A 58685-nucleotide genomic window follows, 5' to 3' on the forward strand; every position below is an offset into this window, starting at 1 on the left:
TAACGCACGTGATGTTTGATAAAGTTCTTAATGCAATCTAAATCCCTTTCATGTGTATACGTTCATTATTTATAAATGCTTGCATCTTCTGCTGAATGTATGTTAGTTTAAAACTAAATTTATACATGATATTCTGTGTAATATTCTCTGCAGCTTATAACCTAGGATATAACAACTTTTTTCCTAACAACTATGGAGGCTAAATATCATAACGCGAACTTGTAGGTGTTAAAGCAACCATGTATGTAAGAATATATATATATATATGTTTTATTTGTACATTCTTTGTTTCGTATAATACTTATTCTGCATCCCTAACGTGTTCTTATATTTGGTTTAAGCAGAATTTTAAGAATTTAAAAATCTACCAGGGGCGGTATTTTGAAAGCTCACTTAACTTTCCTGTTAAATCTTGAGGTTAAGCGAGAAATTAAAGTACGTTTCATTAAAAAGAAAAGAAAATAAAGACCCCACACACAAAAAACGAAAGTAGGTATGGTGAGTAAAAATCGTAGCACACTCATTCAGTCGAGAGAATATATCTAATAAATGCATTATTTTACATATTTGGTGAATACACCACCTTTCTCTTAGTGACATTTTACACACATGATATTTAAAACGAGTATGTGACCCGATTATTTTCTCGATGAGTCTTTTTACTCATTAAAGTACATGTAAGTTAATATTGGATGAGTATTCTCTAACTTTAGTGTGTAGAGTGGCTTTTTGCTCCCTAATATGTCACATACTCTTTATTCGTTGGATGAGTAAAAAACCAACAACCTCAGTCTCTTCAAAGCTGTACTCGTCTTAGGAGCTATCTTACTCTTTGCATGCGTGTAAATATTTCGCTGATGAATATTCGTACGCGTGCGTGATCGTACGTACGTACCCGATCGTCACGTTTTTAGCGGCCGATGAGCCACAGAATAAGTGTAAGTAGATTTGATTTTTCTTAATTTTGAATCAGTTAGTAGTAATTTTAATGAAGGGGATCCCTTGAATTTTATTCAGACTTTTTCTAAAACAAGTTAAGGCTACCGATTAGATATCGAATCTAGATCTAGTCCTGAAATTTTGAAGCTCTTCTTGTGCACGACCGAAGTGTATGGAGTGCATGGCGAAGTCCTGCAATCGCGAGGCCCATAAGCAAGGATATACGGGGCTCTCTCTCTCATCTTAACTACTTCGTAAGATCCCCAGCTCGCATAGAACATCCTGTACATGTATGCGCAGATGTGTCATTTTTGTGTGTGTGTATATAACGGGGAGCCCTATGTCTGCGCACCTATTTACTCACAACATTTGGTTTAACTCACTAATTTAGATTACTCATTTGCCATAATAATCACATGTGATGAGCCTAATAACCTGACTGACTGAGTAATTGAAGATTTACTCACTAGTTGAGATGGATCGATTTACTCACAACATTGGATTAAATAACTCACTAATTAAAAATACTCATTTGCCATGTCACTATAATGTCAAATTAACAAAACTCATTCCTGTGCGTTATCAATCTCAATTTCATGAGTTAATGCATTCAGTTTATAAGTGTGTCACTTAAGTATCAAAGTTTATTTCCCTATTTGAGTAAGATTACCCAAATATTTGTTTGTGTGCATGCAGTTTTAGAAGTGGAGCCAAAAGAGGAACAAGATTTGTTCACTCATCGGGTAAACATGGTATTAAAGCGACCTGATAGCTTTGGCAAAGTTTAGTCGTTTTAATTTTTCAAATCTCAGATCATGTCCTACGAGGAGAGTGATATTTGGTTCTTCAGTTAAAAAGGCCGACATGAATTCAATGATCGTACTCCGATTGGAGACTCCCATACAACTTGTAAATTAACTCGTTTAGGAACATGTTTCACTCTCTTACACTAGTAAACGGCGAATATTCATGTACAATTGCCTAGACAAATCTCACCATGTAATAAACTTTCAAGATGCAAAATATGATAAAGATATGACTTTATATCGCAAACATGAAACACGTGCTGTATATTTATAAAATGGCATCTGGATGACATCACGAGGCAATGCCCATGGAAAATAAATTCTAAATGTTTTATATCTGTTGAGCGTAACATTAATATTCAGACAGTTTTTAATATTGCAATTATTTAGCAAACTGATTATGTTTGGTTTATATCACTTAAAGAATACATTTCGAATTAAATGGTCATAGTGTGACAAGGTCTCAATTAAACCATAGGCATATACATGTGTATATTATATATATTTATTGAAACACTCCATGCAATATGTGTTCAAATGTAATATGATTGTTACTGCTTTGTAGGACTAATGATACTGTTTGTGTATGTTCATCTTGCTTAATATATTAAGCAATGCGATGAACCATGTATAAATATTTGGTAAACATGGTAAGAGACCTGATATCTGAGGCAAAGTCTATTCGTTTGAATTTTAAATTCTTAGATCATGTCCTACAGGGAGAGTGATTTTTAGTTCTTCAGTTTAAAGAGCCGACATGAATTCAAAAGCGAAGTCCTTTGATGAGCTTACCATTCATCCATCATATAGGAGACCCTATATACAACTTGTTAATAAACCTCGTTTGGGAACATTGTTTCCTCTTTTACACTAGAATACGGCAAATATTCATGTACAATTAAGTTGACAAATCTTACCATGTAATAGACTTTCAAGATGCCAAATATGATAAGGATATGACTTTATATTGCAAACATGAAACAAATGCTGTATATTTTATAAAATGGCATCTGGATGAGATCATGAGGCAATTCCCGTGAAAAAAATGAATTCTGAATGTTTTATATCTGTTAAGCATAACACATTATTATTTAGACTGTTTTGCTATTGCAAGTAGTATTATTATGTTTGGTTTGTATCACTTAAAGAATACTTGTCGAATTGAATGGTAATATGTGTGACAACGTCTCAAGCCTGAGGCCTATACATGTGTATATTATTTATATTTAATGAAGCACTTCTGTGTCTTTCTTCATTCAATATTTGATTAAATGTATTATGATTGTTATTGCCTGTGTAAGACTAATGATATTGCTCAGCTTGATTATACTAAGCAATGCAATGAACCATGTATGAATAAATAAATAAAAGAGGGGCATGATTTTTTACTCATCAGGTAAAAATGGTTTTAAAAAACTTATATGATTGGCAAAGTTTAGTAGTTTGAATTTTCAATTCCCAGATTATGAACTTCGGGGGGCGTGATTTTGGTGCTCCAGTTAAAGGAACCGACGTGAATTTAAAAGAGAAGTCTTTTCATAGGCGTACTATTGCATTCCTTAGATAGGGGACCGCTATATACAACTTGTAAATAAACCTCGTTTGGGAACATTGTTCCCTCTCTCACACTAGAAAACGGCGGATTTTCATGTACAACTGCGTAGAAAATTCTTATCATGTAATAAACTTTCAAGATGCCAACTATGATAAGGATATTCCTTTATATTGCAATCATGAAGCAAGTGTTGTTTATTTCATGAAATAGCATCTGGATGGCATCACGTTCCCGTGAAAGATTAATTCTAAATGTTTTATATCTGTTGAGCGTAACAGATAGTTTTACTATATTGCAAGTATATTTAGCAAATTGATTATGTTTGGTTTGTATCACTTAGAGAATACATGTCAAATTGAATTGTAATATGTGTGACAACGTCTCAAACTTTGACATATTCATGTGTATATTATATATATATTTATTGAAACACATCTGTGTGTTTCTTCATGCAATATTTTTTTTAGATGTATTATGATTGCTATTGCTTTGTAAGACGAAAGATATTGTTTGTTTTTGTTCATTTTGGTTATACTATGCAATGCGATGAGCCATGTAAAAATAAATAATTAAACAAATAAAGAGTTAAAAGAGTTCTGGCTCTGAGACAATAAACCAAATCTATCATTGAACCAGATTCGAATGTACTTTCAATATTCCTCTGATATATTGTGCGTACACATATTATTCTGCTAAATATATTACTCATTGCGGATATAGTATCGAATATAATATGGCTAGTGACATTCCTTTGTTACGCAATGTATGGTCAACAAGGGATCTAAAAGTTCACGACGTTTCGTGCACCGCTGCAACACTTCGTCGGGTGATAAAATATATTGTAAGCAAGCGTGTTCATATAATAAATATTTTTTGTTTACCAACGTTCTGTGTTTTCCCCCGAACCATAGATGGGTTCGTGTTCGGTAAAATGATATCCAAAACCTGATAAATGAAGAAAAAATAAAGAAAGAAAATCAGGCGCTTACGTTTGTATACGTCTCCCAGAAATGAACCGGAAGAAAACATCTCAAAAGCAGTTTCGATAATAATTGAATACATGTATATGTATAATGATTAGTGTATTATATGTCACTATTTCTTCGTACAACAGAATATTTGCTCAATGAAATGTCTTGAAAAGCCGATGATATTCATATAAAAACACCTACCAATCTGCTGCATTTAGCAAAGATCATCAAAATAATGGAAACGTTCAAATTTGCATAAGAAAGAAACAAATACATCTACTAGTTATACAGCAGAGTATTAAACATTTCTTTCCTCATGATTATCCATATCACAATATTCGCACGCTGACTGTAACTTTTGTATTATATATATGAGAAAATCATGTTATTATGTTAATTCATATATTGTCCTAGTAACGTTTTTTTTATATTTCGTTTCTACATACAAAATTATGGTATACTATTTTTTGTTCAACCATCATGTTTGTAAATTATTCTTTTGAACGTGTACGTTTAACTATGTTTCTCGTTATGTATTATCATTTTGATTGTAAATAATGCACAAATCGAATTTATGTTGCGACGTATGATCGGTTTTTCATTGAAATAAATACATTTCTAATGGAATTGAAATTAATACCTGACACTTAATTTGACGAGGAAATCAAAATGAACACCGTGTTTGTTTGTTATGCTGCCCTCTTGGGGGCAATGCTGTGTAATTACTGATTTATTGTATTGTTGGGTGACCTTCGCAGTTCGACCGGCATCTCGTTCGCGTATTTGCATGTCCCAATAAATGGTTGATTAAACTCTGAATTATTGTGGCTAGGGGCCTTTTTTAATGTCGTTGTGATAGTAGGGATACGTACTCTGAAATTTACTCTTTATACTTGGCTGTTCCGCTATAATTATGTCAGGCATTCAGTTGGCAAATACTGTGTCTTTCTTAGCCTGGTATTGGTAGGCGCCCTGGTCAGACAAAATGAGCACGCTCTATCCTAGGACGCCTGGGTTTTAAACATTATGTTATATGTAACTTGAAACTGAAAGAACAGGTTATTAACGAATCTCCTCTTTTAACTACCTCGGCAGCATGATCACCGAGGATGCCAGATGTTAGACAGAGATCAAGAGAAGGATAGCTCTCGCTAAATCTGCATTTTCAAAGTCAGGCAAAATTATGACAAATCGCACAATGGGTATGATTAGGACCAGAATAAGAGTACTGAATAGTTACATCTTCCCAGTACTTATGTATGGTAGTGAAACGTGGACTTTAGCCTCAAATACTAAAAACACGTTCGGAAAGTTGCGAAAATGTGGTTTTTAAGAAGAATGATGAAAATCCCTTGGACTGACAAAGTCAGTAATGAGGAAGTTCTGAGAAGAGTTTGGGTGCAAAGGAAAATGATACGTGAGATGTTGATTAGGCATTTGAAGTTCATGGATCACAATACACGTAAAGAAGGCTTTGAGGATGTTGCTTTGACAGGGAAAATTGTGAGAAGGAGGAGAAGGGGAAGAAGGAGCATAATTTGGATGGACAGTCTGCAGAATTTTTTTGAAGAGAGGGGAGTGAAAGAACTTAAGAGTGGTGCTAATAGAGAAGGCTAGGAGCCGAGGGTTGTGGTACAGCATGATCGCCAAAGTCAATCGATATGGCACTTTATAGAGAGAGAGACACAGAGAGAGAGAGATTCTTGTATGTATTTGAATTTGTATACGGAAAATAAAACCAAACCAAACCAAACCAGTGTTACTTTAATATAATCGAGCATAAAGTATTGGTGTGCACTGCAAGGTTCTGGAATCGTCAAAATGATAAGAAATTGGCCCAGTCTTTGTAAAGTTACAAACACTGTACACAGAAAGATGTAAATGAGGCTACGCGATATCTTTCCAGGCCGGATCGATATGATAATTTTAATACCAAATAACAATTAGTAGGCGGTTAATTCCCGGCAAAATTTGTATCACCACGTATTAGTCAAAACATATTCTTTCACAGGATTGGTAATAAGGGCTTCCTTTTCATTTTTTGAGAGGGGGCGCTTACAAAACTGGTCTACACCTTTAAGGTGAACATTGACAAGAAAATGATACTATCCAAGCCAATAAAAGGAAAGCACATGTACCGAATAGCGCTTAGAGACTTCGGTGGTAAGCGCTTTAAATGTAACGTTTTTATATTTATTTATTTATTATTATTATAATGAAAGCAGGACGTGCTGCATGGGAGCATGCTAAAAGGAAAGATTCTACATGTAATTAATTAATTTCGATCTAATTTTGCCTAATCATAACATTTACATTAAATGTAAATGTTATGATTAGGCAAACAAAATAAATGTTGCATTGCCCTTTAGTTGCCAGCACCTGGGTCAGTCGGTCGATTTGTTTTGGTATTGTTGTTACTGTTTTCCCTATTTGGGCTTATATTTTTCAGCTTTGAATCCTTTAATACATATTTTGATTCATTCAACATTATATTTCTAAAATACGGTAAACATTTACAACAACAAAAAGCCGACCATAGATTTTTAAGATTTTTGGTTCGGTCGCAAAAGGCAAAAGAACACTTTTTGTTAAAGGCCTTATGGAGAAAATGGGGCAACTTACATATAGAGTAACTTGCCTTATAATTTTCCTGGGCGTCCATAAAGGCTCAAGATATCCGAAAAACGTGTGGAATCCGCAATGTCATCAGAAAGGTTCTAATCACTTTTCCTATAAGAACAGAAAATTCAAGTTGTGTAATGAAAACATATAATGACCATGATGAGAGATTAATGGCAACATTTATTTTCAGGAATACAATTTAGATAATAATAAGAAGCCAATCCCACTTTTTCCTGACTGGCCATTATTCATAATTATATTGAATACAATAGGCTACTTTCTTAATACTCTTTTTGTCTGCGTGGTAACGACCTTATCATGACCAGTGCTCTTCACGAGTCAGAGTTGAGATTTCACGCATTAGTTGTAGCTATTTCAGGCCCCGACAAATTGTACCTTGCCCGGTCTAAAAACATCATGATGCATGTGACTGCATTCTGACGAATAGATTGATATAAAAACTCATTAAAGATGAATTAGTAACACTGTCGCAATACACCTGACAAAAATAGTGAATTCAATTTGAATGCATTACCGTGCGTGATAACGGAATATCTGATAACTCTCACACACAGCAAAGACTGATAGAGATCCCTGCGAAATGAACAAATAGATTAAATCAACCTTCTTCGCTAAATCATAACAGGATGGAAATCAAATTACACCCGTTTAATAATTAAAAATACACTACGCGGTGGTATCAATATCGAAATTTATGTAACTTCAATGACATAAAAATTCACTGTCGACTTACGTGTGTGAGGTCCGAATTGAAAATGGCGCGTCCGAGTATGCACACGTGATGTCCTGAGTTTACGCAAGCGCAGTCGTTGTTCCGGTCTGTTGTGGGACTTATTAGTACATGCACTGCTGCAGTATTCGTGACACGAAGCAGCAGATCCATCTATACGCAGAGTTTAGCCAACTTGGTTTCACTGGGTCACAACATGGCGTATATTCTTTTGATGTGTGCTTGCCCAACAGCAGTAGTCGCCATGTTGTGTCCAACTCGAATCGGGTTGGCCAAACTCTCCTAATCAATGGCAGTGGAAGATATAACGTCCTCTACGGGCTAATTATTTGTAGTATTGTGGACCAAATCCTCCCATAACTTGAAGGAAATGCAGGGGAAGGCAATGTGCCCCTGACAGATTTTCGACCAAATAAGAAAAAGAAGATACTTACCTTTCCTTCCTCAAATAGTTTCGCAAACAGAGGCCCTCCATACCAAAGGTTTATGAACCCCCGCCCCCCCCCCCCCCCACTCCGGGGTCGGAATGACCGCATGCGTGCTACCAAAATGTCCGGCTCGTACATACACAAAATTGACTTTACAGGAGGTGTTTTCAAAGTGAGGGAACACGCATATGCGTACCTTAAACACTGAGTGGGGGGGGGGGGGGGGGGGGAGGGGTATATGGATCACATAAAGTTAAAATGTTTTGCCCCTCCCAATACCACTGCTTTGAAAGGCCACTGCTCCCTCTCCCCCACTCTCTCCCTCCTTCTCTCTCTCTCTCTCTCTCTCTCCCTCCATCCTAATCCCTATCTCTCTTTCTCCCTCTCTCTGTCCCTTCAGTAAACATTGTGGGTAGAAATAAAGTATATTAAGTACATGCATTATGTGTGTGTGTGTGTGTGTGATGGGAGGAGTGACGCCGCATGACGAACCATGATTCTGGCCCTGCCTGCAATTTTAAGAGACATACCCAATAAACAGAACACCAAAAAGTAACCTCTTTTGGGAGTGTATTTTAAGTGATTTTAAAGTATAGTGCCTTTTGAACTAGATTTAAACGTTATCGACACGTGCCTTCATTTAAAGATAAAAGGTACTCCTGTTCACGTTTTCATCTAACCTAAAAACCACCAGTTTATCACGCGACTGGAGTAACGTGATTCCACTTACCTCTGTAAATCAAGTGTTTATGACCAAATAACCACTTGACCAAGCAACGAGTTTTTTGTCAGTTAACCGATGGTGGCGATAAATACGTAATTATTTGGTCTTGTAAGCACCTTTATTTATTGGTTTCACAGGTTATCCAAGGTTGATGGTAATAATCACGTTACTTACACCGGCTAATCGTCTTATTGTTCTGTCCGTGAATCTCTGGTTATATTCAACTAGTAATTCTGAGGTGTCTTACACACCTCTTTAAAAGGTTTCAAAGTTACCATAAATTTCTTGGTTATGATCACGTGGCTCAAGCTGATTACTAATCTAAGCTGTGAAAACGTGATATGTAGGTGTGAAAATTAGTAATTATTAAGTGTTTTAAAACACCTTTTTAAATGGTAGTCAAAGTTGCCATAAGTTCCGCGGTGATGACCTCGTGACTCAAATGGATTATTGATCTAAGCTTGTCATACGTGACTTTTAGGAGTGAAAAATTAGTCATTATTAGGTGTCTTAAAACACCTATTTAAATGGTTTCAAAGTTACCATAACTTTCTTGGTGATGATCACGTAGTTAAAACTGATTACTAATCTAAGCTGTGAATCCGTGATATTTAGGTGTGAAAAATTAGTCATTATTAGGTGTATTAAAACACCTATTTAAATGGAAGTCAAAGTTGCCATAAGTTCCGCGGTGATGATCGCGTGACTCAAACGGATTATTAATATAAGCTGGGTATTCCGTGTTTTCCATGTGTGAAAATGGGTTATTCGTGGGTGTCTTGATGGTTTCACAGTTACTATTTAAGTTCCGTGGTGATAATCCCGTGACTGTTGGCATATTTCTATGTTCACCAGTTGATAACTGACTGTTGGCATATTTTCATTGCACCAGTTGATAACTGGAGTGTGCACATTTCCAGTTGCACCAGTTGATGACTGAGCGTTGGCATATTTCGAGTTGACCCAGCTGACACCAATTCATTTGCATATTGAATATGGGGTGCGTGCAGATCTATGTTTTTTAAACAATTTATCTGAATTTACAGCATATTTCTTAATTACTGATGATTTAGTTATATGCAATTCATTTCGAAAATACTACAAATATAAATTACCAGTTATTAGGACATTTCGCTACTTCGTATAAATAGTTAAACATGAATAAGGGAAACATTAACTGTGAACTAAAATAATTTCAATAAAGTACAAGTACACGAATTTTTTTCGATTAATTCAATTATGTAAGTCTACTTATTACCAATGCCCTTACATTGGAAATACAGACGTACCAGTATTGAAGTATTGTTGCTGTACAACTGGTTGGAAGTTTTACCAAATGGTTCTAATGGCTCAGCTAGACCAGTTGAATTATAACTGGCCTGGATCAACTGTGGATCATTTAGCCCATTTCAATTTCCAGGGTTACCAGTTGGTATTAAAAATGGTTCATCAACTGGACCAGTTGCAACTAGCTTTCTCTTTTGGGATGTTTGCACCCCCCCCCCCCACCCAACCCCCTCTAATCCCAAACTGCTTCCGGCGCGCCTGGACGAAATTATGGAAGATCCCAGACACGATGTTCAGAAACGGGATGAGAACGTCATTATTTTGGTTCATTTATTGTGTAACATTTGCGTAATTATTGGGTTGAACGCGGGTTACAGTAACATACTTCCTCTTCGACGTAAATTTCACGTGAATGAAGAACATGATTCATCTCAAGTCAGCCTCGTAATATTCACGTGAATTTCACGCAGATATTTTGACTAAAACTATCATTAACGCTTCACGTGTTTCTGTGACGCGATAATTTTGTGTATGAAGATGTAATTTCATAACGAAACAAACACGGGAGTATTAGGTTTACAAACCATGGTCTCCAAGGTAGGGATAATCACGTTATTATAATGGTGATATTGCAGTGACAATTGCGTGATTTAGTGTACGTGTGTTTTAAGTTACCTAATGCAATAAACGTATTAACACATTTACGTAAATGTACGGTGTTTGAAGAACGTAACTCTCCTCAAGTCGATACCTTGATATTGACGTGATTTTCACGTGATTTTGTTTATTGGGTACAAACGCCTACCCTCCTTATAATAAACGTCTTGCCTAAAGTGTAATGAGTTGTTGCTCCTCCCGAAATACAATTAATCATAAAATATTGTTTTAATGGAAACAGTTGCGAATCATACCATCAATAAAAAACGTAGTAGCATTATGATTTGCTTCATGAATTAGCGCAGTGCTTTCTCAGCAGTCGGGTAGAAACACACAAACCACACTGTACAAATGGGAGTGTTCCTGGTGTATGCGAAATCATACACCAAAACTTAATTTTTAACGGGAGATTCATCATAATTGAGTTATGTCAACATTCCTTTTTTGTTGTCTAATGCATTTAAAACTCGCACTGATTTTCTTCTTCTAGTTTCTCATGTTTATTCAGGCAAACCTTCTATAACTGATGAATTCCCAAAGTAATTATATCTATCCCATCATGGCAAGCTTGCTTCCTGGGTACGGATTTATCTCACACTTCAATCCTATTTCAGTTCGAAATATATTATGTTCTGTCTCGTCACACCGAATGTCTATAACGGATTGAATACAGCACCGAAGTGCGACGTCATACTGGCCAAGTTGTCAAGATCAGGCGCGGATCCAGGATTTCTTAGGGGGGGGGGCCCACATTTGAAATTATGGGTCCCCAAAAAATCGCAACGACTCAGCCAGCCGCTGAATAAGCGGGGGGGGGGGGTGATAAGAGGACACTTTTTGTAGGGAGGGGGGGGGGGGGTCCCCAAAAAATCGAAACGACTCAGCCAGCCGCTGAATAAGCGGGGGGGGGGGGGGTAAGAGGACATATTTTTTAGGTCATCTATAAGGATTTAAAAAAAGAGAAAAAGAAAAAAAGAAAGGGTTTTCCCCAAAAACATACACAAAACATATACATAAAAAAAACTGTACCGTTCTCGAAAATAATCCTCGTCTGAATACAGACCCCCCCCCCCTTTCCGCGCGAAGCGCGAAAACTTTTACGTTTCATTAAATCATTAGAGAAAGAAGACGATTCGTTGTACCGTTCTAGACTCTTAATCCTCGTCTGAATTCAGTTTTCCCCTCCCCCCCCCTCCCGCGTGAAGCGCGGAAGCTATTACGTTTAATTAAATCACAAGAGAAAAAAGACGATTCGTTGTACCGTTCTCGACTCTTAATCCTTGTCTAAATTTAGTTCCCCCATCTCCTGCGTGAAGCGCGGAAGCTTTGACATTTCAAAAAATTATTAGAGAAACAAGACGATTTGTTGTACCGTTCTCGAAAATAATCCTCGTTTGAATTCAGTTAACCCCCCCCTCCCGCGCGAAGCGTGAAAGCTTTGACGTTTCATTAACATTATTTAAGAAAGAAGACGATTCGCTTTAACATTCTCTTCTCTTAGTCCTTGACTCAGTTCAGTCCCCCCCCCCCCCTCCTGCGCGAAGGCTTTGACATTTCATTAAATTATTAGAGAAAAAAGACAATCGTTGTACCGTTTTTGACTCTTAATCCTTGTCTGGATTTCAAAAATGTTTTTTGTCTGCTCCTTTTTCTTCCTATGTCCTCTTCCTTTTCTATCCTCTTTTTTTTGGCCGGCTTTTTTGGGGGGCCGCCCCCACCGCCCCCTGGCTACGCACTTGCGGTCAGATGAACATATTTTGATACCTTGTCCGCCCCCGGCAACTCAGGGGTTTAAGGCAATACATTACGGTCAGATAAGCAATCAGGGTCCCGCCTTAGGGCCCCTGGTGGGGTCGAGGGTGCGGAAACCCCGGAATCTCAGGAGTTTTAGGCATTTGATTACGGTCAGATGAACATATTTGTATAACTTATTTGTGACAATGGCAGGAAACTGATTGGCGTGAGGTCCAGCGGGCGGAGCCCCCAGAAGCTCAATGGTTTTAGGCACTAAATTACGGTCAGATGAGTATCAAGGGGCCCGCCTTAGAGCCCTTAGTTGGGTCCCGGGGCAGAGCCCCCGTAAACTCAGGGGTTTTAGGCGTTTAATTACGGTCAGATGAACATTTTTGATACCATATTTTGTTGCGACACTGGCAGTTAGCTATTCTTTCTTTCTTGCTCTCTTTCTTTTTCTATTTCTCCTTAATATTCTTTTTCAAAATATCCGGCGGGGGGGGGGGGGGGGGGGGAGGCGGAGGGGGGGGGGGGGGGAGGGAGCTGGAAGCTCCCGATCACCGCCGTTCCGCCTGGATCCGCCACTGGTCAAGATTGCTAGTTCCAAACAATGTTGTGTTATACAATGGCGTGGTGATCACACCAGCACCAAACGCTGAATTTTCCACGCTCCAGCCCGTCGCATGAATGATTCCGCTGTGAACCTCAGTTATGCGAAGGCTCTGTTGTTTGAAACCAGTAACCTGGACGACTAACAACTATGACGTTAGCACTTCCGTATTTCCCAAAATGGTACAAGTTTGATCACTTTGTTTGTTTCCTCGGTGCCAAAATGACGTTAACTCGCATTATTTGGCAGAGGTTTACGCCCCTCTGGCTCTCAACCGAGTTAATTCAGGTAGAACCATAACCTATTGTGCAACTCCTACACTTTTCTGGAACATAGCTTAGCGTCATCTGCTGAGGCACAATTTTAATATCAATATTATGCATACAAAGCATAAAACACCATCATAAGTCTTAATTTATTCATTAATGTATCAAGGTAGCTAGGAAGAAGCCGAATTATATTGGCATCATTTATTAAATTGCAAGGAGTTGCTACCCAAACTACAACCAATCATTACATATTTGTTAATGGATACGATTACGAATCATACCAAGTAGTATTATGATTTGCTTTATCAATTAGCGCTTTTGGAGGATGTGTTTACATTCTTATTTCGCTACTGTTTTTTTTTTTATTGATTTACATAATCAGAATTTATTTCCATCGTAAATATTATGGATTTACTTAATCATATAAAAGGGCTTGGCACTGAAAATGGTTAGAGATGTGGTTATATTAACGTGTACTACGTTTTTGACGATAGTATTGCGATTCAGGTTTTACTAACTAAATTATATTCTTTTTGCAGTACCCAAATTAATCGACGCAGAACTTTTCTCATTTTTCATAGTCGAAAAGGACATAATTCGGACCGTATTGAAACGTATTGAAGTAACTTGTAATGGAAACGTTTGTTGAATAAAACAATAATAATGATAATGATAATGATAACCATATTATATATATACAAAATGGTCTAGGAACGTGAGACGTATCTGTACTTTACACTTTGATTACGAGCTTTCGGCTTGTGAGGCCCTCTTCAGGTTCTGAAGTGCAAACACAAACAAAAACAAATACACGTTTTATCCTTGCATTTGTTATACAATGAATGTAGAGTCAATTTACTGCAACCAATCGGACTGCGTACACTCCAATGCATTTGAATGAAGCCTTCTATCCTCCTCCCTCTCGCCTCCCTAGATACAGGTCATGACACCGGGTGTGTCATAGATCAGTAACATCCGTGTCACAGGTCACTTATCCACACTTGACCGCACATCCCTTATTACACGTTCACACATATCACATCAACTGAATAAACACACCGACAGCCCAAGACACAATCAAGGTGGTAAAACACTTTGAAATTACATAATCATTTTAAAGTTTATTCCGAAAGTATTTCTCGTATTAATTTTAGTACATGATGCTTGACTAGAATGAGTGATATTAAGTTTATATGCCATGTATATTTGTTCATACAATGTATTTGTTTTTGTATGTGATTGCTCTTCAGAACCTGAAGAAGGCCTCACAAGCCGAAAGCTCGTAATAAAAGTGTAAAGTACAGCTACGTCTCACGTTCCTAGACCATTTTCTTCACGCCTACATATTCTGGAACACCCGTTGTCATGTCAGAGTTGAGAATTCTCGCACTTTTATTATACATATATATATATATATATATATATATATATATATACACACACACACACACACGCACACATGTTTGGGTAGCCTTTCATCGTTGTTGAAATTTGATTGAGAACACAGATCTATAATCTGATCACCTATACCTTGGTCACTGACAAACGTTAATGTATTTTCATAATTATACAGGCTCTTACCTGTTCCATTTACCAAATTGTTTAACGTGTTCACGTTGGGTAAAGAGCCAGAAATATTATTTTTACCGTACCATAGCCAGATATTGTAAAATCTCTTTTTACAAGTGCGGCTTTTTATCGCTCAATTTATGATGGTATCTTTGCCCTTTGTTGAGCATATATAATAAAAAAAACCTCCGACGTTTGATTCCATCCTCTCTACATTATCTTCAATTTATAGCGACTTTTTTTTTCTCGAAATGATAGAGTTCAATAATTTATTTGGCTAGTTGTAAATATATAAGCTAGGACGTCTCTTTTACTTACACAGTTAAAAATTTAGTGAACATGTTGTTTAAAAGTTTAAACAACTGTTGATTAACGGGTGACCTGATCTAAGAGTTGTTTAAAATGTTAAGCAACTCGAGTTGTTTAAAGTTTAAACACTTAGTTGATCAACATTTTGAACAACTTGTTTAAAATCACAATTTAAACAACTGGTGTTGTTTAAAGACGGTTGTTTAAAACGGAGCTGTTGTTCAGTGGGGGTTGTTTACACCAACTGGGTTGTTTAAAGAAAGTTGTTTAAAAAGGAGCTGTTGTTCAGTGGGGGTTGTTTACACCAACTGGGTTGTTTAAAGAAAGTTGTTTAAAAAGGAGCTGTTGTTAAATAATAATAATAATATTTGATTCTTATATAGCGCACGTATCGACCTTGCAAGGTCCTCAAGGCGCTCCAACATTACCCGGCTATGCTAGGCTGCCATAGGACATTAGTTCCGCGGCGGGACTCGAACCGTGGACCTTGTGATCGACAGTCCGGCGACGTTTCCACTCATCCACGACACGTCTACAGCTTGGTTGGCCATGATTTGAAACAAATCTTTTAGCCAACGCGCACTTTACTGGCACGTGACACATGACGTCATATGTAAACAACACTGTCTAAAAGCTCTCGTATAGTAAATAAAGCAGTCATTAAATTTTAAACAGCGAATGTTTAACAAAATTACTTTCGTTTCGAGCAACATTGTTTACAATTTGTTCAACTGTTGTTTAAGATAGTGTACAACTGTAAGTGAACATCACTTTTTTAAGCAGCGTTTTTACTGTGTAGTGAACTCTATTTATTTTACAAACCGAATAACAGAGAGGTTGGTTTGTTGAGCAAACCTTATTTGTATTTCGATTTATTTTAATTTTTTGGTTGGAGGTCAATTTGAAGAAAACGTAGATTTTGAAGTAGGTTTGGTTTTAAAGATACCATATTTCGCTACTTGACATAACGCATATATATTAATGAGTAATGTAACAACCCCAACTTGAATATTCAGAATTTAAAGAGGTTTCAGAAAGAAGTGAACATCGGAAGTTGTACTTAACAGAATAACGTATTTTAACAAAATACTCTTTAAAAGAATCCTTTATTTTGGACAAGCTCACATGATAGTTCACGCATAGATTATTGAATGTAGAGGCCCGTGTAGGTACTATTAACAAAGCCCATGAATGTTTTGCTTACGATATTATTTTTCGATATTATCTTCAAAGACAGATAAATATAAAACGAAATAAAAATTAACACAAATAATAATAATACAAAAATGAGGGGTAAGGTCACTTTTTTGTTAGGTCACCCATTAGCATCATTATTTTTTCATTAGAAAAAAAAAGAAACAAAAAGAGGGTTTCCCCTCCAAAACACACGCACAAACAAAATTTGAGGGGGGGGGTTCGACCCCAAAACCACCCCCCCCCCCCCTGCGTACGCGCCCGGATGGCACAATAAAGTTTATCCTGTTTCAAATGGCAATCTGGCACGGTGCCCTTATTGTTTCAGAGGTTATTATTTATGGAGTATACACATGCACCATGCATGGTACCCACTTCAGTATATGAAGCGATGCCAACAACGGGCGCTAGATTATCAAAATGGGAATCCCAAAGAAAATTAACTCTACGAATACTAGGCATACTAATGCACGGGATTTACGTACAGGGTCTGTGTAACAGTGCTTAATTGCACTGTATAGGTTTAATCATAAAAATGTGCATGAAATCACATCCAATCATGTAAGAAAACGCAATTATTGATCTACAATAGACTTATAAGGTGTTTTACAGTCTTTCCAAACAATGTACATATTTTCTATTCATAATGGGATCATATATAATTAAGTACGGTAACCCTTTACTGAGATGCAACATACATCATGTAAGCGGGAAATAATCAAGTCTGCAAGGCCGAAGCTGAATAATCGGTATATGGCACAGCGAAAAGACGTGTGTTGTTCTCAATAGGTCAAAATTCAAAATCACTTGTAAAGTTCTTATTTACTACATAATGAGCACAAGTCTTTCCCAAATGAACGTATCTAACCAATCTGACAATTAAACTAGAAAAAGCTAGTTAAGGCAATTATAGTTTATATTGGGAACAAATTGTCCATGAATTCACGACCTTGTCTATTATATTTCATGTATTGTATGCATTCACATTTTTAATCGACACAATGCTGTGATAATCTAAATGCCATCTCATATGAAATGAAAGTAGGTGAATTTAAATATGCTGCTGCATGGCTGCAAGAAGCCTGGGTACAGATATCAAATTATAAAAAAGTAGGAATGGAATATCTCGCTTTCAAAGTAACCTACTTAATCGTGTCTCCCAAGCATCGTATACATATATACATCGGCAGCACCTAAAATTGAAGTGTTTTACGGGTCAGGGTATTCCGTGACCCATGGGTAAGCAAACAATCCGTTTATGAGTTTTGGAGTAGCTGGGAATCTTTGCACTAAACACTAAAGTTTCAAACATTGTGTTTTAACCTTCCCAACAAGAGAGAGAGAGAGAGAGGGTGGGTGATCCCTTCTTGGAATTCAAATTGATGCAATTCTGTCTCTTTTCTTGCTCTCTCGATTCGACGTTTAACTATGCATGGTAAAATACATATTGACAAAACTCTTGTGTACTTAATTCCAATTAAGCACCAGGCGACCTAAGCCTGCCCGGTATAAGTGGATGGGACTTATAATGATTGTCTACCCAAATGCACAAAGGCGGCGGAGCGACTTCAAAGTGGGGGGGGGGGCACCAACAAAAAAGGGCACTTTCTGGAAAAAAGGGCACCTTCAAAGGGAAATCCTCAAAGCGAAAATATACAATTGTGTATACATTGGTATATACCCCTATATTGTGATTACATTATCAGTGATGATTTCAATATTTGTTTTTCTTACATCATATAAGATATTGCTTAAGCATCATACTTTGCAGTTGGGTATGATAGTCTGAAAAAATCATTTGCGAGCGATACAAATTTTAAAGATTTGTGAGGTCGCAGTGCAAAAAATTAAATCTTATAAAGAGGAAAAACCCAATCCCAATCCTGATGTGATTATACGCACATTCTCATAACAGAAGACTAAAAAGAACTTTGATACGTTACATAATTATAACATCTAGGCTATAACTACGAGCTTTGGGGGGGAATCGGTCTTAGTCGCTTGAAATTAGGGGCACGTTTAATGATGAGAGGAAAAGGGGACACTTATCAAAAGGGTTAAGACACTTACTAGAAAAGAAAAGGAGCACGTGTCGAAGTACAAAGGCTAACTATCAGAGGTGAAAATGGGGCACTTCTTACACCTAAAAAAAAGAGGCACGCACCAGGGATGAAAAGGGGTTTTATAAGAAGGGGACATGGGCTTTTGTCGACGGAAAAAAGGCACCCATCAGATTTTGACAGGGGCATTTATAAGAAGTGAAAAGGGGCATTTATGAAAAAGGGATAGGTTCCTTATTAGAAAGGGAAAAGGGGCACATATCACGTTTAATAGGGTAATTTTCAGAGATGAAAAGGGTCACTTAAGAGAATGAAAAAAGGGCTCTAATGATAAAGGAAAATGGGCATTTGTTGAAAGAAAAGGGGCATCGTTCATATTTTAATAGGGGCATTTATCGGAGGTGAAGAAGGGGGCTTTTATGGCAAGGGGGAAGTGGCTCTTATTAAAAAGAAAAAGAGGCACTTGTTAAAATAAACGGGGCACTAATGGAAACGAGTAATTATGAGAAGGGGAAGGGGCACTCATAAGAAGGAAAAAGAGCATTTATTAGGAAGGACAAGGGGGACGTGTCAAAATAAAAGGGGCATTTATATAAGATGAAAAGAGCACTTATCAGTAGAGGAAGGGGCACTTGAAAAGGGAACTTACTAGATAATTAAAAGGGCACTTATGAGAATGGAAAATGGACACTTCTTGTAAAGGAAAATGTGAACTTGTTTAAGGAAAAGGAGTACGTGTCAAAATAAAAGGGGTACTTATCAGAGGTGGAAAGGGGAAGGGGCACTTTAACAAATTAATAGGAGCACTTGTCAAAGTAAAAGGGGCACTTTTCCTATGTACAAAGGGACACTTCTTACAAAGTAAAAGGGGCACTTTTCCTATGTAAAAAGGGACACTTTTGGGGTACTTGAAAAAGTGGAGGCACTGTGCCCCCGTGCGCCCGGGAGCGCCGCCTTTGCAAGTGCACTACACCACGTTGACCTATTGTATTTTGCTAAGATATGTAACTTCCGTGGACTGCAATGAACTGGATAAATACTGTTGATTGTAAATTCGTCATCTTCGCCTATATTACCGTAATCGCCATATTTTCATTACAGTACTGGAAACGTCATCGTCGGCGTCGTCGGCCTCGTCGTCGTTGATATCACAATTACGGTTTTCTTCAGTCGGATTTTTGCCCCAACTTTTACCGCATTATAATTACCACACCTAGTGCCATAGTCAGCGTTAATATTTGCTTTGTTCATGAGTAATTAATTATCAAAGGGTAGAAATCAGTGGCATCTGCGAATAGTTAATATTTCATTTAATTGTAGTGAGATACAACATTAGGGGGCAAATTTATGGTTCTTTAGTACGAATTGTATCTTAAGATATGTACAAAATGGACTGTTTGTCCTTCTTTGGGCAAGACGATTTCCCTCCTTGAACATTTTCTATGTATTTTTATGTGAATATATGTCTATTTTAACCCCTTGCTTACAGGAACCTGTTGGTCCCTGTGTTAAGTCTATGGGACTTAGACAATTCAGTTGTCAACGGGTTAAAAGACGAACTGAACAAACGTTCCCAACTTATATTTTAGAGTGAAAGGGAAGGGGGGGGGGGGTCAAAAATGCACTCGCTTTATATTGATTGAAATGTTGATGAATGTCAACAATTTCAAAAAGAAAAGAGGAGACAACAGAGAAGTTTAACGGTGAAATATGAATGACAAATATTTAAACTACGATTTAGTTCACTGCATTTATAGGACTTTGGAACTTATTGAAAACGACAAAACTAACAACTGCACATTGCGGGAAAAAAATCAGTGTGTTGTATGCTTATGCCTTTAACATGCATACTGCAACTGGTCTATCTGCTTCACAACTAGATTTCGAATCTTAATCGTAACATTTAGAAGTCGAGCGTAATGAGAGTAGTAGACGATTACAATTCTGTGCTAGATTAGGATGTCTCCGGGGGTTCAATTATGCAATTTGTCATGCAATATGGAGGCCTTGGGCATAATACAACTTTTTGAGGAAGCTAAAATAAACCATGCAGACCAAGATGATTTGGGGGTCCTGTATGGCCAGACAAATCCTGTAGCTGATTTGGAGAAGGCGACTTCGGATGGACAAACACCCTTACATCTTGCTGCATCACTCGGACGTCTTGAAGCAACACAAGATGTACTCAACCATGGAGCTAACGTGGACAAGGAAGACAAGGACGGCTGCTCTGCATTACACAGTGCTGCTCAGAATGGTCATCTTGATGTCACCGAGTATCTAATCACTCAAGGAGCTGATGTGAATAAGGGAGATAATGACGGTCGGACTGCATTACACCTTGCTGCTCAGAATGGTCATTTTGATCTCACCGAGTATCTAATCACTCAAGGAGCTGAGGTAAATAAGGGTGGTAATAGGGGTTCAACTGCATTATTCTTTGCTGCTTTTAATGGTCATCTTGATGTCATCAAATATCTAATCAGTGAAGGAGCTGAGGTGAATAAGGGTAATGATAGGGGTTTGACTGCATTACACAGTGCTGCTTTCAACGGTCATATTGATGTCACCAATTATCTCGTCAGTCAAGGATCTGAGGTGAATAACGGAGATAATGACGATAGGACTGCATTACACAGTGCTGCTTTCAATGGTCATATTGATGTCATCAAGTATCTCGTCAGTCAAGGAGCTCATGTGAATAAGGGTAGTAACGACGGTTGGACTGCATTACACCCTGCTGCTCAGGAGGCTCATCTTGAGGTCATCAAATATCTCATCAGTCATGGAGCTGAGGTGAATAGGGGTAATAATAGGGGTTTGACTGCATTACACAGTGCTGCTTTCAACGGTCATATTGATGTCACCAAATATCTCGTCAGTCAAGGAGCTGAGGTCAGTAAGGGTAGTAACGACGGTTGGACTGCATTACACATTGCTGCTCAGAATGGTCATCTTGATGTGACCAAATATCTAATCAGTCAAGGAGCTCATGTGAATAAGGGTTGTAACGACGGTTGGACTGCATTACACCTTGCTGCTCAGAAGGCTCATCTTGATGTCATCAAATATCTCATCAGTCATGGAGCAGAGGTGAATAAGGGAAGTAATGACGGCAGGACTGCATTACACAGTGCTGCTCAGGAGGGTCACCTTGATGTCACCCAATATCTCATCAGTCATGGGACTGACGTGAATATGAGAGACAGTGACGATTTGACTGCATTGCACGTTGCTGCTTTCAACGGTCATATTGATGTCATCAAGTATCTCGTCAGTCAAGGAGCTCATGTGAATAAGGGTAGTAACGACGGTTGGACTGCATTACACCCTGCTGCTCAGGAGGCTCATCTTGAGGTCATCAAATATCTCATCAGTCATGGAGCAGAGGTGAATAAGGGAAATAATAACGGCAGGACTGCATTACACAGTGCTGCTCAGGGGGGTCATCTTGATGTCACCAAATATCTCATTAGTCATGGAGCAGAGGTGAATAAGGGAAATAACGACGGCTGGACTGCATTACACAGTGCTGTTCAGGGGGGTCATATTGATGTCACCAAATATCTCGTCAGTCAAGGAGCTCAGGTGAAAAGGGGTAGTAACGACGGTTGGACTGCATTACATCTTGCTGCTCAGGAGGCTCATCTTGATGTCATCAAATATCTCATCAGTCACCCGGGAGTAGAGGTGAATAAGGGAAATAATAACGGCAGGACTGCATTACACAGTGCAGCCAATAATGGTCATCTTGATGTCACCAAGTATCTAATCAGCCAAGGAGCTGAGATAAATAAGGGACAAAAAAAAGGTTTCAATGCATTACACGTTGCTGCTTTGAATGGTCAGCTTGATGTCACCAAATATCTCATTAATCGAGGAGCTGAGGTCAGTAAGGGTAGTAACGACGGTTGGACTGCATTACACATTGCTGCTCAGAATGGTCATCTTGATGTGACCAAATATCTAATCAGTCATGGAGCAGAGGTGAATAAGGGTAGTAACGACGGTTGGACTGCATTACCACTTGCTGCTCAGCAGGATTATCTTGATGTCATCAAATATCTCATCAGTCATGGAGCAGAGGTGAATAAGGGTGATAAAAGAGGTTTGACTGCATTACACCTTGCTGCTCAGGAGGCTCATCTTGATGTCATCAAATATCTCATTAGTCAAGGAGCTGAGGTCAGTAAAGGTGACTATGAAGGGATGACTGCATTACACAGTGCTGCTTTCGAGGGTCAGCTTGATGTCACCGGGTATCTGATCACTCAGGGAGCTCATGTGAATGAGGGTAGTAACGACGGTTGGACTGGATTACACAGTGCTGCTCAGAATGGTCATCTTGATGTGACCGACTATCTCATCAGTCGAGGAGCTGAGGTGAATAGGGGTAATAATAGGGGTTTGACTGCATTACACAGTGCTGCCATGAATGGTCATCTTGATGTCACCAAGTATCTAATTAGCCAAGGAGCTGAGATAAATAAGGGACAAAATAGTGGTTTGAATGCATTACACAATGCTGCTTTCTATGGTCAGCTTGATGTCACCGGGTATCTGATCACTCAAGGAGCTCAGGTGAATAAGGGTAGTAACGACGGTTGGACTGCATTACCACTTGCTGCCATGAATGGTCATCTTGATGTCACCAAGTTTTTAATCAGTGAAGGAGCTAAGATAAATAAGGGTAATAATAGGGGGTTGACCGCATTACACAGTGCTGCATTCAAGGGCCAGCTTGATGTCACCGAGTATCTGATAACTCAAGGAGCTCATGTGAATAAGGGTAGTAACGCTGTTGGGACCCCTTTACATCATGCTGTTCTGAATGGTAACCTTGATGTCGTTAAAGTCCTTCTGACAGGAGGAGCACGTTCTGACACAGGATACATTAACGGGCGGACACCTCTACACTTGTCTTTATTCCTTGGGTACCAAAGCATCGCGGATCTATTCAAGGATCATTCAAATTGCAAGGTAAATATATTAAAAACACACTTTATGTTGAATTTATCTACCTTGATGTATTTATAAAACAAGAAGTACTGACATTTAATTAAAGGTGGGGTGAAATCTAAATATAAGTTGATTCTTGTTGATTTGCAGGGCTGCATACAACTCATATTTTGTTATCCAAACATCTAAATACATGTATATTCCATAGGTTTTTATATTATTTTAATATCATTTTCTAAGACCTGCTAAGCTCCACCCTAAAAAAATGCTCTAGATCTCATTCATCTTGTGCATTATCTGTCAATTATAAGTGAGCTAACAAGGGACAGTGGTATGTACATGGACATGTAACTTCACCAGAGCTGACCACATGTTTAAAATAGACCATACAATATCAACATAGGAGTTGTTTTGTCAGATGTGCTCTAGCATCACCAGAAAAAGAAGGGTAATGTGGAGGTATTGTATGACTTGACCAGTTTGATTTTGTAACACCTATAACCATTACTAATTATAACATCACTTAGACTTCAATGCTGTTTCTTAGACTTCATAGACAAATTACGATGGTTGCTTAAAACGAATTCGAATCATTGGATTAGTTGATCACCTGACAGTACTTTTGTTCCCAGAAACTCGGCTTTACTAGCATTTAGACCAAATTAATTCTCAAGTTTTCCTGCCGCGTATTTTGTTATATCCTGCTCGAACAGAATGATTTAACTGATATCCATCTTGCCATACAGCACGGCCGCACCTCCATCATTGAGAAGTTAGTTTCTGAGGGAGCTGATCTCAATGTCCAGTCAAGTGACGGCCAGACGTGTCTCCATATAGCCATTAAACTCTGCTACAAGAGCGGCAGAATTATGCATGACACGGATACACTAAAAGAGGTGAGTTGTATACCAGGAACACAAACGAGACTGATGCCAGACCGACGAGAGTCTGAACAACAAATTACGATACGGCCAAATATTGGTATGTTTTTGGAGTCAACATGCAGTCGTTACGGCGGTGTCACTGACATATAATGCTCCTCTAGGTCATCAGGGAATCCTAAAATATGATACCTGTGATTGACACAAGAAAATATGTGTGTTGGTGTCTGGGCGCGTGTTCGTGCGTGTGGGGGAAGTTTACAACGTAAATAGGGAGTTCCACTACTGCGAATTGATGGACGATACTGTTCTAATACAAAAGTATATATTTGTGTAATGTTCCAGATCTCTGATGAGTATTACAATGGCGAACTATCTCCTGAGAAGGCCTTGGTGTTTTATCTCCTGGAGAATGGAGCCAAGTTAGATGTGAGGGACAAGAAAGGCAACTTACCAATCCACTATGCCAAGGACGAAGTGGTCAAGCAGATGATTTTGTCGAGGTGATACTTTTAAATATATTTTTTGTAAACCAAACTGAATTCGTTTCTTTTTAATGTATTGATTTTGTGAGAATTGTACGCATAGCCAGGTAAAAAAATGTGTATTTTTTTCTTTTTCTAGATTATCCTAAGATAAGAGTATCTTTCTTTAAATAATGGGCCTCGATTATCGATAAGTGTCTGACAATAAACAGTTGTTCGATTCATGTCGATACCATTTAAGTAATTTTTCATACGTTGAAACAAATACATCTGTTCACAGCACAAATTGTATATAAATAACTTATATCCACTTTATTACATTTGCACTGAATAATTTCAGATTACCTTCTTTGGAGGAGATCCAGTCTTACCGAGGTAAGAACGTCCTTCAAACACAAACAACTTTTCTCTTATCCAGAACGTCACATATTAAAGTCTAGCGATGATCATTTTTTTTCCATTCCAAAGAAGAGAGAATTTGATAATTCATTGTCTGGGCCATTTACTTAATCGCACACACAAATTTCACTCGGGTACTCCCTAAAAAACGGCATTCCAAATACGAGCCATGAACGTTGGATGAGCCCCAAATTTAAAAAAGCATATATAAATAAACAAATGGATATAATAAAGATGCAATACCGATAATAAATTATAGATTTACCATATACCGTAATTCAACTATTACAAACCAGGAGGGAACGTCAGTGTTTGGGTAATTAACTCAACTTGTCAGTTGTAATACAGTGAATCCTTTTTGAGAACAGAAATGAGATGAGAACTATATTTATATATTGGTATATCATTCCAATGACTATCCCGATCTGAATTTACAGTTACTTTGTCGATTATATCTGTTCTTATTATTGTGTCATTTTCCTTTGTTTAAAATAAATGACAGCTGAACCATCGACACCTGCCATCGTCTCCGTTGAAGTCGTAAGGAATACCAGTCAGGAAATTGAACTAGAAGACCATGGCGTATCAATGTTTATTCCTCCTGGGGCTGTTCATCAGAGTGACCCATGCAAGATCACTTTAACCCTCTTACAAGACACTCCTAGTGTTGACATCAAAGATGATGAATCAGTGGCCTGCTACGGGATCAGATGTGATCCTCCAAACATGATCTTCCATCAACCTGTTAAGATCAAGATACCACACTATGCCTTGGTCATGAACCCTGATCAAGTGAAACCAAACATCATTTCCCGTGTATTGTATCCAGGCATGGGTAAGTCTATTAGATTAGAATTAGATTAAGAAAATTACCTATATTTATTGCTGGGATAAATGCAAATTGATGCACTGAGATCCATGTTTAGCATTGTTGAGCAAGCGCCATGAGCACCCATCTGAGGCGGAAACCGGCGCCATAGCATAAGCCATCATCATCTTAAAAACTATAATGTATTATTTTACCTCTTCGCTAGTAGTACATGTAAATCTTAGATTTCACTGTTCAAAGGACAAATCAGCCCCATGACGTTCTCAACAAAAAAAAGTGCATTTTTTTTTGTTATTCACTGACACCAGATGTAACAATAACATCAAGAAAAAGATCATCCAGCTCACCACACGAACCACCATACTGCAAAGTGTACAAGAGACATCTTGAGCTGTACATTGGAAAATGTGCTGAGTGGTGGGTTCTTATTCCTCTCGAACAACAGGTGATCCAACACCAACTTATATGCACTCCATACATCCCAGACAACATAGAGCGAGGACAAGAGTTTGAAGTTCACCTGCAGATGCATGCGGATCTTCCTGGGATGGAAACGGTCAGTAAAAAGCACCTGGGTATTGGCATCAATTGCAGCAATTTATTACTTACAATTTCTTACTTACAACTACTCCGCGACGTTTCACCAGTTCCTACTGGTTTCTTCAGGCAGTCTGATTTCTGTTTTAGGGGAAGCCCCTCTTATTCCTACGCGTTGAATCAAAGTCTTCATGAAACTGTAAAGGAATTATAGGCAATGTTTACTCGTTTTAAATGATATAATTAAAAACTGCAAAGCTATCAGACGTATTCAGCCCGCATTTATTTCCACAAGTGATATCAACCACTTTTGTGTTCACGCAAATGATCATTTCCGTAGTGTAATCAAATTTAAAACACAAATATCTGTTAAGTGCCTCGTTGCAAATCATTTTACGAATAACTGTATTTCAATTGTCAGAATGCAGATCGATTTGATTAAGTATTGCTAGATACACATCTTTGTCAAGTGCCTTGTTACTAATTATTATACGAATAACTGTATTGAACTAGTAAAAATGCGGATTGCATACATTAATTGTTGTTATATACCTCACTTAAGAAATCCAGCCATCTGATTGGTCGAATTGCATTCATAAACTTCAACTGTTCCTGTAAAATTCTCGGTAACCATGCATAAAACATTTCAATATTTTTAATAACCATGGTTATTAAAAAAAGTTGGTCAGCCTCCATGGTTACCCCATAGGTTTACATGTTAAAAAATGGTTTGAGCGATGGAGGATGCCGTATGTGTGCGAAGGATTGGTCGGTAATTTCAATACAATTGAATCTCGATCGATCTTACCGACAATTTTATCTTGCATTGTTGACATGAAGACGAAAATAAACTTCCAAAAACAAAAAAACAACATCTGCCGATAGATCTTGATCTAAGTTCGTGCCAATATGCATTGCAAAAGTAAAAGAAGAGTCCGTATATGGAGCTTTTGCGAAGCATTCATCACACGCGAAGCCGGTTTCAATCCATTTTAATGTATATATTGGAGAAAACTGCCAAGCATGTCAACGGCGGGCCATAGCCGAGTGGTCTAAGCGTTGGTTTTCGGTACACCTCTTGTTGTACGCAAGAGTTCGAATCCCGTCTTCGACAAAAATGATAAATATTTTTAATTTTTCATTTTTTAGTCTATTTTTTTTCGGCATATAAAAGTATTAATGACTGCTTTTATATTCGAGAAATAGTTGTTTTCATACGCTCTCGGGAAGGTTACAATTGGGCTATTCCCCTCGGCAAGCCTCGGGGAATAGCACAATTCTAACCTTCCCTTGAGCGTAATAAAACAACTATTTCTCTCAAAGCAGTCATTAATACTATACTATGTTGGATAAACACATGGCTTGTCCTACCTAACAACACGTAATGTATGCAATTTGCGTTATGACTATTGAAATACAATTATTCATAATTGGTGAATAGAATACTTTGTAGCAAAACACTTCACAAAGATGTGTGCATTAAATTTGATTACATTACGAAAATGGTCCATAGATCTAAAAAAAAAAATCCCCGAACGCTGGGATTGTTAAAAATAAAAAAATATTAAACCTTCAAATGTTTCTAGGAGTCAGTATGGATGTTAAAGAACTGCGATTTCTCACTGCCCATACATATTTAGAACCACTTCATTCTAAAAGTGATAAACTAGTTAATAGTTTTCTGTTGAGGTTCAAAACATTTTCTCCACCGTTTTCTCATTAATGTGTATTGACGATACCTAGTCTTTACCTATGAAATAGGACATACAAAAGGAGAAGCAGCAGCAGTCGTACCACAAGAGCCATCGCTCCATTCCCTTCAGTGTTGAGTCTAAGTCTGGTGACGTTACAGTGACGTGTCATCGTGAGGGCGACCAAGTTGATAGCAAGGTAATCAAAACTCAAAAGAATGTTTATGACGTGTCAATGTTTTCTATAATAATCTGTAGCAAATATATAACGTTTGTGTTTTCATAGCAAAGGCTATATTTGATGATCAAGCTATTTTTTATTCTTAAAATTTACCCAGGTTTAATTAAAAATGTCAGAGATAAAAATGTTGGAGGTAAACATGTCAGAGGTAAACAAAAGGGGTCTGTCTCTCCTTTTACCCTCTATTTTTACCTTTGGCATTCTTACCACGGAAATGTTTACCTCTGACATTCTTACCTCTATCATTTTCTGGTACTTAAACTTTTTTTTTAAAGTTTGATGAAGTTATCCGACACGAACATCATCCTATTGATGCCTAAGGTTTGATGGAGATGCAGTTTTACACCAATGATGAAGAGAGGGGCGTTTACCATCTATCATATGAATTAAGTGCTTACCATACGCACTCCTCTAATTGGTACGTTTGGTACTCTTGGGGAATGTATCCATGGTAAACGCAATCGCATCTTCTTAAACAAACAAAAACTATATTATATTACCCTCGCCTAACACTTATTGAATTATGTGAAATGTAAAATTATGACAATGACGTAGTTGAACATTATTTGTAGGGGGAATACAATAAGGTATTGAAATCGCCCTTGAGCTGATTTATCGCAAAAAAGTTGTGATTAGTGTTGGTAACAGGAAATTTACACAACTCGACTTCGTCGTATTTTTTTTGATACTTGTAATGACATTGTTTTAAATTTAGTATTGTTATTTTTTCTTTAATTCAATATCACAGGTTCTCTCTTTGAGGGATGTTTGTGGCAAGATGAGACACAACATATTGTTGTCCGTGACTCCTACTGATGATGATGTCAAATTCACAGTGATAACCATTACAATTACACAAGCTGGAAGACAAGAGGTGTCTCAATCACTTGATTTTATCATCAGACAAACGGGTATAGTTAATCTATATTTATCAAATTATCAGTTAGTTCGTGGTTAGTATTAAACTCAAGAGTATGATCAAAGAAAGAACGTGAAATATTTGGATAAATCTCACAAGAAAAGATTCTGGCGCTTAGAGATAATTGCATCCGAATGCAATGTTTTTCAATAAGCAATGAATGCCTAAGATTATCCGAAAAATTTAGCCAAAATACAGCTCGGAATGGTTTTTTTCATTTTTCAATTGGCATTTACGGTCATGAAATACGAAATGCGGGCATATGTTCATTCTCTTTTTTGTATATGTTCAATTTCACATGACTCGTTATACATATACTTCTACTTCTTCTATTAGTTTAATCATTAGACACAGGGTTCAGCAAACTGTTCGAAAACTAGAGACCATAAGCAGAGGAAGTTGTATAATATTAGTAATGATAATAATTATAAAAAAAGCTCAAGTCATTCTTGTATTTTCTCTTTAATTTGCCCTTTCTTCATTTTTTTTTTAGATGGACAGGAATACCTTTCTCCTTCTGAGCCCCTTTCATTTGTTGGGTAAGCTTAAAATCATACATCATAGATGATAATGCTGTTTCGTTTGGACAAAACTACATGTATATCAGCTTTATCGGAATGGAATTTTATAATCTTTAAGAATAATCGTTGTGGAATAAATCCAAACAATACTTCTGTTTTTCATTTTTAGGACCTGAAGAAAATAATTATAAATTCAAGTACTTTTCGTATCTCATTATGTCTACGTTGCAGAAGGTGAAAAGAAACGTATTCGATGACATTTCTCCGTTTCAACGCTCTGAAAGAGCCGATGAGGCCATACGAATTTAAGTTGCCTTTATAGATTGAAATGAATGTAACATTTGGTCCTGAGTTGAATTTAGGCATTTGTCTAGTAAATAGATAACAAAGCTGTTTTATTTGAACAAAGCTACATGTAGGAATGAAACTTTATCCTTTTTAAGAATTTTGAATACATTAAACCAATACCTCTGTTTTCTTTCTTCACTTCAAGACTTGACCAAAATAATTATGAATTAGAATAGATCACGTGAAAGACGACCAATTTTGTTTCCCCACCTCATTATTTTTAAACTTTGCAAAGGCGATCAGAAATTGATTCGGTAGTCTCCGTTTCGATTCCGTCAAAGATATTCATAGGGCCAATGAAGCAATCAAACTTTTGGTTAATTTTATAAATCAGAATGGATGTAACATTTGGTCTTGAGCTGAAGTTCCTGTATTAAATTTGTAAATGCTATACCGGTACATATACACCATAAAGCCATTGCCTTCGGAACATTTGTCGTGTAATCATTCTCGCGTCTATGATGTATATGGACAAATATAAAGAAATGTCCTCTGCCATATTAAACTCATTAGCGTCAGGTTGTTGTTCATAAATTGATGAACATCGTTTTAAAGAAGTTTCAACAAAGCAAATTTACCAGAAAACCTTCACTTTGTCTTGCAGGGCTGTGGAAGAAGTCTTGAAAAGTGACCTGCCGGACATTGATGTCCTTACAATAGCCCAAACAATGACGGTAGACCAGTTCTATGATTTGGGAGTAGCTCTTGGTTTCACCATAGAGCAACTGGACGTCATAGAATACAGGAGGTTCCGTGACAGAGAGCAGGCCATCTATGACATGTTGTTGACATGGAGAGAGAGGCAACCGTCCGGCCAAGCAGCAAAGGAAACGTTCCTCTCACTCATGGAATCTTTGGATTCACCAGCAGAAGGAATCGCCATTTCAGGTCTGACTTTTGAACAAAGTTTTTTTCTTTTTTTTTCTAGTTGATTTCCAATTAGGATGAAGAAAATTACTACCCTATAATACACTAGAACAAATAAATTAGAATTAGGAATAATTCACTCTTTTTTGTCGTACCCACATTGAACCCACATTATTGTTAAACAGTGGGCTTCAACCTTCATGTTAAAGGTAAAGACCAGTATTGGAAATGCCCCAATTTCAAAAAACGAAATGGAAGCTCTTATTACCAATCATGTGAAAGAATATGTTTTGAATATTACCTGATGATACAAATTTTGACGGGAAACCGCCTACTAATTGATATATTTGGTAAATTAGTGTATCTCTTGCCTGTTGAGAAATATGAAATGCACGTGTCGCGCACGTGTGTGTAGTTCAATATACATCTTTCTGTGTACAGTGATTCTAACTTTATGAAGACTTGGCCAAGTTCTTATCATTTTGATGATTCCAGAACCTTGCAGTACATCTATGCTAGATCATCAACCTTTTCTGATCGATTTCACAACGTTTCCTTCACAATGCAATTGCATGACCATGACCGGTCTTTAGCTGTAACTAAGGGATGAGTACACATTAGTACTTTCTGTTGTTTTTCAAACAACTTAGTTTCATAGGGTTTTATAATCAGGATAACTTTGGATAATAAATATGGTTTCAATGCATATTGACACCCATTTCAAATTGTATTTCAGTGTTGTGTGTTGCTAGAATTTAGGGTTGAGGATAGAGTTAACAATAGGTTTCTGTAAATCTATTTCGAGACGCTTATGACGCATATCAGTCAGTAAATATGTTAGAGCTCTAGATAACCGTTAATAGTGGGTTGGACCAAGGGCTGAAATGTAGCGAAAATTAAGTATTTGAGTTATTTCGAGATATTATAATGCACAATACATGTCATTTTATTCTACAGCAGAAAAAAAATATTGAAGAAATAGAGGGTGGGATACTAAAAATACTTCTTAATTTGCACATCATACATGTAGCAGGGAGTATTAGAGAAGTACATGACTTTAATTGGCTTGGCGTATTCAAACGAGGCTAACATCTAGTTTTATTTCATTTTTTTAAATAAATTGTTTATTCTTACATTCTTATTCTTATTTGTTTTTATGTTTATATCTTCATGATCTACTTTTGCTTCATCTACGTGCAGCAGACATTGGACTTACTGGGTAAGATCTAATTTATATCAACTAAGGTGTTTACAGAATGAATATTGTGCATCGGTTGTATTTATTTCCACCAATGAAAATAAACTGGCTGCAGTATTAACAAAACGGCAATTGTGAGGCAAAAGCTTGAAGGCAATTATGAGTCGTATGTACCAACGTTTATTTGTTTCCAAAACTTACAATAAGGTTAACAGGTTCCTTGCAAATGGATAAAAAGACTATAAAACAAACAATTTTGACAAATCGAAATTTAGTCCCCCCAAAATAAGAAAAGTCTTCAACAAATAATAATGGGAATAACTTTTTAAGATAAGGAAATAACTTTAAACAGGATGGAAACAAGAATACAGAATACATATCATATTGATGTGGAGGGAGCCAACATGAAGACAGTTGAATAGTCTGAAATGCGTTGAAACCCAATCAATGAGAATATAAATGTTTACACAAACGCCTGATGAATACAACTTGGAAATTACGTTGTTCGAGAGGAAAAGAAGATGAAGAAAGCAGCTGGTATGAAATGGGGATGCAAACGAGCAGGCAAAGAGAGAGAAATAGATTTACACACAGGCACGCCCACATTCTAGTACCTTGAAACACTCATTATACTCTTTTGGTGATTTGAAGTATTTGAAGTAGCAAAGAAAGTATGCTTGTGGGTTTCGTGACTTATATTATGATGCAGAGAAATTCCTGACAAGACACTGCTCGCGTTTGCCCGTCAGATCGGACCGGAAAAGTTCTTTGAGATTGGGGGGAAGCTGGGATTCAACACGTCAGAGTTACAACACATTGAACATCGGACATTATACAACAGGAAAAACGCTAACATCCAAATGCTCTCAAGTTGGAAAGCATCTCAGACTTCAGGGCCTAAAGCAAAGCAGACACTGAAGCTGGTTTGGGAGTCTGTGCAGGACGCATCGAAAGCAGAGAAAAGCAAGGGTATCATAAATCATGCAATTAAAGTCTTCTACTGCTCTCAAGTAGACCATAAGAAGGAATCTTTCAAGTGTATAAATTTGGAATATTTATAACTTGATCAAGTGTATTGGCCTAATGAATTTTATACGACAATATTCAGTCGAATCACTTTCTCGTATTCAGAAATTAAAGATGCTGTTATGGATACACGCAAATTAAATATTCAATCCATTGTTATGACTTAGCTTAATATAAATTCATAACAAAACAAAACAATTTTTAAGCCATATTCAGGTTTATAATTTGATTTTTTTTTGGTATGATGTCGTGTGTTGTATTATGTCGTGTGTTTTGTTGAATCAGATATTTTCTATTTGCTTCATCATAATGTTTGCTTTTCTAAAAATGAAGTGAGTCTGGGAAATGAGACTACATGTTCATTTGTACATACACTGTATCTGTAGCAGGAGTGGCGTCAAAGCTTGTAAAGTATATATTTACTGTGCAGTATATGCTCTTAATACATACAATTTTTAAGCCATATTCAGGTTTATAATTTGATTCAGGTTAATATATAATAGTTTATATATATAGAGGTGTCGTGGTCGAGTGGATATGTCATCGAACTGTGGATTACAAGGTGGATCACAAGGTCCGCGGTTCAAGTCCCGCCGCGGCACTAATGTCCTTTGGCAAGACATTGATCTACATTTGCCACTCTCCACCCAGGTGTTAAATGGGTACCCGGTAGGATGCGAAAGCTAATGTGGTTAGATTAGCAAGTGTGCGCTTGTAAAAATGACGCCTGGCTGGAATGCTCCCCAGGGAGTGGAGAATGTGCATACACTGTGTGCGGGTAAGCCTGAATCCGATGACCGGGGTAATAATTTACTTATCTGTAAAGCGCTTCGAGAGGGCCTGCGGTCCTGAAAAGCGCTATATAAGAACGAGCTATTATTATTATTATATATTTGCATTGCTGTTTAATTTCAGATGGTAGATCTGCAACTGGAATGTTTGGGGCCCTTGGTGGAAAGCTGTCTACCAAATCCCATGGTTTTACACTCCACATTCCACCTGGTGCCCTTGAGAAAGATGAGGAAATCAGCCTTCAGGTACTGACCGAGATTCCAGAGGTCCTCACACTTAAAGACGACGAGCTTCTAGTCAGCCATGGTTTCCAGTGTTACCCGTCTGGGCTACGCTTTAAGAAACCGGCAAAGCTGATAATACCTCATTGTGCATTAGTCACTGCTCCTAACAAAGTACGGACCATACTGTATTCCTGGAATCAGTCAGGTAAATGGGCTACATCAATGCCTTGAAATTATTTACCAAAATGTTTACGATACCTATCGGGAACTCAAAATACGTCAATATAAATTATGTTAAGAAGTGTCCCCAGAAAGGCTCATAAGCTTTCACACCCATTCATGACCTCATATTTACTAAGTTTGACAATTTGGTTTAAAAAAAAATAACTAGTATAGCTCACCATACACTGACGTTGATTAATTTGTGTTGTTTCCTATACGTTTTATCAACGCAAAAGTTACAAAAACGCGGCCCGAATTAATATAGCAATTTTGCGAAAAATGTCATTGTATGAGGATGTCCATTAATTGAATGAAGCATTCGACGTTGATTGTCATACATTATGAATGATGAATGCATGTACACGTAATGTCAATATCCACCCATTATGATAATGTTTGCATCCCCAATCAGTTCCACAACTATAAACACAATTGTGTGGTTTCAGGGGCTCTTTGCAAATGCTTGTCATTTAAAAAAAAATGTCACAGAAACTTTCACAGTGGGTAGTGTGCTATAAGCATAGGATAGTAACGGTCATCAGAAAAGCACATTTTTATTTCCTCCATTAACAGACTAAGGCCTAGGTACGCATTTTTCTACTTCTCTTATCCAGGAGAGATTTATGACAGACAATTAATGTATCACTGAATATTTAGTCCTCATATCGCCACAAATTATATATATATTACAGTACAAACAAATATATCATGAAGTTAGTTTTGTTTTTGTAATTTTTCCCTTTTGAATTGTATTCCAAACGCCAAAAAATGTAATGCAAATTATGTTAAGCCTCAGAGGTAAGAGATCCTTTCATTTCTTATTGCATTTAAATTTGTCTGGTTTTATTTGAAAGGTACACCTAAACGGCTTTCGGATCCCGACAACATCATTTGTTCCGTACGAGAACGATGGCTAGAGGTCTCAATCAGCCATTTTTCTGGAGGATTCTTTGCAGTATATTGGGATTGGCTATTTCTGAAGGGCATCTTACTGTCATGCATGTCGTTTCTTCCCAGACGCATGCCTTCCTCCAGAATACCAGTCCTGGAGGTTCGCTTCGTCAAGAAGACACATGACCAAAAATGGGTAAACAGACATTAAAGGGATCCGGTAATTTTGTCTCAGATTCTGGAACAAAATTTTGGATTTAGCTCATGCTGCAATGATAATTATAAACCTTTAGGTCAGTTAGGAACCCCATGACTTTTACAAGCCGATCGCCTGTCTGATTATCAAGATATTAATGATTGGAATTACTCATTTTTCATAACACTACAGTCTTTTGGGGAAAACGAGTATGGTAAAAACGGTCACTCAAAGATTTTTACTTTTTTGAGGCACTTCTTGATCGTTTTGAAGCGCATTTTTTTTTAGGACTTCAATATTACACCATATCACAGACACTGATAACAAGTAGGGCCGTGTATTTCAGATTTAACATTGTTAAACGATCCCTTTAAAACCATCTGGGGGGGGGGGGGCGGGCGTATTTAAGCCTGATTGCTGCAGACAAGTTTTTTTTTAATCATTTGTCAATAGTGAGGATGTGGTACAATCCTATTTATAAGCTCTGTCGAAAAAAAATATTAGTTACTTTAACCATAGGTATTTGTATGTGAACATGAAACGGTAACCTACTTCGGAATCTTGGGTTCTTTCAATAACGATATTAGTGTTTTTGGTGTTGCTCTTTGAGACTTGGTCGTAAATATTGATCGAGCATGGTCTAGTCAACATCTTGCCAACTGTCTTGCATTTATTACTATACCTTGCAACTTTTTCCACTTTCATTATATCAATTCAACAAATGGGTATCCCGTTGCCGACAATATACTTTTAGACTTATCTGTGACATGAATAGAAGGCCCTATCCCATACTGTTCTGGCCGTTTCTTTCAATCGATGCCAATTTGGACGTCATCTTAGTTTTCCAATTTCCTGATAGATAAAGCCCATTAACACTGATCTAAATGAATTGGTTGACACATGCGACCACATCTTATTCCTTAGGACGATTCCAGCGTGTACTTCAGTAGAAATACACAAACATCCGAGATATGGTGTATAATACAAGTATACATATGGTTTCTATATATTTGATAATTTCAGTTAACTTTATCAGAATACTGTTTGTACACATGATTTTTCAGACAGATGTCCATGCTAAAGATTATCCCCGTTTCCAACATGTAAAAGGCGATGACGATGACGTTGTGTTTCTGGAGGGAACACTAAAAGTCGCTTGCCAGCTGGGTAGGAAGAGTCCCAAATCCGAGGTACAGGTAAGCGTACTTTGGTTCTCGGAAGTGCTATACTTAGTTAAAATTGAAAAAAGGGCCATGTGGAACCAAGAACAGTTCATGGTAGAAGGTAGAACAATCAATGCAGAGCCAACAGGAGAAAACTTAAAACAAAGTGCCGATGAACTCGATTGAATCATTCTGATAGTGTTGATAATGATGATAAATATTCAGAGACCTACGCTACTAGGAATATATATATATATACACTGTATATATATATATATATATATGTATATACATTTTTTCTTAACACATACACAAAGCAGGTTTTGGGTATAGATATGAAAAAAAGTAACGTAACACATACATGTATATAATTATAGCAAGCGAGCGAGTGACGAATTTGAATGACGCTTTGATGAAATTCACTGAAAAATGACAAAATTGGTTTATGCAATTGTACGTTGGTAGCCTAGATAAAATTGAATTTATCTTGACAAAATTAGATGCGAAACGATGGAATTGACTGGACAAAGTTTGTAAAGACAGAAGAAAAAAAATCTTCTTCATCAGTACTATCTACATTTATGTTTTGGTGCATATTTCATATGATCATGAGCTAAAATTAATCATTTATTCGGGCAATTTCCTCAGGCTATTCAGTTCAGCGACATGAAGAAGGAAAGGAAAGTGACGAAGTACTTTGAGCTCGATCTAACAGAGGAAAATGATGAGACATTAGTGACACTTGAAGTGGTTCAAACCTCTACACAGACGATTAAATTCAACACACATTTCCAAGGTAAAACATTTCATGCAGATGCTTAGTTGTTTAAATCCCTGAGTATCAATATTTCATAGCTTATCAGAAGGGATCTATTCATAAACGCAACACAGAAAATAAATGATCGCAATATATATATATATATATATATATACAAAATGGTTTTCGGAGTAATTGGGGTTCAGACCATTTTATTAGAGACAAAATGGGAAATGGACCAAATAATGATGGACCAAATGGTTATTGGATCAAGTCGTACAAATTAATGACTTGAGGAAGTGGCAATTAGAACCACATGATTATAGATTGGCCCTACTTGCTGTATACATGTAGACTAAATAATGATTATACAAAAGGCTGACTGGACCATGTGTTTAGTGGAGAAAATGTGTGTTTAAAGGAAAAATGGCTTTGGTCGAATGTACATTATTTCTTACGTCATTATGTGTGAAAACAGACGATCATGTATATAATCCTTGTTAATATACCCAACACTTGAAATGGAGACGTAGGAAACTACGGAAAAGTTAAGAGTAGGAAATAATAAAACAGAGTCTTGTGCTTACAAAATTGGTAACCGGTAAAATTTGTGTAACTACATGATAGGGATCGACAAAGAGACTGCGGAACAAAACGCTCCTTCACCAAACATCGATGCAATGTGAGTAGAACCACTACATACGTATGTGTGTGTGTGTGTGCGTGTGTGTGTGTGTGTGTGGGGGGGTGTATAGATGGGTGTGTATTCATACAGAAGGAAGTCTAGATATTTGCTCTGAGTTTTGGAAAATACACAAATTCAAGAAATAATGTAAGAGGGTTAGTACAGTAAAAGAAATATAATAAGTATCATTTCATACAAAAATAACACATTTTTTCATCAACCTTCAACAAAGTTACCGGTTCAATAAAAATTAAAAGATAAAAATGGACACCTACAAATTCACAAAATTATACGCACCTGCTTTCAAGGCAAAGGGCGCAAGATCTTAGAGAAAGAAAAAAGAGCTAGAGGCGGAGAAAGAGAAGAGTGAGAGATTTGTATAGTCCGGATACAATTGCAGTCGTATATATACATTACGCCCAGTAACATGTTACATGAATTTAGATTATTGAGTCCAATAAGGAGAACAATAAGTCAGTTTTCTTAATTGTGAAGGAGAGGTTTAAATGAACGATTTCCCCACTTCTCTTAATTTTTAGACCTCATTCTTTCATTATTTGGCCTGTTCTTTAATAATTTTTTGTTAGTATATATCTGAAAGCCTGAAATATAGAAAATCATTCAAAGACAAACAATTTGTAGCTTATTTCGGCCCGCGCCATGACCTGACTGTTTATTATTAAAACCCCGCTTATCCAGATCAAATTCATTTCTCATTATCTTGCAAGTGGATTTCCTAATATAATTTTGAAATTATTTGATATAGTACAATTTCGAAAAGTTAATATTTATTTCTTCTCTGGGGCAGGAAATTAAAAAAATATCAGTGACTTCTTGCCTAAGCAGATTACAATTGTTTTGATTTTTAAATTTCAGTCCATTGGATGAACAGGAAGTGACAGATGCGAATATCCTGAAACTAGCAGGGCTTCTACCACCTGATCGGTGGAGACATCTTTACGTTGCTCTTCGCATCGATTACAGCACCGCTGAACGTATCAGAAAGGAGTTTAGTGACTTGACTGATCAGTACATACACCTCCTTCAAACATGGAAAGCTGTATCAACTCGGACAAGCAAGGATCTAAATACAATCCTCATCCAGGTAGAATCAGGAGGACTTGTAGATAAGTACTAGGTTAGGTGATAAACCAGAAATAGAGAGTGAGAGAGAGTAAGAGAGAGTAAGAGAGAGTAAGAGAGAGAGAGAGAGAGTGTGTGAAAGGGGGGAGATAGAGAGAAAGAAAGGAGGGGGCAAAGCAATGTTTAAAGAAAATATGATACATCCATGTCACACACCATCTCCTTTAATATAGGATTTTGCGGCCAAATTCGCGAGTTTATCATATAAATTAATTTGTCTTGCGTTCAAATTCGACGGTTTTAGTGCTGTCAGATATATCTTGGGTTTATATTCCTCTTTCTTGTTTTCAAATCTAAATTAATGAATAATGTGCTTCTTTCGCTATTTGGTCATTCAATTTGGCGCAACACGATTTCTCAGAATATGTAGTTGTGGTATATAATTTCGGAACGGAAATAGCTAATCGGTCGATTTTAGTCAAGACACATTGTTTTATAGCTTAATTAATAACTTGACCTTGAGAGGGAGCTATACAACATAATGTGTTTATTATTTATGATTTCATAACTTTAGAGTCGATTTCGACCGCGACAACGATCAGTGAATATTGTAGGATCACATATGCTTATAATATGTTCATTAGAACCAAATTCACGACCCCATACCAAAAATTTGTATTACCTTTAAAGTTTGATTGTTAAGAAAAAACGACTACATCTACGGACTTGATGGTCTCAATATTTTTGTAAACTTTCATGTGAGGAAGTTGTTTGTCTTGTGTTTCATCATAAATTTATCACAATTCCTTTATGAAGGAAGGGTAGAATATTGTGACTGGGGTAGATATTTTTGTATCCCCACTTTTCCGGGTTATATGAACATGCCGTGCAGAAATGCCATATCCCTTGATTTCGCCCCTTCTTTACCTTATGTCTGACTACACATATGCATTGTCCTCAAATTAATAAATGGAATAACAGAAAATACCCTAATGGCAAATCATGCATTAAATTGCATTTTTTTTAAACTGTAAACGTGAGTTGCATTTCTTCCCCCTAACATTCCTAACGTGAATAAACACAATTTGAATACGAATGACAGGTGTTAATATGAATGATAAAAATGACGCCTCGACAAGTGACAATTAATTTGAATGCTAGTTGAGCAGTTTCTAAATTAAATGACAGATCTATAAAACCCTTGGATCAAAATCCTAAATAAAATACCAAAACGGGAAAATTGAAAGATAATTGCCATGGCAAAGCCGATATGCGCTAACTTAAATGCAAAGTGAATGAATTCGAATGACAAACTCGCGAATTTCGCCGGGAAATCCTATATTCGGTGACCATGTTGTGTGAAAAAAGTCAGATGCCGTTTAACACTGCAGAATAAATGAATAGTTGTCAGCACAAACACATTATTATCCATAATCGTTCGTCACAATGTTGTTAACAATTGATAGTTATGTTAGTTTTGCTTCTTCTTCTTTTGTGGGGTTATTTATTGTTGTTTTTAGGGAGGATGGTGTTTGTTTTAGGAGGCAATTTCGTACTTGCCACTACAGGGTGATTGTTCCATATACATGTACATATCTCAATGAATACAGTTCACTAGACATCGAAATGTGACTATTCCTCGTTTTGCGCATAAGTCTGCACTTTATAATGGTGAATGTCCATTACATATATATTTTATGCGATATCATAATGAGATTGGATTTTTGTGCATAAGTCTGTCTTATTATAATGGTAAATGTCCATTGCATAAATATGTTATAATATCATATTGATATTATAATTTGTTTGCATAAGTCTGCATTATTATAATGGTGAATGTCCATTGTATATATTTGGTATGAAATCGTATCACGATGTTGAATTAAGATTTGTGTGTGCGTATGTCTGCACATTATATATAATTGTGAATGTCAATTGCATATACACTGTATTTTATATGGTATCTTTCTAAGATTGGATTCTTGTGCATATAGGGCTGCACATTTTTAAGCCAAGTGTATATAAATTTTTATACGATCTACTGAGATTGGATTTTTGTGCATAAGTCTGCACATTATAATGGTAAAAGTCCATTGCATATATTTTCCATATGATATACTGAGATTTGATTTTTGTGCATAAGTCTGCACATTATAGTAGTAATCAAATGCATGTATATTTCATGCAATATCATAATGAGATTTAATTATTGTGCATAAGTCTGCACATTATAATGGTGAATATCCATTGTATATATTTTGTATGAAATCGTATCACAATGTTGAATGAAGATTCTTTGCATGCAAAAGTTAGCACATTATAATGGTGAATGTCAAATGCATGAACATGTTTTATATTATATAAACTGATATTGGATTTTTGTACACAAGTCTGCACATTATAATGGCGAATGTTAAATGGATTTATATATACTGTATTTAATATGATATCGTACTAAGATTGGATTCTTGTTCATATAGGGCTGCACATGTTTAAGCCAAATGTATATAAATGTTCCATATGATATCATACTGAGATTTGATTTTTTTTTGCATAAGTCTGCACATCATAATGATAAATATCCATTGCAAATATATTTTCATATGATCTACTGAGATTGGATTTGTGTGCATAATATGTCTGCGCATTATAACGGTAAAAGTCCATTGCATATATTTTCCATATGATATCATACTGAGAATGGATCTTTGTGCATAAGTCTGCACATTATAATTTTGAATGTCGATTGCATCAATATGTTATATTATATCATACTGAAATTGGATTTGTTTTCATAAGTCTGCACATTATGAAGGTTTATATCAAACGTAAAAACGATTTATATCCATGTTTCCATATGAATGTGTCATTGTACTTTTGCTACTGTGTATTATCTATTGTGTATATTTTTTTCTATTGTATATTCTTCTTCTTCTTCTTCGAGATAATCTGCCTCCTTCAATACTGAAGATTCCTGCAGATGCCGTATACTCGGCCTGGTTGGGGTATTGTTTATGTGCTTTATGTAATGCCAACAACTACATTTCCAAATGGACCAATACAATTAATCTGAATCTGAATCTGAATGAAATACATGTTAATTTCATGCAATATCATACTGAGCTTTGATTCTTGTGCATAAGTCTGAACCTTAAAATGTTGAATGTCCATTGTATATATACACTGTATTTAATACGATATCGTACTTAGGTTGATTCTCGTACATGTAGGGCTGCGCAAATTAAGGCTCAATGTTTATAAAAGTTTCATATGATATCATACTGAGAATGGATTTTTATGCATAAGTCTGCATATCATAATAGTTTACATCCATTGTTTAGTTAAATATATTTCATTTGTTATCATACTTAGATTGGATTTGTATGCATAAGTCTGCACATCATAATGGTGAATGTCCATTCCAATTATTTTTTTCACATGTACACTGAGATTGGATTTTAGTGCATACATAAGTCTGCACAATATAATGGTTTATATCAAATGCATGTATATTTCATGCAATATCATAATGAGATTTAATTATTGTGCATAAGTCTGCACATTATAATGGTGAATGTCCATTGTATATATTTTGTATGAAATCATATCACAATGTTGAATGAAGATTCTTTGCATGCATAAGCTAGCACATAATGGTGAATGTCAAATGCATGTTCATGTTTCATATTATATCATACTGAGATTGAATTTTCGTGCACAAGTCTGCACGTAGTAATGGTGAATGTGAAATGCATATATACACTGTATTTTATAGATATCGTACTGAGATTGATTCTTGTGCATATAGGGCTGCAGATATTGAAGCGAAATCTATATATATATGTTTCATACGCTATCATACTGATATTGGACTTTTGTGCGTAACTCTGCATTTTATAATGGTAAATATTCATTGCATATATATTTTATGCAATATCATATTTAAGATTGGATTTATATGCATAAGTCTGCACATGAAAATGGTGAATGTCAAATGCATGTACATGTATATGTCATGTAATGTCATAATGAGATTTAATTATTGTGCATAAGTCTGCACATTATAATGGTGAATGTCCATTGCATATACATTTCTTATGGAATTATATCACGATGTTAAATTAAGATTCTTTGCATGCAAAAGTTAGCACATTATAATGGTGAATATCGAATGCATGTACATGTTTCATATTATATCATACTGAGATTGGATTTTTGTATACAAGTCTGAACATTATAATGGCGACTGTCAAATGGATATACACACTGTATTTTATACGATATCGTACTTAGATTGATTCTTGTGCATATAGGGCTGCACATTTGTAAGCCAAGTATATATAAATTTTCATATGATATACTGATATTGGATTTTTATGCATGAGTCTGCACATTATAACAATGAATATCCATTGCAAATATATTTTCATATGATCCACTGAGTTTGGATTTTTGTGCATAAGTCTGCACATTATAACGGTAAAAGTCCATTGCATATATTTTCCATATGATATCATACTTAGATTGGTTTTTGATGCATAAGTCTGCACATCATAATGGTGAATGTCCATTCCAATTATATTCTCATATGGATACTGAGATTGGATTTTAGTGCATAAGTCTGCTCATAATAATGGTTTTAATTAAAATGCATGTATATTTCATGCAATATCATACTGAGATTTGATTCTTGTGTATAAGTCTGAACAGTATAATTGTGAATGTCCATTGCATATATATATTCCATGCCATATCATACTGAGTTTGGATTTGTGTGCATAAGTCTACCTATTTTAATGGTTAATGTCCATTGAATATATATTTTTGTATATGATATCCTACTGAGATTGATTATTGTGCATACAGGGCTGCACATATTGATGCAAAGTGTATATATATGTTTCATATGATATCATACTGAGATTGGAATTTTATGCATAAGTCTGCACATCATGATGAATGTCCATTGCAGATATATCTCCATATGATATACTAAGATTGGATTTTCGGGCATAACTCTGCCTATAATAATGGTTTATATCAAATGCATGTATATTTCATTCAATATCAAACTGAGATTTTAATTCTCGTGCATAATTAAGTCTGCGCATTATAATGGTGAATGCCCATTTCATATATTTTGTACGAAATCATATCACGATGTTGAATTTAGATTTTTGTGTACATAAGTCTAAACGTTAAAATGGTGAATGTTCATTGCATATAAATGTTTCATATTATATCATACTGAAATCCTATTACATTAAATTAGACCTATCTTGGGTTCATCAACAAAAGAAAACATAACATTAACAAAAAAAGTATAACAAATAAGAAAAACAAAACAATAAAATACATTGAACATTGAAAAACGATGTGTACTATTTGATTTCTTTAAACTTCATTGTTATTGTTCATTCTCACTTTCTATTTCTTTGACTATCCTAGAATGATTAAACCATATGGTAGGTTGATGATGAAAAACAATAGAAAACAAACTATTTTTTTTGGTTGCTACTATGTATTTATGAATTCGAACGTCTTCTTAACTAATTTTCCAACCATTTTGTTCTGTAAAACCGCAAAATAGGTACGTTTTGACATTTTTGCAATACATTAATGTTAAAAAGCAAAGCATTGTCATGTTGTTTTTATATATTTGATTTAATAAGTGTACCCATTTTCATCTTCATATCGATAACCACAGCCACAATCCTGGGGGGGGGGGGGGGGGTCATAACGCCCCCCCCCCCCGCCTCGCTTTAGAAACCGAAATACCCCGACCTCATTAGGGTTAAAGAGATTGTGGCTTTTAATCTGGTTGACATATACTTTCGGGGGCTTCATTCGGAGATCTTTAACATAATTTCTTAACTTTAATCATTATCTGCAGCAACTCTTATATTTAAGATCATGATTGTCAATGGCAAAGTGTCCATACTTCCAGTCATTTATTATGAACACACCCCATTCATACTAATGTATGCCCATTGTCATCCTTATCATCATCACCACCACCACCACTAATATCATCATCATCATCACCACCACCACCACCACCACTACTATCATCATCATCATCATCACAATCATTCCAAAGATTTGGTTCAGTGATTTAAAAAATGAAGAAACTGAACCAGTCGATTATACTCACTCTCTTGAAATTTCTTATTTTTTAATTTGGAGGAGTGTATCTACTAATCAATGACGTGAGCACCAAGCTTTTCTACAATCTTTTAAACATACATTCACCAAGAGATGCCGTCTTTTTTGGGAGAATATACTACAAAGAAATATTGACTGGTCTTTCGTGTTCAAAAAAGAATTTAACGCATACAAGGGAACATTGCTTAAGAGAGTTCAATTGTAAATTGCTGACACGTGATCCTTTTCTTTTCTAGTAAGTGTCGATAAGTGTCCCCTTTTCTTCTCATCATTAAACGTGCCCATTTTTTCCAAGCGACTAAGCGCAATTTCCCACCAAAGCTCGCTCGCTACCCTCGCTTGCATTTATATATAATGTAATTAAGTTACTTATCAAAGGTCTTTTCAGTCTTCCGTTTTGAGAATGGGGTTATAACCCCATGAGGATTGTTTTTTTCATCTGTATAAGGTGTAATTTTTGACTGTGACCTCGCAGATGAATTCTCACACCATCGCAACCAACTGCAAGGTATGATGCAATAGCTGGTATGACGTATAGAGAGACACAAATATTGAAATCATCCCTGCTAATGTAATCACAATGTAGGGGTATATACCACATGTTTACAAAAGTGTATATTCTGTTTTGAGATTTTTCTTTGTAGGTGCCCATTTCTGGGGTGCAACCCCCCCCCCCCCCCTCACTTCGTAAAATTTAGCGTTGGCACTGTCGAAGTCATGGAGGTGCTTCATGAATACTTTTCAGTTCTCCTCTCGAAAAGAAAACTTCTAGCTGTGTATCACGAAATGTACAACCAGAGCATAAATGAATAATGATTATGTAACTTTCATGACCATACAGGGCCCCATTTCACAAAACTTGTCATCAGTGACAAATGATTTGTTTTATTATTATAAGATAGAATAGATGGAATAGAATATAACTGGTTTATTAAAAAGATCATCGCAGCCAATGGCTGAATTGCGATCCATTTCACAAAGATACAATACAAATTCAAATGTTAATAACACAAAACCTGACTAAATTTAAAAAAAATCGAACATATGTATTTGCATTAAAAAAGAAAGAGAAATGGTGAGATGTACATGTAGGGGAGAGAGAGTTGGTGTGATGAAAGAGAGAGGGGGCGAAAGAGAGAGAGAGAGAGAGAGAGAAAGACAAAGAGAGAGAGAGAGAGAGAGAGGAGGAGGACGAAAGAGAGAGAGAGACAGAGAGAGAGATGAAGGGGAAAAGAGACAGACAAAGGGGGTCCCTATCATTACAGATGAGGGGGGATGGCAAGAAACGTTCATAAATACAGGTAGTGAAATCCTTGCTTCTGATTGGTTATCAACAGATTTGTCACTGATTTTTGTCATTGAAAAAAGGCTTAATGAAAAGGATTACCAGGTATTCAGCAGTCGTCCCAATGATCTTTATCTCTCCCCCCCCCTCCCGTGACCTCTCATTGGCTGGACACGCCCACGCTCCTCCTCCGTCAATATTATAATTGTTTTATTTTTCTCATTCTCAACCATTAACCTTAGATACACACGCTTAATTCCTTCCTTTTAATCATAATCATGGACATGATGTGCCATTTTCGTAACTTAATCAAATATTGTTAAGTGCCTCTTTACAAATGACCTCATTCGCCTGTTATGAATGATTGTATTTCAATAACCAGCACGCGAATTGCATACATTCCGTGTCGTTAGATATGACAAGCCATTAGACATGTTCAGACGGAGCTTTCTAGTAGGCGTAAGTTTTTCCCTGCAGCAATAAATATTCCTTATATAATATATATTTGACTTACACCCAGGCGCGGATCCAGGATTTCTTAGGGGGGGGGGGATTTTAAATTATGCGAGCCAAATACTGGTACGTAATGTTGACCAGCATTGGCGTAGTGAACAAACAGGTTGGGGGGGGGGAACGCAAAATCCGCATCACCCCCATTCTAAAATGCAGGCCCCGCTGAACGTTTTTCAAAGCGGGTGGGGGAGGCTAATTAAAGGTATTTATGATCATGTAGAGCGTAGCATAAATTGGCGTGGGGTCTAGGGGAAAAAGACCAGTGGGGGGTCAAGGGGCAGAACCCCCGGAAGCTCAGGGGGTATGGGCATTTAATTACGGTCAGATGAACATATTTTGATACCTTATTCATGAAACTGGCAGGTCACTATTGGCGTTGGGTCCAGGGGGCTCAGCCCCCTTAAACTCAGGGATATGAGTCATTTTATAACGGTCAGATAAGCAATCAGGTGGCGCCTTAGGCCCCCTGGTATTATCGAAGGGGAGGACCCCCGGGAGCTCAGGCGTTTTCAGGGATCTAGCTTTTTGCTAAGCGGGGGTTGACTCCATGATAATGCAGAGCAACGTCTACGGGCCGCGAAGCGGCGATTTTTGTTGTTGTTGTTTTGGACCCAATGATGCAGCATCGATGCAGCATCGTCCTAGAGCATCGCCTAGTGGCGAGGCAATTTTTTTTTTACCCAATGACGAGCCGTATAGCGGCGAGGAGATTTTGGGGGTGCTATTTTTGACCCCCGTAAGTGATGTTTTCCTGGCATCTACTTACACAATGGAGACCATAAAAACCAGTGCATGATAACGTCTTTTTAAATCAAGTAACAGTTTAATACACAGTTATATCCAGAGTTATCATGTGTTTGGTTAAGTTGCCAGATGAGTTGAATATCCTTCAAGGGTGAATTATCTTGCTTCGTTAGAGGATTTTTGAAGGGATTTGTGAAGGGACAATTGACGACAGACAGCCAATGAAGAGGATAACTAAAATCCAGTTTTTTGGCCTCTGTGTGACACCGCCTAATATGGCGTTTTTCTAGGCACATCACATTCTCACTTGGCAACCCAAGAGGGGGGGGGGGGGGGGTTAAATTCCTACCCCCTCCCTACCCCCTGAAGATCCGCCCCTGGTTTTAGGCATCTATTTTGATTTTTGATTTTTGATCTTTTAGATTACGAGAAAACCCGTAACAGAGAGAGAAGTTTAAAAGAATTTTATGTAGCCTTAATATCTTTAATCTCGGCACAAAATACAATTGCCACATTATGACCCTTTCAAATTCATTTAAAATAGATAAATAAAACGGCCAAATGTGTTTTTCAAAATAAAAGTTAGATACAATGAAGAAATACAATCTAACTTTATTCACTATTAGAACCAAACTACTGTACATGTACATTGCTCTGATATTCTTTCTACGTGAATTTTAACTCCAAAATAATGTATAGGCCTATTCATCTAAATTGTTTGCGCCTATATAATGGTAATCATGGAATGTATGACATACAGTTCTATGACATGTATTTCGATATTGCTCCGCATGTGACTGACTTGCATATCTTGTCGTTGTTAATGTTTTATTATTATTATTATTTTTTTTTTGGGGGGGGGGGGGGCGGGGTTGCCAATATTGGCCTAGCGGTGTGGGCGGTGCCTGAATATTTAACAAACATGCATTTTCTTTTCGAGATTTTGCTCTTCACGTGCAAAGTTAATGGTTCGTGACGGAATACCAGGAGACCAGGGATTATATCCCCCTTCTCGAACCAACTTATAGGAAATCATATGTTATTCATGCAACGATAAGGTAACCCGACACATGCTCCGCCGACGATTGCTCCGCCGACATTTACTCCGCAAAACGCGACAATTGCTCCGCGACATTTGCTCCGCGACATTTGCTCCGACGTCAAATGCTCCGCCGACAGTTGCTCCGCCGACAGTTGCTCCGCCGACAGTTGCTCCGCCGACAATTGCTCCGCCGACAGATGCTCCGCCGACAATTGCTCCGCCGACAATTGCTCCGCCGACAATTGCTCCGCCGTCAATTGCTCCGCAAAACGCGACAATTGCTCCGCCGACATTTGCTCCGCCGACATTTGCTCCGCCTGAAGCGACACTTGCTCCGCCGACATTTGCTCCGCCGACAATTGCTCCGCCGACAATAGCTCCGCCTGAAGCGACAATTGCTCCGCCGACATTTGCTCCGCCTGAAGCGACAATTGCTCCGCCGACATTTGCTCCGCCGACAATTGCTCCGCCGACAATTGCTCCGCCTGAAGCGACAATTGCTCCGCCGACATTTGCTCCGACGACATTTGCTCCGCCCAAAAAGTGTCCCATAAACTACAAATGCTACTAGTACTACGACAAATGCTTCGCCGACAATATTTTCTTTACACCTATTTTTTTTCGTTTCTTTTTTTCTTCTTCATTTTCTGAATGCATTTCTTGAAATAATGTAGATGGAATGAAATGAATGAATGTTGATGAAGTGGGAGGAAAAAGGAGTTACCTAAAAGTCATTTCGAATATACTGAAATAACTTTCCATCTATCACTGTACGTCCCATATAATGTATACTAAACACTCATTACATGTCGTGGGAAGTTTTTAAAAAAAAGTAGAGCAGCAAGCCACATTCCCCAATACGCGCATACCTCCTAGTTAATTTCAAGTAGCTCATCAATATGTAATACCTGAAATTACCTCGATCAATGCATCTTACTAGGTAAAGCATTATACAATGTAATAGGTCATCATGGAAGTTTAGAAAATAAGTAAGGGGGATTTACCAAGTGTTGATCTTTTTAAGAGTTTTATAAAGAAACAAAAAGATATTGAATATTTCTCAGCGAAAAAAAGGAACAAGCTTGTTTCGCATTTTAAGAAATGGCGATTTGACTTATGATACTCATGTTGATTTAACTTTTATTCCTGTGCCCCCTCACTCCCCTTTATGCACTGGAGTTCAAACTATGATTTATATGTGTACAGTGTATTTTTTTTTTTTACTATAATGTTTTTTTTTTATAACTTTCTTGTCCTTTCATTATTGTTAGTTGTTCTTATACATATTGGTTTTTTTGTTTGTCTAATTATTACCAATGACTTGTAAATATGTAATTTTTATATGATTGAAAATTTAATAAACACACAAATATAAAAAAAAAGTTTAGAAAATAAGGGCACTTATATACGTAAGGAAGAGAACCCATTCAGACGGGAAAATGAGATGGCAGCCTTTCTGCTTATTCACATTTATACAAATCATTTTGTTGCAGTTTGATGTTAGTTCTTCATGATAAGCCAATTGCTCTTCTTCCGGTGGCTTCGTGAGTCCCTTAAATTATTTAGTGAAAACAAAGTACTCGAATGAAACGGAGTGTTTTGCACACTAACATATATATATTAAAGCTACATACACTTAACTAAAGGAAAGAAACCTTTAGAAAATGGACTGGATATTATTGAAAATATTATTCTAAACAAGAATGTACTACATGATTGTATTACTTTACGTTTCAATTTCACGAGAGAAATAGAACTCGAGAGGGGGAGCAGAGAAGAAGTGATGGAAATGAAAGAAGACTAATAGCATGAGAGGAAAGAAAAGAACAAAGAAGACAAGAAAACGGTGTAAACAGGAAAAGGAGGAGCATGGGAGAGAGAGAAAGAGAGAGAGAGAGAGAGAGATGGCCTTGAGCTTTGGATCATCTAATGAGTAATACATGAAACAGATTTTGAGCGGAGTAATTATCTTTCGCCGGAGAACTTGCGTAAGGAGCTATAATTTTATTTTTTATTTTTTTTAATCAAACATTATGGGGAATAGCAAAAAACGGTTGTCTTTTTTGCTCTTTTCTTTCCTCTCATGTTATTAGTCTTCTTTCATTGAGGTAATTTCAGGTCTTACATATTGATGAGCTGTTTGAAATTAACTAGGAGGTATGCGCGTATTGGGGAATGTGGCTTGCTGCTCTACTTTAAAAAAAAAAACTTCCCATGACATGTAATGAGTGTTTAGTGTACATTATGTGGGACGTACAGTGATAGATGGAAAGTTATTTCAGTATATTCGAAATGACTTTTAGGCAACTGCTTTTTCCTCCCACATTACCAACATTCATTCATTTAATTTCATTTACATAATGTCATGAAATGCATTCAAAAAATGAAGAAAAAAAGAAAGAAACAAAAACAACCCGTGAAAAAAAAATATTGTCGGCGAAGCATTTGTCGTAGTACTAATAGCATTTGTATTTAATGGGACACTTTTTGGGCGGAGCAAATGTCGTCGGAGCAATTGTCGGCGGAGCAATTGTCGACGGAGCATTATTGTCGGCGGAGCAATTGTCGGCGGAGCAAATGTCGTCGGAGCAATTGTCGGCGGAGCATATGTCACCGGAGCAATTGTCGCTTCAGGCGGAGCAATTGTCGGCGGAGCAATTGACGGCGGAGCAAATGTCGGCGGAGCAAATGTCGGCGGAGCAAGTGTCGCTTCAGGCGGAGCAAATGTCGGCGGAGAAAATGTCGGCGGAGCAATTGTCGCGTTTTGCGGAGCAATTGACGGCGGAGCAATTGTCGGAGGAGCAATTGTCGGCGGAGCATCTGTCGGCGGAGCAATTGTCGGCGGAGCAACTGTCGGCGGAGCAACTGTCGGCGGAGCACCTGTCGGCGGAGCATTTGACGTCGGAGCAAATGTCGCGGAGCAAATGTCGCGGAGCAATTGTCGCGTTTTGCGGAGTAAATGTCGGCGGAGCAATCGTCGGCGGAGCATGTGTCATGGAACCAACGATAATCATGATAATGTTACAATCGACAAGTGAGATTGATGTATATATAATAATGAGGGCCTACTCTCACATGACTCAGACTGACATATTAAATAATTAAAAGACTGATTTCATTTAAGAAAGTAGTAGTTTATTTTGTTTGCAACTTGCATCCTTTTTATATAGCCTGAACATTACACGCCCCCTTTTAACCACCCAATATAATTTAGAATTTTAGCTCCTCCCTCGCGGATCCTTATGTGAGTGTTACATATTGTAGACAGAGCGTTGAGTTAATAGACCAGTTCACGGTTAGCACATGGCTGCAATGACCCCGAATATCCACAGATCTTCAAAACATACGGAGGTCCCACTTTGTACATTTTAAAATAATCAGTCATACAGCGATGGAAGTGCTACATTAATAGCCTTTGTTTCCCCTTTTCAAAGAATACTTCCATCTGTTTATCATGGAGTGCACTGCTTATGCATACATGAATAATGATTACACAACTTTCATGAGCACGTATCCAGTATTTCGTCTCTGTGTATTTCACAATTTGTTCTGCAATGACCTTTATCTGCTAAAGCTCAGATTGTCATGAAATTCATACATCAAAACAAAATATCACGTGTTTATTCAATCAAGGATGGTGGCTATGAAATAACAACTATTTTGCTAGTTAGTTTTAACCTTCTGCTTATGCGTTGACTGTCTCTATTTGGATTTGAAAGTTGTAAATGCATAGCATGTTAATACAAATGGTTGCAATTCTCAAAGCACACCGAAATGAAATGCAGAGGTACCGATATTCAGGCGCGTACGCAGTAGTGGGGGGGGGGGGGGGGGGGGGGGAGGGTTGAGGTTAACCCCCCCTCTTTGAGTTTTTTAATGTGTATGTTTTGTGTAATTTCTTTTGGGAAACCCCACCCCCCCCCCCTTTTGAGTTTATTTAATTTTAATTTTTTTATTTTATTAAAAAAAATATGCCAATGGCTGACCTAAAAAAAGGTGACCTTACCCCCCCCCCAACCGAACAAAATGTCAAATTTTCAAATTTCGAGACCAAAAAAATGTCCTCTTACCCCCCCCCCCCCCCCCCCCCCCGGCCGTACTAAGACCTCAAATAGCCCGGCCTTTTTAGGGTTGAGGCATTTCGTCATTCTTTCGTATCTCCACAATCCTTAATGCTACAGATTTCTAACACATTCATCTAGATAGTCTTAGAAATGTTCTTTCATCTGCAGTGTAAAACTTGCCCTTCAAAATGCTATCTTCATATTCGAAACTTAAATCCGAAATCGAATCTGTCAAAAATCGCAATAATTTTTAAAAAAATGAACCCTACGAATCGGAAATTGTAATTTATTTCTCATATCAATTCCATTTTGTCCTTTTTTCCAAAGTATCTCAATCTTATTATTGCACATAGCCAATCCATGCCGAGTTACACGTTCCAATGGTTACGCATAATATATAAAAAGCGCCATCTAAAGTTCTGAAAATGATTTTCTTTCTGTGGCCGTAGCTCCATCGTGTTTGGCCAAACCCGTACCCTTCTCTGGATTTGGATACATCGAGATAAGACCTTTCTCTTTGGTTCAGTTCTATGCAATTAAAATACAATTCAAATCCCCTATAAGCAGGGCTCAAATTAATTTTTTGTACACGGGGGCTCTTCCCCCCATAAAAGAGCCCCCGTGAGCCTTCTCACGGGGGCTCTTTTAATACTGACGGGGGCTCTGTTTTATACAAATATCCATTGAATTGGTACCTATGATACTCCTCAATTATTTGCTATTTCATCATTATCATTTTAATCAGCATTTTCCCTCTTACAAATTTACAAGCTACATAGCTGTTACTGACCCCCATCCCCTGATGACATTCTCTCATGACATTATTCGGAGCAACCTTTACATTCTTTCTTTACTGAGCCGCGTAGCGGCAAAGCGATTTTATGTGTGTGCTATTTTGGACAGGCGCGGATCCACGGGCCGATTCTACCGCCCCCCCCTAGCCTCCCAAACCGGAAAAAATATAGGATAGTAACGTAAATATTACTTTAAGAAATAAAATAAAAAACGCTCCCCCTCCCCTGACCTGCCAGTGACACAAATGCGGCATCAAAATATTTGTGCTTCTCTGACCGTAATTAAATGCCTAAAACCCCTGACCCCCCCCACACCAATTTACGCTCGCTACCCTCGTAAATACTTTAGCCCCCCCCCCCCACTTTGATAAACGTTCCGCGGGGCCTGTGTATATAATATATACGCATACAACAGTGATCTTTATGATGTCGTTAATCTTCTCCCCTTGCAAACGAGAAGGAAAACAAGGTCATTAAAAGGGATTAAGCGACAAATAATGATTGTGAATTCAAATTGATGCAATTATTTGTTTGAATAAGCACTGCTATTCACTCGAATCTTCTTTGTAAAAACAACTTTTACAAATCTCAGCCATGCTTACTGAGTTGAGACGTTCCATTCAATGTAAAATACTCGTTAAAGAATACACTTCTCCTAATCTGAAAGTGATCTTACAACACAGTGGCAGATTTGCATGGCTGAGATTTGTAAAAGTCGTTTTTACAAAGAAGATTCTGGTGAAAAGCATTGCTTATTCAACAAAACTCCTTGCATCAATTTGAATCACAATGATTATTTGTCGCATGATCCTTTTATTAAATAACCTTGTTTTCTTTTTTTGCAGGGGGAGAAGAAGCTATGTCACGTTAACCATTTCGCCATTGGGCCATATTTTACCAATTCAGCTATGAATGAGGCACCAAGTTTTTCTAGACCTCCTTGATGCTTGCATATTAGGTATATTACGTATATTTTCTCGCCCAATATTTTTCGGAAGAAGCTGCACGAAGTCCAACCCCCCCCCCCCGCAAACGCGGACACCAGCATAGTGTATTACACTCATACATAACACACACACACGCTGTACGCTAAAAAGCAGGCTACGCCAAATTAAACTGTTCTCTTTTTAAAGTTTACCAGTACACTATACTATCTGACCACGACCCAATTTTGGAAGAATTTGCAACACCATTTGATATGAAAAGTCAAGCGTGTATAATTGTAGTGATCCAGGATTTGAATAGCCAAGTGATTAATAAAATCTCATTTTCCAGGGACTTCAAGCGTCCTTGGAGAGGGAAAAGCTAAAACCAGCTAAGAATCTTAGTGACGTCATGGTTTCTAACTAGTAGTGCGGTTCAGAGGCGGCCCTCTGGGGGGCAGGGGGGCGCACCGTGTCCCCAACTTTTTCAAGTACCCCAAAAGTGCCTCTTTTTACATGGGAAAAGCGCCCCTTTTACTTCGACAGGTGCCCCTATTACTTTGTGACGTCTAACTAGTAGTGCGTTTCAGAGGCGGCCCTCATGGGAGGGGGGAAGATGGGGGTGCAGGGGGGGGGGGGGGCACAGTGCCCCCACCTTTTCAAGTACCTTAAAAGTGCCCCTTTTTACATAGGAAAAAGTGCCCTTTTAATTTTGTGAGAAGTGCCCCTTTTTGCATAAGAAAAGCGCCCATTTCACTTTAATGTACTTTAATGTACAAAAGTAACGGGGGAGAAAGAGAGGAGAGAGAGCGGGTAAGAGCCTGAGAGAGGAGTGGTTGGAGTAGGAGAGAGAGGGGGTGTTGGGTGGAGTCGCCTCGTCGAGGGAGCAAGAAAGATAGGCATAGATAATTATGTTGCTGTGTCGGATCAGCTATGTCGGTATTCTTGCTCGATCATCGTGTACTATATCAATGCAGAAGTCGGTGAGATGTATTATGTCGGTCGGCCGGCAAATTTGTGTTTTCCCTACAAACTGTGACTTTTTATCAGACAAAGTAAAACTTTTTGAAATTTAGACAATAATTAAAAGTCGAAAAAGGTAACACAAATCGTCTTGAAACGTCAAAGCTTTCGCACTTCGCGCGGGAGGGACGAAAATAAATTCAAACAAGGATTACAAGTAATAATTCAATAAAACGTCAAAGCTTTTGCGCTTCACGCGGGAAAGTGGGGGCGGGGGGGGGGGGGGGACTGAATTCAGACAAGGATTAAGAATAATTATTTAATGAAACATCAAAGCTTCCGCGTTTCGAGCGGGAGGGTGGGGGGGGGGGGGACTGAATTCAGACAAGGATTAAGAGTAGAGCGAACGGTAAAACGAATCGTCTTCTTTCTCTAATGATATAATAAAACGTCATGAGCTTCCGTGATTCGTGTGGGAGGGGGGGGGGGGGGGGAGACTGAGTACAGACAAAGATTACTGAGAGTCAAGTACTGTACAACTAATTGTCTTCTTTCCCTAATATATTAATGAAAATACAAAGCTTCCGCGCCTCCTGCACCCGACCCGTAAAGATAGAAGGGTTCCCAAGACAACATTTTGTTGTATAACATTGGAGAGAGTGTGAGTTTAATGTAGTTAAAGCTTCTAACAACTTTTTAAATCATTATTTACACAATTTCTTGCTGTCTGCTGCCTTGAGATAACGGTAACAATGTATAGCAAGAGTCCCTATTCAGTGAAGGATTTATCCTTTTTAATGCATTCTTGACCATTCTTGACCAGAAGTGCGTTTCATTTTCAATGATTCGGGCATCATTCCATGAAATGTTATGTCCAGTATTGAGGGCATGTTCTGCTATCAGGGCTCAAATTAACTTTTTGTCCACGGGGGCTCTTCCAAAATAAAAAAGCCCTCTTGAGCCTTTCGCACAGGGGCTCTTTTAGTACTGACGGGGGCTCTTTTTTAATACAAATTTCTATTGAATTGATGGTACCCATGAAACTCCTAAATTATTTGTTATTTCATCATTATCATTAATAGTCGGCTTTATTTACCTCTTACAATTTTACAAGTTATAACATGCAGCTAATTGTCAGATGTCCTCCCTCTGTACAAAATGTTTGGTCAAAACCCGTATACATTCGCCTCCCTGCCAACAGGTTTCCTTTTACTAATTTTAGCTTTCGGTTGATTTACTGGTCGAGGTTCATTATTTGCTGGTCTTTAGGAATCACCAGATTTCAGAGGATTCACGATTTTCACGACGAAAAACTTCTCCACGCTTCGGTCCTTGCGCGATCGCCTCTAGCTCCAGTAGATATATATATGGAGCGGCTGGGTGTACACTACCGGCGCAGTCGCTGCTGACGGCCAGAGAGCACTGCGAGCTTCCGTGGTTTGTATCTGTAATACCCATAGAGATGTGGAAATTGGAGATATAGCGCAATCTTGCGGCGAAAAAGCGTTTATTTCTTCTGAGCACTCTGACGGAGGCGATTGTGTAGCTCACGGGGGCGAATCGCCCACCGCCCACGTGTATTTTGAGCGCTGTCTGCTATACTTGCTGCCTAATCTGAGGGCTTAAAAAGAGCACACAAAAGGTGGGGCAGTGCAATTTAAATATCAAGGGATGGATTAGAGTTTATTTCTATAATGACATGAAAGGGCTATTTGGCTTTCAAGAGCGATAAAACTCTAATCCACCCTCGAAATTTAAATTCCACTGCCCCCATTGTGTGCTCTCTTCAAAGAGCACAAAAATCCCTGAGGTTTAACATTCCGTCTCATAAAATTGCCTTTCATTTCACTTTAGAAATAACCTCTTTCTCTCTTCAAGACAATTTTCTCTCTTGGAAGTCAAATAAACTCGAGAGCATCAAGATCCCTCAAGCTCTGCCATGTTGTACAGATCCATTAGAAAGCAAAATAAGCCCACTCAATAATTAATATATATATATATTCAAACGTAAAAGCGATTCATCCAACAACAAAAAATTCACGTAATAGGCATTTTGAGAGTTTTAGGAAAATTCCTTCAAATTCCAGGAAAATTAGTGTTCTTTTTCAGGAAACTCTATTTAAACTAGTGGATGCACTGGTGACTCTCTCTTTTTTAAAAGCTTTAACAATTGCCCTTGGGTCAGGTATAGACCAAAAACAAGACTCATTATTTTCAGTATACAAGTGTCATTTCTGACCTTACAGGTTTCATAGAAATCACTAGGACTTGTTGCATAAAACTTTTGGCGAGCTAAAGAAATGGAAATGGGGAATAGAGAGAACGATGGAAGGAAAAGTGAAAAGAGAAAGAGAGAATAATGTAAAAGAGAAGTAGAGAGAGAATGGAGGAAAAGGAGAGAGAGAGAAAGGAAGAAAGGAAAAAGGAAGAACATGAAACTTAAATTTACACTTACAGATTACAATTCCGATGAGTTGGCTCGACATGTGCCTAAGAAGTCTGCGGACGAAAGTACAGCAATACGAAAACAAAAGTTCTATAAACTTGTCTTTAGAGGAACTTTGTCCCATTGGCAGGCTAAAACATGAAAAGGTTAACTTTTAACTGCATTTGAAAGACAATACTAATTTAGAACTTCCCTCAAAACGAAACGGCTTGAAAATGGATTTTAGTTGGAAAACTACGACCATTAGTTGTAGAATCGACTTAAGTGATTTTCCGACCCTTTTACCGGGTGGTCGTACATTTTGTAGTGCACAAAGATTCATTCAGTTTAATTTTGGCTCATATCGA

General features: G+C 37.4%; 1 protein-coding gene across 1 annotated transcript; it reads left to right on the forward strand.

Annotated features, from left to right (window-relative positions):
• The first annotated feature begins 20483 nt into the window (after nt 1-20483).
• Nucleotides 20484-39717, forward strand: LOC115925011. Its single transcript, XM_030988132.1, has 20 exons — nt 20484-20761; nt 21071-21384; nt 22666-22868; nt 24191-24340; nt 24671-24828; nt 25151-25185; nt 25712-26044; nt 26347-26594; nt 28337-28465; nt 29256-29418; nt 29920-29965; nt 30900-31183; nt 32363-32381; nt 33070-33329; nt 34302-34607; nt 35479-35711; nt 36776-36907; nt 37523-37670; nt 38259-38313; nt 39193-39717. Exons 1-20 carry the CDS (start codon nt 20484-20486, stop codon nt 39452-39454), a joined length of 3756 nt encoding a protein of 1251 aa, XP_030843992.1. The 3' UTR covers nt 39455-39717.
• The last annotated feature ends 18968 nt before the right edge of the window (nt 39718-58685 follow it).

Source organism: Strongylocentrotus purpuratus, unplaced genomic scaffold (genome assembly GCF_000002235.5).
Source record: "Strongylocentrotus purpuratus isolate Spur 01 unplaced genomic scaffold, Spur_5.0 spur5_scaffold_17, whole genome shotgun sequence".
Taxonomy (NCBI): domain Eukaryota; kingdom Metazoa; phylum Echinodermata; class Echinoidea; order Camarodonta; family Strongylocentrotidae; genus Strongylocentrotus; species Strongylocentrotus purpuratus.

Excerpts from the sequence above, each read along its gene's own strand:
- LOC115925011 (XM_030988132.1), top strand. The coding sequence starts at position 20,484 with ATGGAGGCCTTGGGCATAATACAACTTTTTGAGGAAGCTAAAATAAAC. Across the intron at positions 34,608-35,478 it reads GTATTCCTGGAATCAGTCAG|GTACACCTAAACGGCTTTCG; the intron begins GTAAATGGGCTA and ends TTTATTTGAAAG. Across the intron at positions 38,314-39,192 it reads TCACCAAACATCGATGCAAT|TCCATTGGATGAACAGGAAG; the intron begins GTGAGTAGAACC and ends TTTAAATTTCAG.